We start from the raw sequence: 67,434 nt of genomic DNA, 5'->3' as shown, positions 1-67,434 counted from the left end.
TCCTGGATGTTTTTGGTTACAACCTTTTTGAATTTTGCATTTTCTTTGACTGTTGAGTCAGTGCTTTCTATGGTATCTTCTGCATCTGAGATTCTCTATTCTATCTCTTTTATTCTGCTGTTGATGCTTCCATCCATGACTCCTTACTTCTTTCCTAGGTTTTCTATGTTCAGTGCTGTTTCCCTTTGTGATTTCTTTATTGTTTCTAAGTCTATTTTTAGATCCTGGATGGTTTTATTCAATTCATTCCACTGTTTGTTTGTGCTTTCCTGTAATTCTTTAAGGGCTTCTACCTGTTTATCTGCATTGTCCTGTATTTATTTAAGGGAGTTATTTATGTCCTTCTTGAAACCCCGTATCAGCATCTCGAGCTGTGATTTTAAATCCAAATCTTGCTTTTCTGGTGTGTGGGGGTGTCCAGGACTTGCTGTTGTGGGAGAATTGGGTTCAGATGGTGCCATGTTGACTTGATGTCTTGATTTCTGTTGGTAGTGTTCCTACGTTTGCCTTTCACCATTTGATTATATCTGGTGTTAGTTGGTCCTGCTGACTCTGGTTGGTGTTTGTCCCTCCTGTAGGCCTGCAAGACTGTCTCACCACTCCTGGGTGACCAGATCTCCCCTGGCACAGTGTGCTGTAGCACTGCCCAGCTCCTGAGTGCTGGTGGGGTCCTATGGAACCTGTCCGAGTTTTTCAAGCATTCTAATGCTTGTTTCTCTTGTTTGTACCTGCCAGCTCAGTGGCTGGGGAGAAGATGGTGGCCTCACCTCTAAACATGGGAGTCAAATCACTCCTTGCAGAGCAGTTCTCTTCTGGCAGGATAGGTGCACAGACAGCTATGGTGCTGCCCAGCTCCTAGGTACAGGTGGGGCACTGATGATCCCTGTCCTAGATGTTCTAGCACTCTGGTGCTCCCTGAGTTCCTGGCTATACCTAACAACTCAGTCGCTGGAGAGAAGAGGGTGCCCTCACATCTAAATGTGGGAGTCAAGAATCCATTCCTCCCTTTTTAAATGGTAATTTATATTCCATATGGTGGTATGTTGGAAGTATTTAATTTGATTTTACAGGGAGATATAAAGAAGAAATTGCTTTGAGTCTCAGAAAACACTTTGGACTTTTACACAATGTTGATACTATTAAGGATGAACACCAATAGCTTACGCTCTAGGATCGAGAATTGACAAATGGGACCTCATAAAATTACAAAGTTTCTGTAAGGCAAAGGACACTGTTAAAAGGACAAAACGTCAACCAAAAGATTGGGAAAGGATCTTCACCAACCCTAAATCCGACAGAGGGCTAATATCTAATATATACAAAGAACTCAAGAAGGTAGAACCCAGAGAACCAAATAACCCTATTAAAAATGGGGTACGGAGCTAAACAAAGAATTGTCACATGAAGAACTTCGGATGGCTGAGAAGCACCTTAAGAAATGTTCAACATCATTAGTCATTAGAGAAATGCAAATCAAAATAACCCTGAGATTTCACCTCACACCAGTCAGAATGGCTAAGGTTGGAAACTCAGGAGATAGCAGGTGTTGGCAAGGATTGGAGAAAGAGGAACACTCCTCCACTTCTGGTGGGATTGCAAGATGGAACAACCACTTTGGAAATCAGTCTGGTGGTTCCTCAGAAATCTGGGCATGACATTTCCGGAGGACCCTGCTATATCACTCCTGGGCATATACCCAGAGGATTCCTCGGCATGCAATAAGGACACATGTTCCACTATGTTCATAGCAGCCCTATTTGTAGTAACCAGAAGCTGGAAAGAACCCAGGTGTCCTTCAACGGAGGAATGGATACAAAAAAAGTGGTATATTTATACAATGGAGTACTATTCAGCCATCAGAAACAATGAATTCGTGAAATTCTTAGACAAATGGATGGATCTGGAGAACATCATACTAAGTGAGGCAACCCAGTCTCAAAAGATCAATCATGGCATGCACTCACTGATAAGTGGATATTAGCCTAGAAATGTGGAATACCCAAGACATAATCCACATATTAAATGATGTCCAAGAAGAACAGAGGAGTGGCCCCTGGTTCTAGAAGGACTCAGTGTAGCAGTATAGGGCAATACCAGAACAGGGAAGTGGGAAGAGTTGAATGGGGGAATAGAGGGAAGGAAGAGGGTTTATGGAACTTTCAGGGAGTGGGGAGCCAGAAAAGGGGAAATCATTTGAAATGTAAATATAACATATATCGAATAAATACAAAAAAAATAAAAAGGATGATTGAAACATCTTTTTAAATTGAACAAAATACATTTTGCATTATGATATAGAGAGAAGACTTCTGTGGAGTCCAAGAAGTGGAATGTAGTTGTTCTAAAGCCCCCTATAGTCTCAAGCATTGGTAATACACAAATAACTAATACATTTCACAAGGGGAATTTTATACATGATACTGTGAATTCAAAAAGCTCATGTCAGTGAAGCCCATGAGCCTTAAGGGGGAATGTTCTATTGCTATTTTTCTAAGTGGCCATGTTATGAAAATTCTTCCTAAATATTAATGTTTATACCCATATATTTATGCTGTTTGTACCATTGAACAGTTCTTTCTTCAGTTTAGTGGTTAATGCAGAGGCTTCTAACCTCTCCTCATCCTATACTCAGGTAATATCACTGAAGAGAGGACAAAAATAATACAAGAACCAGAGAAGTATGGAGAAAGTTATGAAATGGTTTCTTCTAGACTTCAAATGACCATTACACATGTGAAAGCACAGTAGCTATGGTTACCTTATCTGCACAAGGTTCACACAAGATCAGTATAGGTAGGATCCCAGCAAGGGTAGGAGTTTCAGAGGTCCCATCCATTTCACAGTAGCTATAGGTAGATAATAGCTAATGAGGGAGGGTCATGTTTCTTTGCAAGTCTTGCTGCTGATACATTCCCCAGTTCACAATGGAAGGTCCCACACCCTTGTGCATATTGGCAGTACTAATTTGACTCTGTAAGGAAGACATAGTACCTTCCTCATTTGAGGAGCTGGAGATAAATAGTGGGGGTTTGTATGATAAAAATACATTGCAAACATATATGAAATGTTCAAATAATAAGTTCAAAATATTATTTTGTAAAAGATAAAATTATCAAGAGTTGTTCATTAGCAAATACTGAAATTATGTAACTTGTGGCATGAATAGAAATGGAGATTATTGTGTTAGGTGACCCAGACTTCCAATGACAAGCTTCACAAATATTCTTTCATATGTAATTAAAAAACAGGGTGTAAAAATAAAAAGAGGACATTCAGGAATGGTGAATAAATGGAAGAGAAACTAACAGAGGAAGTCAGCATCCTCAAACTACATTATATGCATTACAAAGATAACTAAAAACTTATCACCTTGAGACAGGAAGGGTGGTGAATGTCATTAATCCTGGCACTCAAGAGTCAACTCCAGACAGATATCTATAAACTAAAGACTGGCATATTCTACATGAACTACATGATCTAAATGCTCTGTATTAACCAAAGATTCAATCTGGTCTCAGTGACTGTGGTGTTCACAGCTTTGTTGACGGCTTTCACAGCTGTGTCCAAGCCCATATGGTAAGACCCTGTCTCAAAAACAAACAAAATTCCATCATTTTGTATAATTAATATAGACTCTTAAAAAATAGCCAAGACACTATCTTCAAGAGTAAAAAAGATATATTTATAAGGGACCAAAGAAACTTCAGCACTTTCAGTACTGCTTTCTATCACTTAAGAATGATGATTTTTTAATGAGTTTTTAATAGTATTAGTTAAAATTACACATATATGAATATATGTGTATAATACAACATTATATGTACACATTATATGTGTTACACATATGTAATGTAACACATTATATGTTAATGGTGAATGTTACATGTATATTACTTTCCTTAGACTTTCTTTTATCCTTTATAAGTATAAATTAAAATTTCAGTGACAAGAAAAAGGAGCTCATATTTCAGAATTTTCCAAGTGGTATACTAATCTGACTCAACTACAATTGTTTGAGAAGCACATGTTTTAAAATCGCTTGAGTACACCAGAAGAGTAACTGATGTTCTCTCTACTTGAATCTCTTTCCTCATACTAATCCCTAGATATGAAAATACCTGTCAGAGTAATTGGTTACCAGTAATGAAGCTAAAAACTTTGTCTCAGCAGAGGAGGTTTTCCAAGAACAAAAACACAGGTTTATAATTTTGAGTGGAAACAGAGGACAATTATCGAATTAAGTGTGAAGCTCTTTTTATTTTAGGACACAGTATAGCGGAATGAAATTTTGGTTTAATTTGTTTCAGAGTTTCATACCAATATTGTATTTACATCATTTCCACCCCTACCACTTCCTTCTTCTTACTCCTGCCCTGTCTCCCCATTCCCTCTCAAATGCATAACCTCAACTTTACTATTGATAAATTTATATATATATATATATGTATATATATATACATATATATATATATATATGTATATATATACACATCTGTATGTGTGTGTCTGTCTGTCAGTCTTTCTGTCTGTCTGATTGGTTTTCCTCATATGTGAATTTATTTAGGAATAACAACCTGGAATTAGATAAGCTATTAGGTGCTGCTCCCAGGAGAAGACTGCCTGTAGCTCTTAACTAACTTAAGCTGTGCTGCAGAACGGATTAAGCTCTGACTAGATTGCCTACACTTCACAATCCCCTGCATAACCATTCTCCAAACCACACACTTGGACGCTGAACACTAATGAGAAAAGACTAATTACACATAATTACAGCACCATATGAAGCACCATTCTAAAAATCTATCTTCTCACTTCTATACATTACATAAACTTGATCTTCCTAAATAAAGAGATTTCCAAAGCCCTGTTCACCACATTGATCCTGTACCCATTTTGTTCACCTGAAATCAATGGACCATTGATTTAGAAAATAACTGCATAGTTAATATCAATATAAGAATGTATTCCAAATTAAATTGAACAATGAAGAACAATTACAAAATGATGAGCGAATTATGTGGGAAGGAGGAAAAACTGGTCTGTGTATATGAAATTTGTATAAAGGAGGAAACTATGGTGTTGACTGCATAGTAGTAGGAAAAGGGGTAATAATGATGATTATGATGATGATGATAATGATGATGACAATGATGATGATGATGATAATACAGTGTATAGAACAAAAGTAATACAGAGAAGTATTCTCAGTATATGTACCTCATATGACAAAAATTTAAAAGATAGTACCATTTATTTGTTCATTATAAAACACATATATGCATAAAACATCTCTTATAGAAAACTATAACTTCATGTGTCAATTTAAATGGAACATTATTATAAACAAAAGGGTTGAAAATTTCTTGGACACTTAGAGCCTTCTGGATGGTGACTCAAATGTGTACATAAGAGGCCAGAAGACATATGAATATCAAGCTGCTGAGCCCCACCCTGCAGTGAACATAACCAGTTAATTGGTGGTATATCATAGATATAGTATTTAGTTAAGCTTACTAACATCAGAACATTCGAAATATTGATAAATTAAATACAAAAAAATCAAGCTGTGTGCAGTGATTCATGTCTTTAATTCCAGCACTCAGGAGGCAGAGGAAGGCCGATATCTACAGGATCAAGGCAACCGTGGTCTATATAACAAATGCTAGAATATCTGGAGCTACAGAAATTTTAAATCCCCTGCAAAAATTTAAAAATGAAAATAAGCCTATGCAGAGAAAATTTTTCTTGTAGAGAAAAAGGATAAAAAGACTGTTCCAAAAGTGACAAGGTATGCAAATGAAAAACAAAATTCTGACATTAAATTTTAAACTGTCTGTGGAAAAATATCATGTGCAAAAGGAAAAATAGAAAGTGCTTATGTTGGAAGCCCTTTCCCAAGATTATCAATATCATGGGATGCAAACAGAGGGGCAGAAGGATCTGAATGGGAAGGGGGAGGGGAACGAAAGCAGGATCACGTATGGGGGAAACAGAAGAGAAGCCCAGAGGGCCAGGAATATGAATGTAAATATGCAGCTTCTAGCACTTGCAAAGTAGGGGACTCTCTAGAAAATCGAGACACCTGGGATGTTAGAGACTCCTAGGACTCAATAGGAGTGACCTTAGCTGAAATACCCAGCAGTGGGGAGAGGGAATCTGAACAAACTACCTCCATTAGATAGAAAGGATTCTCAAAGAGTCCCACCAAGAAACTGTCCCAGACAGATGGAGATACTTACACCTAACTAATGTACTGAAGTTGGGGACCCCTGTTTTTGAATTAGGGAAAGGCTGGAAGAGGATGAGGAGGAAAGCAATCCCATAGGAAGACCAGTAGTCTCAACAAACCTGGACCCTGGGGATCTCTCCAACACTGAGCCATCAACCAGGCAACATACAGTAACTGATCTGAGACCCCTGACACATATACAGCAGAAGACTGCCTGCTCTGGCCTCAGTGAGAGAAGAAGCAACAAACTTTAAGATACTTGAAGCCCCAGGGAGTGAGGAGGTCTGAAGAGGTGGAGTAGGGAGGGATGGAAGATAGGGAGACAGGAAGTGGGGACATAATTGTGGAGACAGGGAAGGAAGAATGGGATGAGGAACTATCAAAAGTTGTACCTGGACAGTGATAGCAACTGAACTGTAAAAAAAAAAAAAAAAAAAAAAAAAAAAAAAAAAAAAAAAAAAAAAGATTAAAGATAATTTAAAAAGAAAAAGACCAGGCCCTAAGTGGATGGGCAGAGTTACCAAACCATTATCAAAATTGCTGACCCAGAATTGTTTCTGTCTAAAAGAAACACAGGGACAAAAGTAGAGAAGAGACTGAAGATAAGGCCATCAAGTGACCGTCCAACTTTGGATACATCTCATTGGTAAACATCAAAGCCAGAGACTATTACTGATGCTATGTTGTTCTTAGAGACAGGAACCTATCGTGGCTGTACTCTGAGAGGCTGTACAAGCAGCTGACTGAGACAGATGCATATGTATACATCCAACCATTAGACCGAGGTCAGGCACCCCTATGGAAGAGTTAGGAAAAGGATTAAAGAAGTTGAAGAAAATGACAACTCCATAGGAAAATCAACAGTGTCAATTAACCTGAACACCTGGGAACTTCTAGACATTAAACCACCAACCAAAGAGGATACACACACTGGTCTGAGGCCCTCAACACATATGTATCAGATGACTGCATTGTCTGGCCTCAGTTGGAGAGGAAAAACTAAATCCTGTAGAGATTTGAGGCCTGGGGAATGAGGATATTTGGGGCAAAGGGCAGGGGGCATGGGAGCAAAAGGGAAGTAAATGGGGTAAAGAATTGTGGGAGAGGAACTGGGAGGTGGAACAACATCAGGAATGTAGATAAAATAATCAAAAGAAGCTGAAATGAATAGCAAAATGTATATAAGCATGAAGGTCAGATTAAAAGGTGTTTGAAAAAATGGCCATTCAGAGAGAAAATATTATATGTCCCAAATCAAGAAGGAGTGCTAGGCAGCTAATGGGAAGCAGAAAGTGCATCATTTGGTTCTACTGAGGATATTTTTTAGTGCTCCTTTCATATCTCGATTCCTCAGACTGTAGATAAAGGGATTGAGCATGGGCGTGACCAGACCATACATCACAGACACAATGACATCCTTGTCATTGGTGTTATTGTATGAGGGGACTAGGTATAGCCCAATGATGGCTCCATAGTACAAGGAAACTACACAGAGATGAGAACCACATGTGGACAAGGCTTTGTAGATTCCCTTGATGGAGGGAGCCTTCATGATGGTGGCTCCAATGTGGCCATAAGAGACCAGAATGCATATGAATGGCAGGGTAATGACCACTGTACCCAAAAGAAGGATGGCCATCTCATTGACAGTTGTGTCTGAGCTCGACAGCTTCAACAAGGCAGAAAGGTCACAGAAGTAGTGTGGGATGGTATTGTTTCTAAAGTGAGATAAGCAAGCCAAGAGAAGTGTATGAACAAGTGCATTGGCCAAAGATAAAGTCCAGGATGTAACTACGAGAAGAACACAGAGGCTCTGACTCATAATGATGGTATAATGCAGAGGGTGGCAGATGGCCACATACCTGTCATAGGCCATGGATGTCAGAAGAAAACTGTCAATACTCCCCCAAAAAGTGAAAAAGTATACCTGGGAAATACACCCAGCATATGAGATAAAATGACTGTGTGTTATCATATTTGTTAGCATCTTTGGAGCTGTGGCAGATGAGAAAGACATGTCTGTGAAGGCCAAGTGGCTGAGGAAGAAGTACATGGGGGTGTGGAGGTGAGAGTCCAGCCTGATGAGCAGGATGATGAGCAGGTTCCCCAGCAGAGTTGTCAGGTACATGGCCAGGATCAGGGCAGAGAATAGGCCTTGGTCCTCTGCTCGAATGGGGATCCCCAGGAGGATGAACTCAGACACAGTGCTCTCATTATCTCTCCTCATGTCCTTCCTTTCTGCTAAGGGTGAAAGAAAAATGGGAAAGAAAAAGTAGTTAGATTGTCTATTATACTGTGGGAATATTTTCTGAATTACCAGTACTGAAAATAACATTAGTTTGGGTGTTATAATCCTAAATTGAAGATGTTTGTCATAGTAATAAGCTAGTGATGCTTTGGAAAGAGACATAGTTTGCCAACCTTTTAAACAATATATTGTGTTTTAGAGAGAAACAATCAAATTCAGAATAATTATTAAATCAAACCAGTTACATCTCAAGGCACCTGAATGTTACCAAGATGATTTTAGATAAAGGAATCAGTGTGTAAATTGGTAACAGCAAATAGAAAAGTCAACAGGAATTCAATGTCTGTTTATTTCTTTTAACCTTTCTTGAAAGAATTTTTGTAAGGTTTCCTTTCCATGAATTAATCTAGATAGTGTAACCCAGGGAGCTTCTTTGGATCAGTGAAATGTCAGGATGTGGGGAATTACTGAAAACAGGATGTACAGATACTCAAAGCATTAAGTGCATGAGTCTGTGCCAACAATATAAGGACCAACAAGAGCTTATAAGCAGGTATGAGACCTTCCCATAAAGAGTTTCTCAATCACTGTACTCACTCTTCCATCACTCTTCCTAGGCTGCACAAAATGACCCGAATTCCACAAGAACATCTTCAACTTACACCTACATATCTCATTCACGTCCACAGAGCACCTGTAGATACTTAACTTTGCAGTCACTTCTTAGATCATCCAAGGAAATTCCTTGTGTCATCCTAGCAAAAGCAAATGTCACCTGCTTTACTTTTAACCTGAGTTTTTAAGCCAAAGGTGGTTACTTTTTCTGCATTTTCTACACCTTATCTCTGTTGCAAAACTTGCATCCTATTTTTTCTGTGACCATTCCCGATGCAAGTGAATACTCACTAAAATATACCGAAAAGCACATGATAAAATTAAAGCTAGTGACTTAGCTGCTGAGAGAACTCTGCGATTATATTCTATTTGAAGTCTTTTCTAGCGGCCAGGTTGTCTCTGTGATTGGTGGTGATCTCACTATTTACCTCTTAACCCTTTGTAAGCTTTAAACACAGTTAATTAATGAAGTCTCCCAACTTGATCAAGACCATCATTTAAATGCCTATGTATTATTAATCTCACTTTGCAAAAAAAAAATCCTGTGCTTGTGCTTGAAATTCATTATATTTCATTTCTTACTCATTTCTATTTTAGTACTAATTAATTTATCACAATGAAAATGCTAATTTTCTATCTGTCCACAGTTAAATGGTTTCTAATACTTTGGTATTTTGAGCAATATTACAATAAGTAAAATTATTCTTATGTTATTTTACATTCAGCAATTACTTTAGGGAAATGGGTATCCATGATTTGAAAAGAATATCAGGTCACAAGAGGCCAGGTGTTGGAGAAGCTGATATATGTTCTCTGGAGCATAATAGTGGAAGAACATATATAGGAAGATTGTCAAAATAGGTCTCTATGTAAGTATTTGGAAGGATAGTGCTAAAGGTTTGAAAAAACCAAGGAAACCCCAAGTAAAACCAGTGACAGAAATGTTAAAGAATATATAAAGAGCAGGTAGATATGATTAATTTGTTATGATGAAGAAGTTTCTATCTGTTCAAGAACAGTAACACACAAAAATAAAGTAACAGAAAACAGTAATGCCCTTCTGGCTGCCAGGTAGAAGGCAGATTGGAGAAGTCCAAGATACTAAATTCCATACGAACACCAGGGGCTATTATGGCAAAAGTCACAGATTTGGGGAAGATGTTGAAAGAAAGCACAACAAAAATTGTGTGTTGACGTTAAGTATGAGCAAAGAACATGATTGTCTGACTTTCTTTCAAAAATAGATAAGTTTAAGAAAAATATTCTATGGAGAGTTTTTTAGGGAGGGAGTGCCCTTTTAACTCAAAGATTGGGCAGGTTGTCAGTGCAAGATACATAGCTCTATAGAGAACTGCTTGCAATTTGATGACATGATCCTTGCAATCTGAAATGGTGGCTGACAAGAGAGACATACAATGATAAAGGCAGACAGAGACAGACAGAAACAGAGAGAGATAGAGACAGACAGACAGTGGGAGACACAAACATATCCAGTAGTACAGATGTATGTGCATTCTATGCCTGATCTGACAGGCTATCTTATATGATGAATACAGATACCTTTAGTTAAGATGCATGGGAAAGCTCTTCCATTTCTCTCTAGGAGGAACACGACAAAGGGAAAGAGCTGTATCATCTGATAATAGATCAGACATCTATTACAACATTCAGAAAAGGAATCATTTCAAAATCAGATATAATAGATACATGAACTAGTACATTGTCCACCTCTCCGGGGAAATCCCTATGAACTCTAATTTTGAAATTCACAAAGAGAACCTAGGGTAAAATCCCTGTCCCCAGATCCAAATTAGAGGCATACAGAATAAAATTGTTATGTTGTCATTGACTGCCTTAGGGAAAAAGACCTCTTAGGGATATCTAGAAACTTCACATAACTAATTAGGACAAAACTGGGCAAAACCCCTCATATATCAGGGTCAAATGAGACAACCCTGATGAAGGAACTGGGTCCCAAGCACAGGCAGGAGAATCAAAGACAATATTTACTATTGAGTTAGGAGTCCCAAAATACACTAAGCTACACAACAATAATATATATGCAGAAGACCAAGCTTAAACCCATACAGGAACTCTTATTGTCAGTTCAGTCTGTGTGAGAGTCCCAATGAGACTTCCTTAGTAGATTCTGTTGACCATGTTCTCATAGTGTACTTGATTCCTCTGGCTTCTAAACTCATTTTAAGTGTTCCCCATCAATTTGGCATTCTTCTGTTAACTATTCTTTGTTTAGAATTGTATGCAATTTTTACTTGGATTATTCAATTTGTTAATGTCTACTTTATTGAGTTCTTTTACATATTTTAGATATTAACTCTCTGTTGGATATGTAGTTGGTTAAGTCTTTTCCCATTCTGTAGACTCATATTTTATCCTTTAAATAGTATCTTTTGCCATACAGACACTTTTCAGTTTCATGAGGTACCTTTTATTAATTGTTGATCTCAGTGTCTGAATTGGTTGGTTTCTATGCAGAAAGTTGTTTCCTGTGACAATGCATTTATGTATAGTACTCACTTTATCTTCTTTCAGTTTCAGGGCCGCTAGTTTTTTTGGTTTTTTTTTTTGTTTTGTTTTGTTTTTTTTTTTTTGTTTTTTTTATGGAAAGATCTTTATTTTTTTTATTCGATATATTTTTTATTTACATTTCAAATGATTTCCCCTTTTCTAGCCCCCCACTCCCCGGAAGTCCCGGAAGCCCCGTTCTCTCCCCCTGTCCTCCCACCCACCCCTTCCCAATTCCCCGTTCTGGTTTTGCCTAATACTGCTTCACTGAGTCTTTCCAGAACAAGGGACCACTCCTCCTTTCTTCTTGTACCTCATTTGATGTGTGGATTATGTTTTGGGTATTCCAGTTTTCTAGGTTAATATCCACTTATTAGTGAGTGCATACCATGATTCACCTTTTGAGTCTGGGTTACCTCACTTAGTATGATGTTCTCTAGCTCCATCCATTTGCCTAAGAATTTCATGAATTCATTGTTTCTAATGGCTGAATAGTACTCCATTGTGTAGATATACCACATTTTTTGCATCCACTCTTCTGTTGAGGGATACCTGGGTTCTTTCCAGCATCTGGCAATTATAAATAGGGCTGCTATGAACATAGAAGAGCATGTATCCTTATTACATGGTGGGGAATCCTCTGGGTATATGCCCAGGAGTGGTATAGCAGGATCTTCTGGAAGTGAGGTGCCCAGTTTTCGGAGGAACCGCCAGACTGATTTCCAGAGTGGTTGTACCAATTTGCAACCCCACCAGCAGTGGAGGAGTGTTCCTCTTTCTCCACACCCTCTCCAACACCTGCTGTCTCCTGAATTTTTAATCTTAGTCATTCTGACTGGTGTAAGGTGAAATCTCAGGGTTGTTATGATTTGCATTTCCCTAATGACCAATGAAGTTGAGCATTTTTTAAGATGCTTCTCTGCCATCCAAAGTTCTTCAGGTGAGAATGCTTTGTTTAACTCTGTACCCCATTTTTTAATAGGGTTGTTTGGTTTTCTGGAGTCTAACTTCTTGAGTTCTTTATATATATTGGATATTAGCACTCTATCTGATGGAGGATTGGTGAAGATCTTTTCCCAATTTGTTGGTTGCCGATTTGTGCTCTTAATGGTGTCCTTTGCCTTATAGAAACTTTGTAATTTTATGAGGTCCCATTTGTCAATTCTTGATCTTAGAGCATACGCTATTGGTGTTCTGTTCATAAACTTTCTCCCTGTACCGATGTCCTCAAGGGTCTTCCCCAGTTTCTTTTCAATTAGCTTCAGAGTGTCTGGCTTTATGTGGAGGTCCTTGATCCATTTGGAGTTGAGCTTAGTACAAGGAGACAAGGATGGATCAATTCGCATTCTTCTGCATGCTGAACTCCAGTTGAACCAGCACCATTTGTTGAAAAGGCTATCTTTTTTCCATTGGATGTTTTCAGCCTCTTTGTCGAGGATCAAGTGGCCATAGGTGTGTGGGTTCATTTCTGGATCTTCAATCCTGTTCCATTGATCCTCCTGTCTGTCACTGTACCAATACCATGCAGTTTTTAACATTATTGCTCTGTAATATTGCTTAAGGTCAGGGATACTGATTCCCCCAGAATTTCTTTTGTTGCTGAGAATAGTTTTAGCTATCCTGGGTTTTTTGTTATTCCAGATGAATTTGATAATTGCTCTTTCTAACTCTGTGAAGAATTGAGTTGGGATTTTGATGGGTATTGCATTGAATCTGTATATTGCTTTTGGCAAAATGGCCATTTTAACTATATTGATTCTACCCATCCATGAGCATGAGAGGTTTTCCCATTTTTTGAGGTCTTCTTCCATTTCCTTCTTCAGAGTCTTGAAGTTCTTGTCATACAGATCTTTCACATGTTTGGTAAGAATCACCCCAAGATACTTTATACTGTTTGTGGCTATTGTGAAGAGGGTCATTTCCCTAATTTCTTTCTCAGCCTGCTTATCCTTTGAGTATAGGAAGGCCACTGATTTGCTTGAGTTGATTTTATAACCTGCTACTTTGCTGAAGTTGTTTATCAGCTGTAGGAGTTCTCTAGTGGAGTTTTTTGGGTCACTTAGGTAGACTATCATGTCATCTGCAAATAATGATAGTTTGACTTCTTCCTTTCCAATTTGTATCCCTTTGCCCTCCTTATGTTGTTGAATTGCCCGAGCTACTACCTCAAGTACAATATTGAAAAGATAAGGAGAAAGGGGGCAGCCCTGTCTAGTCCCTGATTTTAGTGGGATTGCTTCAAGTTTCTTTCCATTTAGTTTGATGCTGGCTACCGGTTTGCTGTATATTGCTTTTACTATGTTTAGGTATGGGCCTTGAATTCCTGTTCTTTCCAAGACTTTAAGCATGAAAGGATGCTGAATTTTGTCAAATGCTTTTTCAGCATCCAATGAAATGACCATGTGGTTTTTTTCTTTGAGTTTGTTTATATAGTGGATTGCATTGATGGATTTCTGTATATTGAACCAACCCTGCATTCCCAGGATAAAGCCTACTTGATCATGGTGGATGATCGTTTGAATGTGTTCTTGGATTCGGTTGGCAAGATTTTTATTGAGTATTTTTGCATCAATGTTCATAAGGGAAATTGGTCTGAAGTTCTCTTTCTTTGTTGGATCTTTGTGTGGTTTTGGTGTCAGCGTAATTGTGGCTTCATAGAAGGAATTGGGTAGTGTTCTTTCTGTTTCTATTTTGTGGAATAGTTTGAAGAGTATTGGTGTTAACTCTTCTTTGAAGGTCTGATAGAATTCTGCACTGAAACCATCTGGTCCTGTGCTTTTTATGGTTGGAAGACTTTCTATGACTCCTTCTATTTCTTTAGGCATTATGGGATTGTTTAGATGATCTATTTGGTCCTGATTTAATTTTGGTTTTTGGTATCTGCAAGGAAATTGTCCATTTCCTCCAGATTCTCCAGTTGTGTTGAGTACAGGCTCTTGTAGTAGGATCTGATGATTTTTTGGATTTCCTCAGTTTCCGTTGTTATATCTCCCTTTTCATTTCTAAGTTTGTTAATTTGGATACTTTCTCTGTGCCCTTTGGTCAGTCTGGCTAAGGGTTTATCTATCTTGTTGATTTTCTCAAAGAACCAGCTCCTGATTTTGTTGATTCTTTGTATGGTTCTCTTTGTTTCTACTTGATTGATTTTGGCCCTGAGTTTGATGATTTCCTGCCTACAGAGGGGGATGCTCTCAGCCAACCATTGAACTGAACACAGGGTCCTCAATGGAGGAGCTATAAAAAGTACCCAAGGAACTGAAGGGCTTTGCAGCCCCATAGGAGAAATACAAATATGTACAACTCAGTACTCCCAGAGCTCCCAGGGACTAAACCACCAACCAAAGAGTACAAATGGATGGACCCATGGCTCTAGGTGCATAAGTAGCGGAGGATAGCCTTGTTGAACATCAAAGGAAGGACGTTGGTCCTGAGAAGGCTCCATGCCCCAGTATAGGGGAATGCCAGGACAGAGAAGTGGGAGTGGGTGGATTAGTGAGCAAAAGGAAGAAGGAAAGGGTTAGGGGGTTTTTACGGGGAAAACCAGGAAAGGGGACAACATTTGAAATATAAATAAAGAATATACTAATAAAAAAGGCAATTAAAAAATTAATTAAAGAAATAAATCATAAAATTGCCTATACATAATCTCATTTTGTATATTAAAAAATTTTAGTTAATATGGCCTTGCTTGAAATTAATTATAATTCATTTCTTCCTCACTTCTGTATTAGTAGTAATTACTTTATCACAATGAAAATACTAATTATTTGTCTATTTGTGGTAAATTGTTTCTTATACTTTGCTAGTTTGAGCAATAGTGTAATGAGCAATATTATTTTATGTCGTTTTATATACTATATATGATTTATTGATAAACTGGTTTAGAAAAACATGCATCAATTGTTTTCAGAAAGTGTCGGGTTGTAAGGCCAAGGTGATGAAGAATGTAATATGTTCTATGAAGAGTCTGTACTGACAAATGGGTCCCTAGGCAAATGTTTGGAAGAACAGTGCTAGGGGCTTTAGAAACAAGAAAAGCCAAAGGTAATTACCAGTCACAGAAATGTAAAGGTTGGAAAATATATGACAAGCAGGGAGATATAATGTGAAACTTGCTATAATGAAAACATTCCATCTTTTCAAGAACAGAATCACCAAGAAAAGGAAGTGGCTTCCTGGTTGCCAAGAAAGCAGACTTCAGAATCCAAGAATACCACGTATAATGTGAACATCAGAGGCTATTACAGCAAAAGTCAAAGAGATTTATAAAGAAGTTGAAAGAAAACACAACAAAAATTATGTGTTAACATTACATGCTATTTTTCTCATATCTTTCAAAAATTAGATATGCTTTAGAAAAATATTCTATAGAGAAGTTTTGGAGGCAAGGCCTTTTATCTTAAACTTTGGGCAGGTTAGGACTGCAAGGTAAATTACTACATAGGGAACTTTTTTGCTAATCAGTGACATGATCCTTAAGATTTGAAATTCATGATGAACAGAATGACAGAACATGAGAAAGAGAGACAGAAACAGAGAGAAACGGATATAGACAGAAGGACAGAGAACTATAAAGAGAAATCCAAATATATTGGTACAGAAAAACATAATTCTATTCCTGATCTGACAGGCTAACTTAGATGAGATACACACATTTAGCTAAAAATTACAGGAAAGCTATTTCATTTCCTTCAAGAAGAAAGACAATGTAGGAAAACAGCTGAAGTACTCATACATCCATTGCAACAAACAGAAGAGTAATCAGTTCAGAATTAGATATTGTACATACATAAAAGTATACATTGTCTACATCTCTGGGTAGTCCATGTGAGCTTTAATTATGAAACTCATGTAGAGAACCTAGGTTATAATCTCTGTCTACAGGTCTTAATTACAGGCATACAGGAAGAAATTGTGTTGTTTCCATTAACTCCCTTAGGGAAAGAACCTTTCTGAAGTGAACATTAGAGTCATTTCACCCTTGAGAAATAACAGTAGCAACCATAACAAGATTTCCCATGATTTCATCCTGTTTAAAATATGTGTGTGATTAATTGATTTTTAATAACAAAGTACACTTACACAGACACAAAAAGAGTTGAAAACAGATTCTAAAATATATTGAAGGGTAATAATTCTAAATTGGCTTATTACCACAGCTAAAGATGGTCAATTTGCATTTTAAAAGAGAAAGACGTGAAAATATCTGTGGAGTTCTTCCATTATATATCAAGTAATTGAAATTTCCTCTTGAATATGCCCATTGGGCACTCTGAACTATATTACTTGGGAATCTTAACTACTTCCAACAAAAAAAAAATTGTCTGATACTATTTACCATTGAAAACTCACATTTCCACCAGCTGTGCATTGTGGTATCAAATTTACATCCAATGATATTTGAGATATTCGCATATTTACAAGTAGATGTAGATTAAAGTTTATAGTAACCTTCTTCATAAGAGCAGGAAAATGTTCAAAAACAAATAAAATTTTGTTTTTACATAAGGAATAATAAATATCAATTCATAACAAAAACAATTAAAAGAAACCTAATGATGAAAGGAAAATGCATTCTTCAATAGTATGGAAAAAACATTAAAAAATATTTATATTTATGCATATTATTAAACACTGAATGTTAAATCCTGCTCAATAGAAACTTAAATTTTGAATCCTTAACAATAAATATAGTTCTACTTGAAATGATACTTTGTAATGAACTATTGAATATTAAAGGAAATGATTGAGACAGATCTTGAATCCAATTAGAGTTTCTCTTAGAAGAGATACCAGAATGTCCCTCCCAAGCCCTAAAATAAGGATATAGCAAGTAGAGAGTAGTCTGTGGTCAGTAAGATTCTGAAAAGATTGCATCCTCAGAAGACAATAGAGAAAAACGTTCTGCCAACGCTTTGATTTTGAACTTCTAGATTCCAGAACAATAGGAAAATATATTCCCAGTAAACTGTTCTCTGGCATATTGAATATGACAATGCATGAAAATTAAGTAATGTAGTATTAAAGTTTTAATAAAATCCTAGCATGGGGTTGCTACCTGCCTCAAAGGTTTATGTTCCCCTATGAAAGATACACATAGCCCTTAAATTTAATATGCCTTAAACATCACAAAAGCTGGGCTACTGCCTAGCCTTCATGTTAGAATATACCTTCCGCCAATAATTCTGAGTTAGCACTTACTAATTTCTATGTTCCATCTTGGCTGATCTAGACCCAGATGAGCAGCCCTCTGTGCTTGTCCTCTTGGCATCCTTACTTTGTGGTTCTGCTTCTCTTTCCTGCCCACACCTCAGGCATGATGTTTCTTCCTTTCTTCCTCCTCATGGTCCCAAACCCAGAAAACCTAAAAGCCACACCTCTTTCTCTTCTCCCCAACGATTAGCTGCTCTCATCTATATTTACCAATCAGAATTCACTGAAGAAATGTTTCCAAAAGCTACATCTAGACCCTCTTGAGCAAACTCATTTGGGGGACCCCTTTAGCAGTAAAATACAAGCAGCTACAAAGTAAGGTAAATGTGTGTGTATAAATACAAATGAGCAGTGATTACCTGCTCTACTAGAGTCCTGCAGACTGGTAGAAGTCCAGACAGGTTGTTCACCCCCAAACTTCTCCACTCTCTATCTCAGTGTCTCCTACACTATCTCCACTTCTGTTTCTTTCTACTTGCTGTGTCCCAGTCTTGAACAGGAGCATTGACTCCCTGCAGTACTAGAGACCTCACAGACTCAGAGAAGTCCAGTTTGGCTGCTTATCCAAAGCTTCCCCACTCTCAGCCTCTGCTCATCCTATTCACAGTCCTCCACCTTCCTTGACTCCTTGCCTCAGTACCAGAACTAGGCAAAGTTGCCCTTCTACTCCACTCACCAGCCTGAAGCAAATATTCCCAGCTTTACTAGAGACCTCTGAGATGGGAAAGAAACCCAGGTAAGCTGCTTTCTCTCAAAATGTTCCCACTATCTCACTATCTCAATATACTTCCCACCCTATCCGAATTCCCATGCCCTCATACTTGTGCTTCAGTTCCAACAAGGGCATAGACTCCCCCTTCTATTAAAGACTTGGGACACTGGACGAAGTCCAGGTAGGCTGCCTGCCACACAAATTCCCACTTTGTCTCTGGCTAACCTATCCTCTGTTACCTACCCTTCTTGTTGCCATACCCCATCCCCAACTGGACAGAGACACCCTGTTTACCAGAAACCAGTTTGGAGCAGAGACTCTCAACTCCACTAGAGGTCTTGAAGACTTAGAGAAGTCCAGGTATACTACAAACCTTTCATTCTCTCCCCCTCATCTCACTATTTCATATTCCACATATCCCACAGTCCCACAGAACCCTTCCCAACCACAAACTATGTGGGGGGCAAGGACTCCCTACTCTACCAGAAACCAAGCAGATTAAAAGTCCAAGTGTTCTGCTTGCTGGCCAAACTCTTCCAATCTCTCACTATCTTGACATGTCTCCCACACTTATCACCATTCATGTGCACGCCTAGTTGCTTTTCCCCAGTCTCCAGCTTGGATAAATACTCCCTGCTCTACCAGAGAGCAAACAGACTTGTAAAATCCAAGGCAAGAGAGACGAGAAGATCAGACAAGAAACAGAAACCAAGTATAAACACCCATCCAACAAAGACAAACTCAGAAATCAGGTACGAGATCTAATTGCTGTAACCCAGATATCAGAGGCCAGTCTAAAAAGGCAAAAAACAACAACCACTGCATAAGGTCACCACCAGAGCCCACCTATCCTCCTACATGCAAGCCCTGAATATTCCAAAACAACAGAAGCCAAGAAAAAATGCATAAAACCAACTTAAAGAGGAAAGAGTAAATATCTTACAAAACTTCAGGAAAACACAAACAAATAATTGAAAAAAATGATTAAGTAACTTTTATTTTAGTTTTGGTTTATTTTGTTTTGCATGTACAAAAAGAGTTTATTGGGGGTTTGCTTAGATTTCTAGAGAGTTAGAGTTTATCTCTATCATAAGCGGAAGTTTGGCAGCAGGCTTGAAGCCATGATACTAGATCAGTACCTGAGAGATTACATCTGATCCAACAGCATAAAGTAAAAAAAGAAGGAGTCACTGAGAAACAACATGGGTTTTTGAAAACTCAAAGTCCACCCCTAGTAACACATCTACTCCACAATGCTGTACCTCCTAATTCTTTCCAAACAGATTCAATAACTGAAGACCATGCATTCCAACATATGAGCCTATGAGAGCCAGTCTCATTCAAACTAAATAGCATCCTTTATATATTCTTAAAATCGATAAATGTCTCTGTGTTATGTTCATTAGAAGTTAGGGATACTATTAGGAGTGAAAATGAGATTGCATACTCCAATCCAATTAAATACTCCAGTAACCAATTTAAATACCCTTTGAAAGGCAAAGAAAAATATAACTAGTTAAAGAAAAAGAATAGAACTGTTCAAGACCAAAAATTGGAAATAGAAGCAATAAAGAAAACTCAAAATGAAGGAATCCTATTGATGGAAAAGTGAGGCTAGAAAACAGAAGATACAAACAAACATTACCAACAGAACACAATGTATGAAGGAAAGAATCTCAAGCACTGAAAATAAAACATGTAGACACATCTATCAAATATAATTTTAAATCTAAAAAATCTTGACAAAAACATTCAGGAAAACTCAGACACCTAAAAACGACAATCCTAAGAATAATAGGAATAGAATTAAAAAACAATTCTCAACATAAGGACCTAGGTCTAAATGTGTTTGTGTGAATGCATGTGTGTATATGTGTATAATGTGTGTGTGTATAAATATGTTTGTGTATATATTTGTATATGTATGTACACATATTATGTTTCTATATGATTATCTGTATTTAGATATAGATATAGACATCATAGAAATAGACATAGACATCATATACATATGCACATACACATACACACACATACGCATATGCATACACATCCGCATATACATACATACACATATACACATATACACCTACATATACACATATATTTGTTTTTGTCAAGACAGGGTTTCTCTATGTACTCTTTAGTGTCCTGGAACTCACTTTTTAGATCAGATTAGCCTTGGTCTCAGAAATCTGTCTGCCTCTGATTCCCATGGACTAGAATAAAAGGCTCATGCTACCATGCCCACCTCTATAAAACATTTTCAACAAAATCATAGAAGAAAATTTTCCTAACATGAAGAAGATTCCCATAAATGTACCAGAAGCTTACAAAGCACCAAATAGCTAGAACCAGAAAAGGAAGTGCTCTCACATAATAACCAAGACATAACATATTCAGAACAAAACAAATAATTCTAAAAGCTACAAGGGAAAACAGCAAGTAACATATGAAGGCAGACCTATCATAATTACATACAGCATCCCAATGGAGACTAGGAAAGTCAGAAGAACATGAAAATATGTCCTTCCAACTCTAAGAACACAGATTATAGCTCAGACTACTGTACTCAGAAAAACTCTCAATAACCACTTCTATGCAAACTCATGGCTCTAGAGGGACCCAAGAGAACCATCAGGACACAGGAACCAAGGGACAGGACAATATCCTTCCAGTTTCCATCTGCACTCCAGAGCTGACCCTGTGCCACAGTTCTCCATACTTAAATACCTTCCAAGAGAGAGATGGTTTCCCAGGAATACTGACACACAGGCTTGTAGGAGGGACATACCACAGACAGAGACAACAAGACAAACTAACACCAGAGATAACCAGATGGTGAGAGGCAAGCACAAGAATATAAGCAACAGAAGATTACTTGGCATCATCAGAACCCAGTTCTCCCACCACAGCAAGTCCTGGATACCCCAATACACCAAAAAAGCAAGACTTGGATTTAAAATCACATCTCATGATGATGATAGAGGACTTTAAGAAGGGCATAAATAACTCACTTAAAAAATAGAGAACATCTGGGTTCTTTCCAGCTTCTGGATATTATAAATAAGGCAGCTATGAAAAAGTGGAGCATGTGTCTTTATTACATGTAAGAGCACCTTCTGGGTATATACCCAGGAGTGGTATAGCTGGGTCCACAGGTAGTACTATGTCTAATTTTTTGAGGAATGGCCAAACTGATTTCCAGAGTGTATTTGCCAGCTTGCAATCCCACCAACAATGGAGAAGTGTTCCTCTTTCCCCACATCCTCTCCAGCATCTGCTGTCCCCTGAGATTTTCATCTTAGCCATTCTGACTGGTGTAAGGTAGAATCTCAGTGTTGTTTTGATTTGCATTTCCCTGATAACTAAGGATACTGAACATTTCTTTAGGTGCTTTAGAGCCACTTGAGTTTCCTCAGTTCAGAGGAATGGATACAGAAACTGTGGTATATATACACAATGGAGTACTATTCATATATTAAAAACAATGAATTTATGAAATTCTTAGGCAAATTGATGGAACTAGAAAGTGTCATCCTGAGTGAGGTAACCCAGTCACAAAAGACCGCACATGTATGCACTCACTAATAAGCAAATTCTAGTCCAAAAGCTCAAAATAAACAATTTACAATTCACCCAGCACAGGAAGCTCGAGAAGAAGGGTGTCTTAAGTGAGGGTGCTATGGTTCCTCTGATAAAGGGAACATAATACAGGAGCAATACAGGAGGCAATGTGTGGAGCAGAGTGTGAAGTAAAGGCCACCCAGCAACTGCCCTACCTGGGGATTCATCCTATAAACAGTCACCAAACCCCGACACTATGACAAGAAGCGTGTACCAAAAGCAGCATGCCATGGCTGTCTCCAGAGGAGCCTGCCAGAGCCCTACAAATACAGAGGCAGAAACTAGCAACCAATTATTGGATTGATCTTAGGGTCCCCAGTGGAGGATCTGAAGTGTGGTCCAGAGGAGCTGAAGAGGTTTATAGCCCCATGGGAAGAACAATGACTTCGGATACCCAGATACCCCAAGACTCCCAGAGACTGAACCATCAACCAAGGGGTACACATGGTTCCAGCTAAAAATGTGGCAGAGGAATGCCTCGTTGGGCATCAGTGGGATGAGTGGTCTTTGGTCAGGTAAAGGTTCAATAGAGGCCCCAACAAAGGGAAACAGACGGGGGGGGGGTGAGAGGGTTGGGGGGGAGGTGGGAGTGTGTTGGGTAGAGGGGCACATACATGGAGGCAGGGGTGGGAGGAGGGGTAGGAAATCTTTGGGGAGGGGGGCTTTTGCTAGGGGGAAAATTGGGAAAGCTTTTACCATTAGCAATGTAAATGAAGAAGATACTCAATAAAAAAAAATTAGAGAACATAGGGCAACAGGTAGAAGCCCTTAAAGAGGAAACACAAAAATCCCTTAAAGAATTACAGGAAACACAATAAAACAAGTGAAGGAATTGAAGAAAACCATCCAGGATCTAAAAATGGAAGTAGAAACAATAATGAAATCACAAAGGAAGACAACTCTGGACATAGAAATGCTAGGAAAGAGATTAGGAGTCATAGCTGCAAGAATCACTAACATAATACAAGAGATAGAAGAGAGAATCTCAGGTACAGAAGATACCATAGAAAACATTGACCTAACAGTCAAAGCAAACGCAAAATGCAGAAAGCTTCCAACCCAAAATGTCAAGAAAATTCAAGACACAATGAGATGATCAAACCTAAGGATAAGATGTATAGAAGAGAGCAAAGATTCCCAACTTAAAGGGTCAGTAAATATCTTCAACAAAATTATAGAAGAAAACTTCTATAACCTAAAGAAAGAGATGCCCATAAACATAAAAGAGGCCTAAGGAATTCCAAATAGATTAGAACAGAAAAGAAATACCTCCCATCACATAATAGTCAAAACACCAAATGCACAAAACAAAGAATATTAAAAGCAGTAAGAGAAAATGGTCAAGTAACATTTAAGACAGACCTATAAGAATTTCAACAGAATTCTCACCAGAGACAGTGAAAGCTAGAAGATTCTGGGCAGTTATCCTACAAAACCTAAGAGAACACAAATGCCAGTGCAGAATATTATACCCAGAAAAATCTCTCAATTACCATACACAGAAAAACCAAAATATTCCAGGATGAAACCAAAATTACACAGTATATTTCCACAAATCCAGCTCTACAAAGGATAATAGATGGAAAACAGCCACACAAGGAAGGAAACTACACCCTAAAAAAGCAAGAAAGTAATCATCTTTCAACAAACCCAAAATGAGATAGCCACACAAACATAATTTCGCCTCTAACAACAAAAATAAGAGGAAGCAACAATCACTTTTCTTTAATATCTCTTAACATCAATGGACTCAATTCCCCAATAAAAAGACATAGACTAACAGACTGAATATGTAAACAGGACCCAGAATTTTGCAGCATACAGGAAGCACACCTCACTGACAAATATACATACTACCTCAGAATAAAGGGGTGGAAAAAATTTTCCAAGCAAATTGTCCCAAGAAAAAAGCTGTAGTAGCCATTCTAATAATGAATAAGATTGACTTTCAACCAAAAGTTATCATAAAAGATAAGTAAGGACACTTCATACTCATAAAAGGTAATATCTACCATGAAGAACTATCAATTCTGAATATCTATGCACCAAATACACAGGCACCCACATTCCTAGAAGAAACTTTACTAAAGCTCAAAGTACACATTGTACCTCAGAAAATAATAGTGGTAGACATCAACACCCCTCTTTCATCAATGGTCAGATCATTTAAACAGAAAATAAAAAGAAACACATTGAAAATAAGAGACGTTATGGACAAAATGGATGATATGAACGAAAAAAAAGATATCTATAGAACATTTTATCCTAAAACAAAAGAATATAACCTTCCTCTCAGCACCTCATGGTACCTTCTCCAAAACTAAGTATATAATTAGTCTCAAAACAGGCCTCAACAGATACAAGAATATTAAAATAATCCCATGCATCTTATCAGATCATCACAGGCTAAGGCTGCTCTTCAATAAAAACAAAAATAATGGAAAACCCATATACACATAGAAGTTGAAAAAATGCTCTACTTAATGATAACTTGGACAAGGAATAAAGGAATTAGCAACTTTTTAGAATTTAATGAAAATGAAGGCACAACATAAACAAACTTATGGGACCCAATGAAAGCAGTGCTAAGAGGAAAACTACTGGGCATATAGCCCAAAGATGTTCCAACATAGAACAAGGACACATGCTCTAGTGTGTTTATAGCATCCTTATTTATAATACCTAGAAACTAGAAACTATCTAAATGTCCCTCAACAGAAAATGTGGTACATATACTCAATGGAGTACTATTCAGTGATTAAAAACAATGACTTTATAAAATTCACAGACAAATGGATGGAACCAGAAAATATCATCCTGAATGAGGTAACCCAGACACAAAAGAACAAGCATGATATATGCCCACTGATAAGTGGATATTAGCCTGAAATCTCACAATGCCCATAATATGGAACTTAGAAAGCAGGGAGACCAGGGTGTAGATGCTTCCATCCTACTTTAAGTGGAACAGGATGTTCAAGGGATATTAAGGGAGGAGGGTGCCTGGGAGGGAGAGAGGAAGGGGAAGAAATAAGGAGGGAGTGTCAGGTATTAGAGGGGACAGGGGAGGTGAACAGAGGGTCAGTAAATCAATAAAATTATGTGGTAGTAGGGGATGAGGAACTGTGGATAGTGACTGAAGGGTCCCAAATGTCAAGGAATCTGGAGTCTTCCGTGACCCAGTGTGGATGATTTTAGCTAAAATGTGAAGCTAGGGGGAGATAGAACCGGAGAGACTATCTCTAGTAGATAGGCACTGCCCAGTTGAGGGATGCAGTCACCCACTCATCTCAAAGTTATTAACACAGAAATGTTCCTCTCCAAAGGAAAGACAGAGATAATACTGGAAAAGAGACTAAAGCCAAAGGCCATCCACAGTGATGCCAAGAAGGACTTGCCGACAAGAATCTGGTATAGCTTTTTCCTGAGATGGTCTATCAGCGCCTGATCAATACAGATGCAGATACTCACAGCCATCCATCAGACAGCTTGAAGACCCTGGTGGGGGAGGTGGAAGAAAGCTTGGAGGAGTGGAGCGGGATTGCAAACCCATAGGAAGAACAACATCAGACTGGCCAGACAACCCAGGGCTCCCAGGGACTAGAACTCCAACCAAGGAGTGTACAGGGAGGGATCCATAGCTCCAGATACATATATAGCAGAGGATGGCCTTGTCTGACATCAATGGGAGGGGAGGCCCTTCATCTTGTTGAGGTTTGATGTCCCAGTGTAGGAAGATGATGGAGTGCTAGGGCAGAAGAAGGTGGCAGGTAGAAGAGCACCCTCATAGAGGCAAAGGGGAGGGGAGAGAGGTCAGATGGGATGGGGAGTTCTGGAGGGGTAACCCGGAAGTGGGATCTCATTTGAGATGGAAACAAATGAAATTATTTTTTTTAAAAAAATAGTAAAAATAAGTAATTAAAAAAAGAGTGGGCTGTTGCCATGATAGACCTTTCCATGCTGATTTTAGTGGAATTTGGAAGAATGTGAAACTGAAAAAAAAAATTGGATGCTGCAAACTAATCTTTTTTCCTTTTTTATCATTTTTATTAGATATATTTTTATTTACATTTCAAATGATTGACCCTTTCCTGGCTCCTGCACCCCTAAAATCCCAAAAGCCATCTCCCCTCACCCTGTTCCCTAATTAACACTCTCCTGCTTCCCTATACTGGCATTTCCCTACACAGATGCAATGAGTCTTTCCAGGACCAAGGATCTCACTTCACTTTGATGTCCAACAAGGCCATCCTCTGCTGCCTATACATCTGGAGCCATGGGTAACTCCATGAGTACTGTCTGGTTGATGTTTTTGTCCCTGGGAGATCTGGGAGTACTGGGTGGCTCATATCATTGTTCCCTCTATGATGCTGTAAAACTCTTCTGCTCCTTGGATCATTTCTCTAGCTCCCCCATTGGGGACCCTGTGCTCAGTTAAATATCTGGCTAAGAGTGTCCCCCCTCTGTATTTGTCTTGCACTAGCAGAGCCTCCCAGGTGACAGCTATACCAGGGTCCAGTCAGCAAGTACTTGTGGGCATGGATAATTGTGTCTGGGTTTTATATCTGTATATGGGATGAATAACTAGGTGGGTCTCTGAATGGTTTTTATCTCAGTCTCTGCTCCATACTTTGTCTCTATGTCTCTTTCTATGGGTATTTTGTTTCCCCTTCTAAGAAGGACCAGAGTATCCATACCTTGTTTTTTCTTCTTCTTTGGCATCATTTCATATGTGAATTATGTCTTGGGTATTCCAACATTCTGGGCTAATAATCACTTATCAGTGAGTGCATGCCACGTGTCTTCTTTTGTAATTGGGTTATCTCACTTAGAATGATATTTTCCAGTTCCACCCATTTGCCTAAGAATTTTCATAAATTCATTGTTTTTAATAGCTGAGTAGTACTCCATTGTGTAAATATACCACATTTTCTGCATCCATTCCTCTGTTGAAGGACATTTGGATTCTTTCCAGCTTCTGGCTATGATAAATAAGGCTGCTAGAAACATAATGGTGCATGTGTCCTTATAACATGCTGGAGAATCCTCTGGGTATATACCCAGGAGTGGTATAATAGGTTCCTCTGGTACTATTATGCCTAGTTTTCTGAGGAACTGCCAAACTGATTTTCAAAGTGTTTGTACCAACTTGCAATCCCACCAGCAGTGGAGGAGCATTCCTCTTTTCCATATCCTCACCAGCACCTGCTATCTCCTGAGTTTTAGAACTTAGCCATTCTGACTGGTGTGAGGCAAAATCTCAGGGTTGTTTTGATTGCTGAAAACTAATCTTAAGGAGACATTCTAGTAGGATCTTAGAACATAGTAGCCTCAATTTCTGTGAAGATAGTAGAGATCAGGTGCAAGAGATGTCAGAGGGGAATAATATTAATAAGTGGGCTAGAAAACATTCATGACATGCTATGGCAAAACTGTGGCTGCCTTCTACAACTGTCTTAGAGCTTGCCTGGAACTAAATTTAAAAGCAACAGAATGATTTCTTTTGCAGAGGAGATTTCAAGACAGCCTAAAATTGATTCAGCTTTGTAGGAACTCACAGATTTACAATGAAAGAAAATGCATGGGGCAAACAGATAAACAATTGGTACAGTTGGGAAAAGAAAGGACACTGGAAAACAATGTTATGGTTAAGGCCTGTGTTAGAAGGGATGCTGGAACTTTTAAGGGAATTGTTGTCATTAAAGGGCAGCCTGATTTGCACTGGAATAAAAAGAAGTGTTCCTGGGTACTCCACCCAGATTCTCTTCCAACCTGTGGAGTATAAGGCAGAAGGGCGCTCCTTCTCAACAACAAACAGAAACCTCCATGAGTGTAGCTCAAGAGGGAAATAACCTTTACCAAACTGGAAGACAGACTCTACAATGTCATCTACATGGTAAGGATGTAGGAATAAATGGGCCATGGAACACTATTCTGTAGTTTGATTGACATTGAGGCCAGGCAGCATATTACAGAGGAGTCCCTGTGAAGAGTCCCTGAGAGTCCATTGTGTGAAGCTGCGAATATGAAGCCTGGGTTGTGTTGGGAGCCCCTATGTTGTTGAAAATGTCAAGGACTTAGGTTATCTGCAGATGAAAGATACAATCAGGTAATATACAGCCAAAGAGAGAGGTATATGATGCAGGCAGCAAAGCAGGGTAGGAAGAACCATTACTCTCCTTGATGCCCAATAGAGCTACAGTATCTGGAGCTCTCTACTGGGTTTGTTTTGATCCAGTGTTTCCTCACTATGCCCTCATTTCTCCTAGGGCTAAACAGAGAATTTTCACCTGAGTAATATCAAATGACTGAGAAGCACCTAAAGAAATGTTCAACATACTTAGTCATCAGGGAAATGCAAATCAAAACAACCCTGAGATTCCACCTCACACCAGTCAGAATGGCTAAGATCAAACACTCAGGAGAAAGTAAGTGCTGGCAAAGATGTGGAGAAAAAGGAATACCCCTCCACTGCTGGTGGGATTGCAAGCTGGTACAACCACTCTGGAAATCAGTCTGGTGGTTACTCAGAAAACTGGGCATGATACTACCAGAGGACCCTGTTATACCACTCCTAGGCATATACCCAGAATATTCCCCAACATGTAATAAGGACACATTCTCCATTATGTTCATAGCAGTCTCTTTATAATAGCCAGAAGCTGGAAAGAACCCACATGTCTTTCAACAGAGGAATGGATACAGAAAATGTGGTACATTTATACAATATAATACTACTCAGCTATTAAAAATAACGAATTCATAAAATTCTTAGACGAATGGATGGAACTGGGAAATATCATTCTAAGTGAGGTAAGCCAGTCACAAAAGAACACACATGGTATGAACTCACTGATAAGCGGATACTAACCCAGAATCTTGGAATACCCAAGACACAATTTACATATCAGATGATGCCAAAGAAGAAGGAAAAACAAAGTATGGATACTCTGGTTCTTCTTAGAAGGGGGGACAAAATACCCACAGAAGGAGATACAGAGACAAAGTGTGGAGCAGAGACTGAGGGAAAGACAATCCAGAGACTACCCCACCTAGTGATCCATCCCATATACAGTCAAAACCCCCAGACACTATTAGCTATGCCCACAAGTACTTGCTGGCTTGACCCAGATATGGCTGTCACCTGGGAGGCTCTGCTAGTGCATGACAAATACAGAGGGGGACACTCTCAGCCAATCATTGAACTGAGCACAGGGTCCCCAATGGGGGAGCTAGAAAAATGACCCAAGGAGCTAAAGAGGTTTGCAGCACCGTAGGAGGAATGGTGATATGAGCCACCCAGTGCTCCCAGAGCTCCCAGGCACAAAAACATCAACCAGCGAGTACACATCGTGTTGCACATGGTTCTATACCATAGGCAGCAGAGGATGTCCTTGTTGGACATCAAAGAAAGGAGAGGCCTCTGGTCCTGGAAAGACTCGATGCATCTATGTAGGGGAATACCAGGAGAGGGAAGCAGGATGGGGTTGGTTTGGGAACAGGGGGAGGGGAGATGGCTAATGGGACTTTTGGGGGGAACCAGGAAAGGGGAAATTATTTGAAATGTAAATAAAGAATATATCTAATAAAAAACAAAATAAAATAGTAATGTATATTCGATGTGCTGGTGTGTTGAAAGTAGTTTGCTTTTTTATTTTAGAGGGAGAAAAAATAGAGAGCTTGCCTTGGGTCTCAGAAGACATGTTGGACATTTATTTTTTGGTTGTTTATTTTTTTATGTCACATCTTTATGACAAACATAATCCTCCATGATCTTTTTCTTACCATTTTTTCTTTTTTTATTAGGTATTGTATTTATTTACATTTCAAATCTTATCCCCTTTCTTGGTTTTCCCTCCAAAAAATCCTATCCCATCCCCTACTTTGGACTTTTAAATAATTCTGAGACTGATAAAGATAAATGGGAATTTTAAAAGTTGAAGTAAATGCATTTGGCATTATGATGTGGCCAGAAGACTACTATGGAGTTCAAAAAGTGGAATGTAGTGGTTTGAACGTTGACTGCCCCCTAGAGTCTCAAGCATTTAAATACTTGGTAATCTACAAATAACTAACATATTTCACAAGTAGTTTTTCATGCATGGTACTGTAAATTCCAAAAGAGCTCATGGGCCTTAAAGGAGAATGTGCTATTGTTATTTTTCTAAATAGTTGTGTTGTCAAACTGCCTTAAAATATTTATGTTTATACACATATACTGCTCTCACCCTTGAAGAGAGAAACTTTCTTCAGAGCAGTTGTTAATGCAGAGGTTTTTAACAGGCCAAATTTCTGAGAATGACTCTGAGAGCTCAGCTATAAATGAGCCAGCTACATGAACCTCTCCTCACCCTAGACTCAGGGTATATCACTGAAGAGAGGTCAGAAATAAGAGCCAAAGGAGAATGGAGAAAGCTATGAAATGATGTTTTCTAGACTTCACGTGGCCATTGCACACATGAATGCACAGAAGCTATGTTCACTTTAGCTGCACAAGACTCATAGAAGATCAATCCAGTTAGGATCCCAGAATAGTTAGTGGAGGTGATCCAGAGGTCCCAAGGCAGTCATAGTAGGTATAAGCAGGTGATAGATAAGGAGGGTCGAGTTTCTTTGCAAGTCTTGCCACTGATAAGTTCCCCAGGACACAGTGGATGGTCCCACACACTTAGCATATAGGCAGTAAATTCTACTGGGACTGTGTGAAAGAGACAAGTTACCTTCCTCACTGGAAGAGCTAGAGGTAGGTAGTGGGGGATTTGTATGATCAAAATGTATTACAACATGTATGAAATGTTCAAAGAATAAATTCAAAATATTATTTAATAAAATATAAATAGTCAAGCATTATTTGTTAATAAAGAAGGAAATCATGTAACATGTAGGACGTGAAGATAATTGAAGATTATTGTGTTAGATGACCCAGACTCCAAAAGGCAAGCCTCACAAATTTTCCTTCATATGGAATTTTGAAAAACAGAAGGCATGAAAGCCAAAAAAAAAAGGACTTTTAGCAATGTGGTAAGAAAATAGAATAGAACGTAAGAGAGGAGGTTAGTATCCCCAAACCACATTACTTATGTTGCAAAAGTAACATAAAACACATCACTTTGAGACAGACATGGTAGTATGTCTTTAATACTAGCTCTCAAGAGACAGAGACAGGCAGATCCTTATGAACTAAAGACTAGCCTATTCTATATGAACTACATAATCTGCATGATCTGTATGAATTAAAGACCCAATCAATCATCACTTCATATAATTAATAAACACTAAGTTAAAAAAAGAAACAATCAAAATACTATCTTAAAGGGTAAAAAAGATATAACTAACAAGGGACCAATGGAATTCAGCACTGTTAATATTGCTTTCTATCATTTTTGCCTAGCAATTTTTAAATGAATATTTTAATGGTATTAATTCAAATGACATATATATGTATAATACAAAAATATATGCACATGTTCTAATGGTGAATGTTATTGTATATTATTATTCTTAGATGTTATCTCAGTTTTTATAAGAATGAATTAAAATTTCAGTGAAAAAAGTGACTCAGATTTCAGAAGTTTCCAAGTGGTATACCAGTCTAAGGACTAAACATTACACCCAATAGACTGAGAAGCACATCCACTAAAATTACTTCAGTATCAGCAAACAGTACCTGAGTTCTCTCTACTTGAATATCTTTCTTTATAATAATCCTTAGATATGGAAATATCTATCAGATTAATTGCTACCATTGGTGAAGCTAAATACCTTTATCTGAGCAAAGGTTTCCCAAGATCAAAAACACAGGTTCATCATTTCAGATGAAAATAGAGGACAATGTGTTTATGGAATTAAGTGTGGAGCTCATTTCATTTTAGAACACACTATAGTTGGATTAAATTTTCTAGTTTAACTTTTTCAGATTTTCATACATGTGTTGTATTTACATAATTTCTACACCTTCCCTCCTCCTCCCTTCTACTCCTTCCTGTCTCGCCTTTCCCACTCAAATGTATAACCTCATCTTTAATATATATGTGTGTGTGTGTGTGTGTGTGTACATGTGCACACGTGTGTGTGCATATATATATATATATATATATATGATGGATAAATAGATAATACGTATGATAGAGAGAGTGAGAGAGGGATAGGTAAAGAGATAGAGACAGAGAGATAGAGAGATAGAAAGATAGATAGTAGATATAAGTATAGATATAAATAGATATATTGTTTGGTTATTTTATGTGTGTGTCTCTTGATGGATAGATGGATGGATAAATGCATGCATGCATGCATGGATGGATTGATGGATGGATGGATGGATGGATGGATGGATGGATGGATGGATGGATGGATGGATGGTTGGATGGTTGGATGGTTGGATGGATGGATGGATGGATGGATGGATGGATGGATGGATGGATGGATGGTTGGATGGATGGATGGATGGATGGATGGTTGGATGGATGGACAGATGACCGATTGTTTGGTATTCTTCATATATGCATGTGTTTAGGGCTGACCATTTGAAATTTGATAAGCTATTAGGGGATGCTCCCAGGAGAAGACTGATAATTCTTCTCCCAGAAACTATTAACTACGTGTAGCACTTAGCTACCTTAAGTTACACCTTACATTGCAGAACTGTTTAAGCTCTGTCCATATTGCCTACACTTCTGAATGCCCTGCAAACCCATTCTTCAGCCCACAGCCTTGGGTACCCAACCCCTATAGAGAACAGACTGATTATACATAATTACAGCACTGTATAAAAGGCCATTCTAAACTCTATCTTCTCACTTCTATATTTCACACAAACCTTCCTAAACAAAGATGTTTCCAAAGTTATGTTCACCACATTGAACCTGTGGCTTTTTAGTCCACATAATATCAATAAATAATTGAGTTTGGAAGAAAAGAAAGGTTACTGCATAGTTGATATCAATCTAAGAATATATTGCAAAAAAAGAATAAAGAACAAATTACAAAATGATGAGCAAATGATATTGAAAGAAGAAAAAGTTGATATGTATGTGAAATTTGAATGAAGGAAGAAACTGTGGTGTTGACTGCATAGTAGGCAGACAAGGGATAACAATGATGCAGTATGTAGTGCAAAAGTAGTACAGAAAAGAACTCTGAGTGTTTATATCACAAAAATAGGAAAAAACATTTAGGAGATAGTCCCACTCATTGGTTCATTATACAAAATATATATGATTAGAAACATCTCTTATCATAGAGATTTTAACTTCATTTGTCAATTTAAATGAAAAGTGTATTACAAACAAGAGGTTAGAAAATTCCATGGGCAGATGGAACACTCAGGATGGTGACTCCAATGTGTATATAAAATGCCAGAAGTCTTATTAATAACAGGCTGATGAGCCCTATCCTGCAGTGAACATAGCCAATTCCTTGGTGTTGTGTCTGATGTACAGTATTTAATTATGTTTATTATAAGCAGAAAATTCAAAACATTGCTAAATTAAACATTAAAAATAAGATTAAGCTAAGAATAGTGGTTCATGCCACTAATTTCAGCACTCAGGAGGCAGAGGGAGGCAGATAGAGCCAAGGCAATCCTGGTCTATATAGCAAATTCCAAAACATCTAGAGCTACATAGAGATACATTGACTCAAAAACTTTTGAAAACATAAAAAAACCTATGCAAAGAATCTTCTTGTACTGAAAAAGAATTAAAGTTTTTCTCCAAAAGCTATAAGCCATCCAATTGAAAACACAAGACTGGCATTAAATTTTAAACTTTGTGGAAAGTATCATGTGCAAAGGGATATATAGAGACAATTTTTATGTATCAAGGTTGGAAGAACTCTTTCCCAAGATTATCAAGATTGAGAAAGTTAAACAGGGGTAAGAGTAACATCCAAGATATTAGTAAGAGGGTCAGATTAAAGTGTTCTAAAAATGACCATTTAGATAAAAACATATCGTATGTGCCAATCAAGAAGGAGTCCTAGGCAGTTAAGGTAAGGGAGAAGGTACTGCATTTTGTTCTGCTGAGAATATTTCTCAGTGCTTCTTTCATATCTCGATTCCTCAGACTATAGATAAAGGGATTCAGCATGGGTGTAACCATGCTATACATCACAGCCACAATGACATCCTTGTCATTAGTGTTATTATATGAGGGGACAAGGTAAAGGCCAATAATGGCTCCATAGTACAAAGACACTACACAGAGGTGAGAGCCACACGTGGACAGGGCTTTGCAAATGCCCTTGATAGAGGGAGTTTTCAAGATGGTGAATCCAATACGGCCATAAGAGACAAGAATGCATATGAATGGCAGAGTAATGACCACCGTACCTACAGGAAGGATGACCAGCTCATTGATGGTGGTGTCAGAACTGGACAGCTTCAGCAAGGCAGAGAGGTCACAGAAGTAGTGAGGGATAATATTATCTTTAAAGTGAGATAGACGAGCCAAGAGAAGGGAATGTACAAGGCCACAGGCATTAGACAAGACCCAGGACACAACTACTAGTAGAACACAGAGGTTCTGATTCATGATCATAGTGTAGTGTAAAGGGTGGCAGATAGCCACATACCTGTCATAGGCCATGGAGGTCAAAAGAAAGCTATCAATGCTCCCAAAAAATAGGAAAAAATACACCTGGGAAACACACCCAGTATATGAGATGGACTGACTATGTGTCAACATATTCATGAGCATCTTTGGGGCTGTGACTGATGAGAAAGAGATGTCTGTGAAGGCCAAGTGGCTGAGGAAGAAGTACATGGGGGTGTGGAGGTGAGAGTCCAGCCTGATGAGCAGGATGATGAGCAGGTTCCCCAGCACAGTTGTCAGGTACATGGTCAGGAACAGGGCAGAGTATAGGTCTTGGTCCTCTGCCTGAATGGGGAGTCCCAGGAGGATGAACTCAGACACAGTGCTCTCATTATCTCTCCTCATGCTCTCATTTCTTCCTTCTGGAGATGAAAAACATGGTAATAAAAAAGAATGAGAAGTTGCTGTAATTAGAATACCATAAAATATCATTTTCAACTAATCACTAAGCATGTCGTGTAATATTTCACATTTTCTGTCACTAAAGGAGGGTAGAGATTGTTGGGATTTAAAAAAAAAAATCATGTTCTTCCTAGAAAATTAATACATCTTCTGTGGTAATTATTGGATCACTTTAGGATTCAAGAGTTCGTGATGAATAAACAAGACTCAAAAGCCAGAGAATGGTTATCTGCTCATGATTTTAAATGACTCACTTCACAGAAAGCTAACATAAGAAAAAAGTAGTTTGGATTTTATTTCAATAATTTGGAGAATTCCATATAGGAGTACTTTATTTTCATCATTTCTATTTTCTTTTCCTACTCCAACTCCATCTTTACTCTAATTCTCTCTACTGTTGATAACTTATTACAGTTACATGTGTACAAGTACATAAACACAAACAAATAAAAAGTATTGAGTCTATTAAGTTGTCCATATGTATATGTTTAAGGGTGAACACCTGAGACTGATAACATATCAGGAAGTCTTATTACTGATGAAAACATATTTTCCCTATCTCATAAGCCACTGAATGACTATATGGTAAGAGAAATCATACACACTAGACGTGACACTACTCTGCATTAAACTAAGCCAATATAATTTTCATTCAAAATATAAGTGTATATTCTTAGAGCCACAGATGTGTGTGTGTGTGTGTGTGTGTGTGTGTGTTGAGGAAATTATGCCACTTGAATTAATAATGCCATAGGCCAGTACCAGGACTTGAAAGCTTCATTTGAGTTATTCAAATGAATTGAAGAAAATCCCCCCAAACAATATAGGGCATTGCTGTTGGTTGTCACACAGAATTTGAAGAGACAACACTGTTGTTGAATATACCACCATTTTGACACAAGAATTGGAGAAATCAACCAGAACTGACATAGACTCTGCCAATGAGAACAAGCTTTACAACTTGCAAATAGAGAAAGCAATCTATATTTCTACCCAGGTGTGACAACTAAAATATCCAGTTGTCAATGCAGCAATGTATCTTCAAAGGCACTTATGTCTCAAAAGTTACCAATAGCTGTCTAATTGAACTTAAGGCTCACGCAGTGGGAAGGGATTTACTTCTGGTGTTGTAAATATAACCAGATGCCCATAGCTGGTGAGATCAAGAATGCTAGGGGAGAACCTGACACTGACACATTCCTAAACAATATTAAATACAGTACTTGAGTATAAAAATCTCGTTTTTTTTTTATTTTAAAAGAGTCATTAATAGCAAGGTGGGCATACATTTAATCCCAGCACTTGGGAATAAGAGGCAGGCAGATCTCTGAATTCAAGATGAGTCTAATCAGCAGAGTGAGTTTCAAGCCAGCCAGGACTACACAGAGAAATACTGTCTTGAAAACAAAGCAAAAAATACAAATTCAAGGAATAAGTAACAAAATATTTTAATACTTAATAGTGTAAACTGAAAGACAATGAGGGAAAACTGAACACAGGAATATGAACACAATGTTGTTCCAGGAGTTAGATTAAAACATACCTGTCTTGTAGTCAGACCATGAGGGTTAAAGGTAAACAAGACAAAGCTTTCTGATCATCCTCTGAAAACGTAGATACAAAAATCAGTTTGAGAGAAATTATTTTATACAGACTTTTAATATGACCCTATCCTTTCAAGCTTTAAGTGCATTCAAGTTCAAGATGAACTGTTTTTCAGTAGAAGTAACTGTGCTGCAATGGTATTTGGAGGAGACATCAGAGACCAGTAACACACTCTAGACATGCTCACTTCTGCACATTCGTACACAAACATCGTAATGTAATATAAATACAACACCTGCCCTGACAAGACCCCTTACTTAGCATACTTGCCTTCATCCACAATGTATATGCTGATTCCTCCATTTCTCTCTAAAAGACAAAAATCACAGTGAAATGGGTAACCTCCAAGATACTAATGTTCCACTGTGATTAAAAAGCTTTATAACCAAACCCAGACACTGTATTTATATCATATCCTCATATTTGCAGTTTGTAATACAGTAAATGATTTTAACTTAAACAATGTGAAAGATACAGGGAATAATCCCACCATCCTCAGCTTTGACCTAGAGACAAACAAGATATAATTATTCCATTTTCTCTGTCTCCCTAGGGGAGAGAACTTTTTAAGAAGCAGGCATAAGGGAGTTCAGCGTTGAGTAAAAACAATAATAACAATAAGGCAGCCATTAGAAAATTGGCAATTCAAAGGTTTGCTACTTTCTAAATTTGTGTTGGTGAAAATGTAGATCAGAGTCCACAATAAAGTAATCTTTAGAGGGAAATAATTTAAGACTCTTCTAAACTGAGATTGCTCATTTTTGAAATTTTATATCTTTTGATTTAATGTGTATGGGATTGGATTATGTGTTTATGAATCAGGGTGCACACAGAAGCCAGAAGGATGTTTCAGATACCTTAGAGCTGGAGTCCCAGGTAGTTGTATACTGTCTGATGTGGGACTGGGAACTGAAGTCAGATCTACTGCAAAAATAGTATATATTCTTTGACTACTGTGTTGAATCTCCAGCCTCCTAAATCCCATGCTATTTTGAAAGCACTATAAACAGGTCACCTTAATCATCTGGATTTTTAAAAAGGTCTCTAGGAAAATAAGTATTTCTATGAAATATCATTCTCTTGCCCAAGACTGATCCAAGTTATATTTCATTATATATTTCTCATAGCACTATTAAATAACCACTTAGATGTATGTAAATTTAATATAGATACATTTAATGAATTTTTATACTCAGCCCTTAGAAAACTGATCATAGCCTTGCCCTCAGAGGTGGGAGACCTGCACCACATCTGGCACAGATGTTCCTGGTACTCTCTAGAGAACCAACAAGAGCAGAGTATTAGTTTGCTTATCCCCTTCTGCTCCTCCCTTCTCCCCCGTCGCCGCCCCTTGCCATCAGAGGTGAGAGACCTGCACCACATCTGGCATGGAGAGGACACCACTTCCTTATGCTCTCTAGAGATCTGACAGGAGCAGAGTATTAGAGAAGCTACAGTAGCAGGGCATTTGAGAATTGGCAGGAGCAGGGCATTCAACCCTTGCCAAGTCTGCCACAGGGGAAATCCCATCACCTGATACTTCCCGGGGAATCAGCTGTTTGCAGGGCACTGGACAGAAAGAGAATCCCAGGAATACAGAAGCTCATGCCAGCAGGATAGAGAAGATAGGATCAACAAGACCAGCTAACATCAGAAATAATGAGATGACCAAAGGCAAACACAAGATCATTATCCCTAGAATCCAAGGCAACATGGCACCATCAGAACCCAGCTCTCCCACAACAGCAAATCCTGCATACTCCATCACATCAGAAAAGCAAGAACCAGATTTGAAATCACATCTCATATTGCTGATGGAGGACTTCAAGAAGAACATAAATAACTCCTTTAAAGAAATACAAGAGAACATGTGTCAACAGGTAGAAGCACAAAAATCCCTTAAAGAAAGACAAGAGAATATGGATCAAAGGGTAGAAGCCCATAAAGAGGAAACACAAAAATCTCTTAAAGAAATATGGGAGAATATGGGTCAACAGGTTGAAACCCTTAAAGAGGCAATACAAAAATCCCATAGAGAGTTACAGGAGAACATGGATCAACATGCAGAAACCCATAAAGAGGAATCACAAAAATCCCTAAAAGAAACACAAGAGAACATGGATCAACAGGTAGAAGCCCTTAAAGAGGTAACACAAAAATTCCTTAAAGAATTTCAGGAAAAAAACAAACAAACAAGTGAAGGAACTGAAGAAACTATCCAGGATCTAAACTTGGAAATAGAATCAACAAAGAAATCACAAAGAGAGACTTCTCTGAAAATAGAAAACCTTGGAAAGAATTCAGGAGTCATAGATGCAAGCATCAACAGCAGAATACAAGAGATAGAAGAAAGAATATCGGATGCTGAAGATTCCATAGAAATCATTGACTCAACAGTCAAAGAAAATGCAAAATGCAAAAAGCCTGTAACCCAAAACATCCAAGAACTCCAGGACACAATGAGAAGACAAAACCTAAGGATTATAGGAATAGAAGAAAGCAAGGAGTTACATCTTAAAGGCCCAATAAATATCTTCAAAAAGAATTATAGACGAAAACTTCCCTAACCTAAAGAAAGAGATGCCCATGAACATACAGGAAGCCTACAAAACTCCAAACAGATTGGACCAGAGCAGAAACTCATCACGTCACATAATGATCAAAACACCAAATGCACTAAACAAACAAAGAATATTAAAAGCAGAGAGAGAAAAAAGGTCAAGTAACATATAAAGGCAGACCTATCAGAATTACACCAGACTTCTCACCAGAAACTATGAAAGCCAGAAGAGCCTGGGCAGATATCATACAGACCCTCAGAGAACCTAAATGTCAGCCCCAGCATAAATACCCAGCAAAACTTTCAATTACCATAGATAGTAAAAACAAGACATTCCATGACAAAAGCAAATTTATACAGTATATTTTCACAAATCCAGCTCTGCAAAGGATAATGGGTGGAAAATACCAACACAAGACAGAGAACCACATTGTAGAAAACTCAATAAGGTAATCTTTCATCAAACCCAATAGAATATAGCTACACAACCAGAATGTCAACTTTAACTAAGAAGATAACAGTAAGCAACAATCACTTTTCCTTAATATCTCTTAATATCAATGGTCTCAATTCCTCTATATAAAGACATAGACTAGTGGACTGGATACATAAACAGGACCCAACGTTTTGCTGCATACACGAATCTGACCTCAGTGACATAGACAGGCACTATTTAAGAGTCAAAGGATGGAAAACAATTTTCCAAGCAAATGGTCCCAAGAAAAAAGCTGAAGTGGCCATTCTTATATCAGGTAAAATTGACTTTCAACCAAAAGGTGCCAAAAAAAGATAAAGAGGGACACTTCATACTGGTCAAAGAAAAGTCTACCAAGATGAACTCTCAATTCTGAAGATGTATGCTGCAAAAGCAAGGGCACCCACATTGATAAAAGAAACTTTACTAAAGCTCAAAGCACACATTGTACCCCTATCAATAATAGTGAGAGACTCTAACACCCCACTGTCAAAAATGGACAAGTCATGGAACCAGAAACTAAACAGAGATACAGTGAAACAAACTGAAGTTATGGACAAACAGGATCTAACAGATATTTATAGAATATTCCACCCTAAAGCAAGAGAATATACCTTCTTCTCAGCACCTCATGGTACCTTCTCCAAAATTGACCATATAATTGGTCACAAAACAAGCCTTAACAGATATAGAAATATTGAAATTATTCAATGTATTATTCAATATCAGATCACCATGGCCTACGGCTGGTCTTAAGCCCAAACAAAAGCAATGGAAAACACATGTACACATGGACTTTGAACAATGCTCTTCTCAATGATAGCTTGGTCAAAGAAGAAATAAAGAAAGAAATTAAAGATTTTTTAGAAGTCAATGAAAATGAAGACACATCATACCAAAATTTATGGTACACAATGAAAGCAGTGCTAAGAGGAAAACTCATAGTTCTGTGTGCCTCCAAAAAGAGAATGAAGAGAGCTTATACTAACAGCTTGACAGTGCAATTGAAGGCTCTAGAACAAAAGGAAGCAAATACCCCCAAGAGGAGTAGATGTCAGGAAATAATCAAACTTAGAGCAGAAATCAACCAAGTAGAAACAAAAAGAGCTATACAAAGAATCAACAAAACAAGGAGCTGGTTCCTTGAAAGAATCAACAAGATAGATAAACCCTTAGCCAGACTAACCAGGGTACACAGAGGCAGTATTCAAATTAATAAAATCAGAAATGAAAAGGGAGACATAACAACAGAAACTGTGGAAATTCAAATAAATCATCAGATCCTACTACCAGGGTTTATACTCAACAAAGTTTGAATAACCTTAATGAAATGAATAACTTTCTAGATACATACCAGGTGCCAATGTTAAAACAGGATCAGATAAACCATCTAAATAGTCCCATAAGCCACGAGGAAATAGAAACAGTCACTAATAGTCTCCCTTAAAAAAAAAAAGCCCAGGACCAGATGGGTTTAGTGGGGAAATTCTATCAGATCTTCAAAGAAGAATTAATACTGATACTCTTCAAACTTTTCCATGAAATAGAAACTCAAGGAACACTACCCAGCTCATTCTATGAAGCCACAATCTCGCTTATACCTAAACCAAACAAAGACCAAACAAGGAAGGAAAACTTCAGACCAATCTCCCTTGTGAACATTGATGCAAAAATACTGAACAAAATCCTGGCCAACCGAATCTAAGATTGCATCAGAACTATAATTCACCACAATCAGGTAGGCTTCATCCCAGGGATGCAGGGATGGTTCAAAATATGTAAATCCATCAATGTAATTCACTACATAAACAAACTAAAGGGAAAAAAAACACATGGTCATTTCATTAGATGCTGAAAAGGCTTTTGACAAAATTCAGCATCCCTTCATGATAAAAGTCTTAGAGAGATCGGGAATCCAAGGCCCATACCTAAACATAGTGAAAGCAATATACTGAAAACCAGTAGCCAACATCAAACTAAATAGAGAGAAACTTGAGGCAATCCCACTAAAATCGGGGACCAGACAAGGCTGCCCACTCTCTCCCTATCTATTCAGTATACTACTTGAAGTCCTAGCCAGAGCAATCAGGCAGCAGAAAGAGGTCAAAGGAATACAATTGGGAAAGGAAGAAGTCAAACTATCACTATTTGCAGATGATATGATAGTATACTTAAGTGACCCCAAAACTTCCACCAAAGAACTCCTAAAGTTGTTAAACAACTTCAGCAAAGTAGCTGGATATAAAATTAACTCAAGCAAATCAATAGCCTTCCACTACTCAAGGGATAAACAAGATGAGAAAGAAATTATGGAAATGATAGATACCCTTCACAATAGTCCCAAATAATATTTCATACCTAGGTGTGACCCTGACAAAGCAAGTGAAGGGTCTATGATAAGAACTTGAAGGCTCTGAAAAAAGAAATCGAAAAAAGTCTCAGAAGATGGAAAGATCTCCCATGCTCATGGATTGGCAGGATCAATATAGTAAAAATGGCCATCTTTCCAAAAGCAATCTACAGCTTCAATGCAATCCCCATCAAAATCACAAATTAATTTTCATAGATCTAGAAAGAGCAATTCTCAAATTCATCTGGAATAACAAAAAAAACAGGATAGCAAAAACTATTCTCCACAACAAAAGATATTCTGGGGGAATCACCATCCCTGACCTAAAGCTCTACTACAGAAGGATAGTGATAAAAAAAAAAAAAAAAAAAAAAAAAAAAAAAAAAACTCTTTGGTATTGGTATGCAGATAGGCAGGAAGATCAATGGAATAGAATTGAAGACCTGGGGAAAAACCCACACATGTACAGTCACTTGATATTTGACAAAGGAACTAAAAGTAATCCAGTGGAAAAATAGAAAGCATTTTTAACAGATGGTGCTGGATCAACTGGAGGTCTGCATGCAGAAAAATGCAAATCGATCCATTCTTATCTCCTTGTACAAAGCTCAAGTCCAAGTGGATTAAAGATTTACACATAAAAGCAGACACTTTGAAGCTTATAGAGGAGAAAGTGGGGACAAAACTTGAACACATGGGCACAGGGGAAAGGTTTCTGAACAAAACATCAATGGCTTATGCTCTAAGAACAAGAATCGACAAATGGGACCTCATAAAACTGCAAAGCTTCTGTAAGGCAAAGGATATAGTCAATAGGACAAAACGGCAGCCAACAAATTGGGAAAAAATCTTTACTAATCCTACATCCGATAGAGGGCTAATATCCAACATATACCAAGAACTCAAGAAGTTGGTCTCCAGAGAATTAAATAACCCTATTAAAAAATGGGGTACAGAACTAAACAGGGAATTCTCAACTGAGAAAACTCAAATGACTCTAAAGCGCTTAAAGAAATGTTCAGCATCCTTAGTTATCAGGGAAATGCAAATCAAAACAACACTGAGATTCCACCTTAAACCAGTCAGAATGGCTAAGATGAAAATCTCAGGGGACAGCAGATGATGGAGAGGATGTAGGGAAAGAGGAACACTTCTCCATTGTTGGTGGGATTGCAAGCTGGTAAAACCACTCTGGAAATCAATTTGGCAATTCCTCAGAAAATAAGACATGGTATTACCTGTGGACCCAGCTATACCACTCCTGGGCATATACCCAGAAGGCTCCTACATGTAATAAGGACACATGCTACACTTTGTTCATAGCTGCCTTATTTATAATAGCCAGAAGCTGGAACAAACCCAGATATCACTCAACAGAGGAATGGATACAGAAACTGTGATGTATCACATTATATATATACAATTGAGTACTATTCATCTATTAAAAACAATGAATTTATGAAATTCTTAGGCAAATGGATGGAACTAGAAAGTGTCATCCTAAGCGAGGTAACCCAGTCACAAAAGAAAGCACATGCTATGCACTCACTAATAAGCGGATGCTAGTTCAAAAGCTCAAAATAAACAAGTTACAATTCACCCAGCACAAGAAGCCCAAGAAGAAGGAGGACTTAAGTGGGGGTGCTATGGTTCCTCTGAGAAAGGGAACAAAATGCTCACAGGAGCAACAAGGGAGGCAATGTGTAGAGCAGAGTCTGAAGTAAAGGCCACCCAGTGAGTGCCCTACCTGGGGATTCATCCTATAAATAGTCAGCAAACCCCAACACTAGGACATGAAGCGTGTACGAAAAGGAGCATGCCATGGGGTCTCCAGAGGGGCCCTGCCAGAGCCTTACAAATTTGGAGACAGAAACTAGCAACAAACTATTGGACTGAGCTTGGGGTCCCCAACATAGGATCTGGAGGGTGGTCCAGAGGAGCTGAAGGGGTATATAGCACCATGGGAAGAACAATGACAAGACTCCAAGGGACTGAACCATCAACCAAGGTGTATACATGGTTCCAGCCAAAAATGTGGCAGAGGAATGCCTTTTTGGGCATCAGTGGGAGGAGTGGTCTTTGGTCAGGTAAAGGCTCAATAGAGGCCACAACAAAGGGAAGCAGATGGGGGCAGGTGGGACTGTGGCGGGTAGAGGGGCATATGCATGGAGGCAGGGGGTGGGAGGAGGGATAGGGAATCATTGGTGAGGGGGGATTTTGGAAGGGGGGAAATTGGAAAAGGTTTTACCATTGGCAATGTAAATGAAAAAGATACCCAATAAGAAAGAAAGAAAGCTGATCCTAAATCTATACCATGCCTTTCTGCTTTATTTCTTCAGTTCCTGTTAGAGTATCAATAAAGTACTCACATTTTCAGGAAAAAACCTCTATATTTCATAAACATTAATATTATGAATCTTTTTATATTAAATCTATAGGTTGAACTGATTTTCTAAATTTTATTTTATGTGTGTGAGTGTTTTGCCTGCATACATGTTTGTGTACCATGTGCCTGGTACTGGAGAAGGCAGAAAGAGAACATTGGATTCTCTGGGACTAGTGTTATAGATAGTTGTGAACTGCTATATTAGTTTGGGGGAAAAAACTAAGGTCCTCTGTAAGAGCAGCAGATGTTCTCAAACTTTTATCCATCTCTCTAGCTCTTCAAACTGATATTAGAATGAAACAGTCTTGTAAAAAGGTTTAGATTTGAATATGCTCTGAGTCCTACTGTCATACCAGATCATCATTTGTCCTGAAGATAATGCTAAATTTCACCTGCCTAGAGCTACCATAATGTTTTTCTCAGACTGAAAAATATTGTTTCACCTCCCTCTATTCCTACATTCATGAACTATTTAAGTTGATGAGTCTGTGAATTAACAATTGATGTTACCACTTTCAGATGTCTAGGTTTTTACCTTATCCTCTAAATCATATTAATCCTATCCTTCTTCTACTGTCCATACCTTGCCCAAAAACTTTCTTATTACTTAATAACAAGCCACTAACTTTTCATATGCAAGTGATGAAACAAAAATTTGTCTGTCTTCTATACATTTAATTTAGGATTTTTAATTGACAAGCTGTTCATGATACTATAGTATCATTTGAACTGTCTCCTTTTTCAACTCTAATTTTACTTATTTATTGGCTCTCTTTCTTGGGGAGTTATTATACCAAATGTTCATCACAATATGTTTAAACCTTTAAAAACACCATTTTCATCTTGATATTTTCTTGCCTTTGCAGTGTGCATTACATTTATTTCTACTCAACTGATGCATTTTTTTCTTTCATTCTACTAATTTGGGATTTAATTTGTTCTTGTTTTTCTCATTCCTTGAATTGCATCATCGGGTATTTTCTTGGATGGGTTTTATTCTTCTGTTATAGGTACTTATCTATTTTCCTAATGATTACAATATATTAAAATTTTTAAAGTTCTTGGCTTGTGAAATCTCAGACCCAAAAACTTTAAAGGGTACTGTCATTGCTGTTGGTAAGACTTTATTGCTGAATACCATGTACTTGGTCTTATAACATCAGAAAACTGAGTTGGCACTCAATTGGAAGCTTCATTCCCATATCAGCATAATACTAGCTTTCATAGTGCTGGAAGGTAGTGTCCGTGTTACAGAAAGGAAAGAAATATTTAGTTGTAACCATTTGTGAAAACCTGTAAGGTACAATAACAATTAGATTGACAAGATACGCTTTCGGTGTAATAGTGGCACAAGTGTTACAGAAGAAACCAAACACTTTCTGGTTAAATTTTATTTAACAACCTAAAAAAAAATCTGTATTATTGTGGTTGTTTGAATAAGGATGGCCCTCATAGACCCATCAATTTGAATGCTTAATCACAAAGGAGTCCCATTACTTGACACAGATTAAGTATGTTCCTTGATCGAGGAAGAACTTTGAGGTTTCAAATGCTCATGCCAGGCACAGTTTCTCTCTCTTCCTGCTGCCTGCAAATCCAGATGTAGAATACTCTGCTATTTCTCCAACACTACATCCATCAGCATGCCATCATGATTCTTACCTGGATTATATTGAACTATTGATCCTGTAATCCAGTGTCAATTTCTTCTATTTTATAAGATTTGTCAAGGACCTGGTTCTCTTCACAGATAGAAGCACTAAGACAAATGTTGTATATAACACTAACTTACTTTTTATTGTTCCACATTGGTCCAACATATGAAAAAAATTAATTAACATTTGCCATCTGAGAGTTACTTGCATAATTTCAATGGATTTTTTTCCTATAAAGAATGAAACTTATACCTAGTAATACTATATTCTAAAGTTGAGAAAATATTATTATGAAAGAAAATAATATACTAGGTCATTCTCTGATAATGAGCAAATTCAATTCAGTTGCTTATATAAAGAAAAGTTTATTCATTTTATATATTTGTGGAAACAATTATCAATGTAATTATATATATAATACCTTTAGATATATAATTTTAATATATATACATATAACTTTTAAGTAAATTTTGCTTATAGCATTTGATGACCACAAAATTTCTTTTTTGATGGAGATTGGATTGAATCTTTTTTTTTTGTACTTTTAATCTTTTTTATATATTTTTATTGAAAAGGAAAGTAAAAACTCTTTATGATAAAATTAAAGATTTACATGGAAAATATTTCAGATAAAATAGAAGAAGTACATAGAAAAACACGTTAAAATTGACAAATTTCATGGAAAATTAGAGTAAAGTGATAGACATGTAAAACATTACTGAATTAATTGATATATGAAATAAAAATATTTTATGATAAAATTGAAGATTTACATGGAAAATATTTCTGATAAAATTGTAGAAAATGTAGAAAAACATCTTAGAATTCAAGATTTTCATGGAAAATTTAATATAGATATAATAATGGTAGGCATAAAAGTGTTCTTGGGTTGATTAAAAGTGGAATTATAAACGTTTTCTGATAAACTTGAAGATTTACATGGAAAATATTTCTGATAAAATTGAAAAACATGTTAAAATTGAATATTATCATGGAAATTATACAGATAAAATGATAGGCATAAAGATAACTCTAAGTTGATTGAAGGTGGAATTATAAACGTTCAGAGATAAAATTGAAAATTTACATGGAAAATATTTCTGGTAAAATTCAAGAAGTATATAGACAAACACATTAAAATTGAATATTTCATGGAAATTTTTACATATAAATTGGTAGGTATTAAAACTCTAAATTAATTGAAGGTGGAATTAGAAACATTTGTTATAAAATAAAAGATTTATGTTGAAAACATTTCTGATAAAATAGAGGAAATATATAGAAAGACATATTAAAATTGAAGATTATCATGAAAAATTATGCAGATAAAATGCTAGACAAAAAAATTACTAAATTAATTAAAAGGGAATTACAAACATTTTCTGATGAAATTGAAGATTTACATGAGAAATATTTCTGTTAGTCTATGTCTTTTTATTGGAGAGTTGAGTCCATTGTTGTTATGAGATATTAAGGAATAGTGGTTGTTGATTCCTGTTGTTTTTGATGTTATTTTTATGTTTGTGTGGGGATCTTCTTTTGGGTTTGTTGGAAGAAGATTACTTTCTTGCTTTTTGAGGGTGTAGTTTTCCTCCTTGTGTTGGCATTTTCCATCTATTATCTTTTGAGGAACTGGATTTGTGGACAGATACTGTGTAAATTTGGTTTTATCATGGAATATGTTGGTTTCTCCATCTATGATGATTGAGAGTTTCACTGGGTATAGTAACCTGGGCTGGCATTTGTGTTCTCTTATGGTCTGTATGAGGTCTGCCCAGGATCTTCTGGCTTTCATAGTCTCTGGTGAGAAGTCTGGTATAATTCCAATAGCTATGCCTTTATAAGTTACTTTCCCTTTTTCCCTTACTGCTTATAATACGATTTCTTTGTTTAGTGAATTTGGTGTTTTGATTATTATATGCCTGGAGGAGTTTCTGTTATAGTCCAATCTGTTTGGAGTTCTGAAAGCTTCTTGTATGTTCACAGGCATCTCTTTCTTTAGGTTAGGGAAGATTTCTTTTTTTATACATTTTTTTTATTCGATATATTTTTTATTTACATTCTAAATAATTTCCCCTTTTCTGTCCCCCACTCCCCGAAAGTCACATAAGCTCCCTTCCCTCCCCCTATTCTCCCACACACCCGCTCCCACTTCCCTGTTCTGGTTTTGCCTTATACTACTACACTGAGTCTTTTCAGAACCAGGGGCCACTCCTCCGTTCTTCTTGTACCTCATTTGATGTGTGGATTATGTTTTGGGTAGTTTTCCAGGCTAATGTCCACTTATTAGTGAGTTCATACCATGATTGATCTTTTGAGACTGGGTTACCTCACTTAGTATAATGTTCTCCAGCTCCATCCATTTGCCTAAGAATTTCATGAACTCATTGTTTCTAATGGCTGAATAGTACTCCATTGTGTATATAAATCACATTTTTTGCATCCATTCTTCTGTTGAGGGATACCTGGGTTCTTTCCAGCTTCTAGCTATTATAAATAGGGATGCTATGAACATAGTGGAGCATATATCCTTATTACGTGTTGGGGAATCCTCTGGGTATATGCCCAGGAGTGGTACAGCAGGATCTTTCAGAAGTGACATGCCTAGTTTTCTGAGGAACTGCCAGACTGATTTCCAGAGTGGTTGTACCCATTTGCAACCCCACCAGCAGTGGAGGAGTGTTCCTCTTTCTCCACATCCTTGCCAACACCTGCTGTCTTCTGAGTTTTTAAACTTAGCCATTCTGACTGGTGTAAGGTGAGATCTCAGGGTTGTTTTGATTTGCATTTCCCTGATGACTAATGAAGTTGAGCATTTTTTAAGATGTTTCACCACCATCTGAAGTTCTTCAGGTGAGAATTCTTTGTTTAACTCTGTACCCCATTTTTAATGGGGTTATTTGGTTTTCTGGGGTATAACTTCTTGAGTTCTTTGTATATATTGGATATTAGCCCCCTATCTGATGTAGGGTTGGTGAAGATCTTTTCCCAATTTGTTGGTTGCCGATTTGTCCATTTGATGGTGTTCTTTGCTTTACAGAAACTTTGTAATTTTATGAGGTTCCATTTGTCAATTCTTGATCTTAGAGCATATGCTATTGGTGTTCTGTTCAGGAACGTTCCTCCTGTACCAATGTCCTCAAGGATCTTCCCCAGTTTCTTTTTTATTAGCTTCAGAGTGTCTGGCTTTATGTGTAGGTCCTTGATCCATTTGGAGTTGAGCTTAGTACAAGGAGACAAGGATGGATCAATTCGCATTCTTCTGCATGCTGACTTCTAGTTGAACCAGCACCATTTGTTGAAAAGGCTATCTTTTTCCATTGGATGTTTTCAGCCACTTTGTCGAGGATCAAGTGGCCATATGTGTGTGGGTTCATTTCTGGATCTTCAATCCTGTTTCATTGATCCGCCTGCCTGTCACTGTACCAATACCATGCAGTTTTTAACACTATTGTTTGGTAGTATTGCTTGAGGTCAAGGATACTGATTCCCCCAGAATTTCTTTTGTTGTTGAGAATAGTTTTAGCTATCCTGGGTTTTTTGTTATTCTAGATGAATTTGAGAATTGCTCTTTCTAACTCTATGAAGAACTGAGTTGAGATTTTGATGGGTATTGGGTTGAATCTGTATATTGCTTTTGGCAAAATGGCCATTTTAACTATGTTAATCCTGCCGATCCATGAGCATGGGAGGTTTTTCCATTTTCTTTTCATTTTAATATTTTTATTTTCTATATTTCTATATTTCACATGTTTGGTAAGAGTCACCCCAAGTTACCTTATACTGTTTGTGGCTATTGTGAAGGGTGTCATTTTCCTAATTTCTTTCTCAGCCTGCTTATCCTTTGAGTATAGGAAGGCCACTGATTTGCTTAAGTTGATTTTATAACCTGCCAAATTGCTGAAGTTTACATTATAACCTGCCAATTTGTTTACATTCCAAATGATTTCCCCTTTCCCAGATCCCCCCTCCCCATATGTCCCATAAACCTTCTTCTCTCCAACCATTCTCCAATCACCTCTCTGCTTTTTCTCTCCAACGCTAGATCAATCCTTTCCAGGATCAGGACCCTCTCCATACTTCTTCATGGGAGTCATTTGCTATGTGATTTGTGCCTTTGGTATTTAGAGCTTCTGGGCTAATTAATATCCACTTATCAGAGACTGCATTCAACCCTACATCTGACAGAGGGCTAATATCTAATATATACAAAGAACTCAAGAAGTTAGACCCCAGGGAATCAAATAACACTATTGAAAAATGGGGTATAGATCTAAAACAAAGAATTTTCACCTGACTAAATTTGGATGGCCAAGAGGAATCTTAAGAAGTGCTCAACATCATTAGTCATTAGGGAAATTCAAATCAAAACAACCCTGAGATTTCACCTTACACCAGTCAGATTGGCTAAGGTCAGAAACTCAGGAGACAGCAGGTGATGGAGAGGATGTGGAGAAAGAGGAACATTTTTCCACTGCTCGTGGGGCTGTGAGATGGTACAGCCACTTTGGAAATCAGTCTGGCGGTTCCTTAGAAAACTGGACATGACACTTCCAGAGGACCCTGTTATACCTCTCCTGGACATATACCGAAAAGATTCCCCGGCATGCAATAAAGACACATGCTGCATTATGTTCATAGCAACATTATTCATAATTGCCAGAAGCTAGAAAGAACCCAGATGTCCCTCAAAGTAGGAATGGATACAGAAAATGTGGTATATTTACACAATGGAATACTACTCAGCAATTAGAAACAATGAATTCACAAAATTTTTAGGCAAATGGTTTGATCTGGAAAATATCGTTCTAAGTGAGGTAACCCAATCACAAAAGAATACACATGGTTTTTCCATTTTTCGAGGTCTTCTTCTATTTCCTTCTTCAGAGTCTTGAAGTTCTTGTCATACAGATCTTTCACATGTTTGGTAAGAATCACCCCAAGGTACCTTATACTGTTTGGGGCTATTGTGAAGGGTGTCATTTTCCTAATTTCTTTCTCAGCCTGCTTATCCTTTGAGTATAGGAAGGCTACTGATTTGCTTAAGTTGATTTTATAACCTGCTAATTTGCTGAAGTTATTTATCAGCTGTAGGAGTTCTCTACTGGAGTTTTTGGGTCACTTAGGTAGACTATAATATCATCCGCAAATAATGATAGTTTGACTTCTTCCTTTCCAATTTGTATCCCTTTGATCTCCTTATGTTGTCTAATTGCCTGAGTTAGTACCTCAAGTACAATATTGAAAAGATAAGGAGAAAGTGGGCAGCCCTGTCTAGTCCCTGATTTTAGTGGGATTGCTTCAAGTTTCTGTCCATTTAGTTTGATGCTGGATACCGGTTTGCTGTATATTGTTTTTACTATGTTTAGGTATGGGCCTTGAATTCCTGTTCTTTCCAAGACTTTAAGCATGAAAGGATGCTGAATATTGTCAAATGCTTTTTCAGCATCCAATGAAATGACCACGTGTTTTTTTCTTTGAGTTTGTTTCTGTAGTGGATTGCATTGATGGATTTCCGTATATTGAACCAACCCTCTATCCCTGGAATAAAGACTACTTGATCATGGTGGATGATCATTTTTATGTGTTCTTGGAATCAGTTGGCAAGAATTTTATTGAGTATTTTTGCTTCGATGTTCATAAGGGAAATTGGTCTGAAGTTCTCTTTCTTTGTCCGATCTTTGTGTGGTTTTGGTATCAGCGTAATTGTGGCTTTGTAGAAGGAATTGGGTAGTGTTCCTTCTGTTTCTATTTTGTGAAATAGTTTGAAGAGTATTGGTGTTAGGTCATCTTTGAAAGTCTAATAGAATTCTGCACTGAAGCCATCTGGTCCTGTGCTTTTTTTTTTTTTTAGTTTGAAGGCTTTCTATGACCCCTTCTATTTCTTTAGAGGTTATGGTACTGTTTAGATGATCTATTTGGTCCTGATTTAATTTTGGTATTTGATATTTGTCTAGGAAATTGTCCATTTCCTCCAGATTCTCCAGTTGTGTTGAGTATAGGCTTTTGTAATAGGATCTGATGATTTTTTGAATTTCCTGTTTCTGTTGTTAGATCACCCTTTTCATTTCTAATGTTGATAATTTGGATACTTTCTCTGTGCTCTTAGGTCAGTCTGGCTAAGGGTTTATCTATCTTGTTGATTTCCTCAAAGAACCAGCTCCTGGATTCATTGACTCTTTGTATGGTTCTCTCTGTTTCCACTTGACTGATTTCAGCCCTGAGTTTGATGATTTCCTGTCTTCTACTCCTCCTGGGTGAATTGGCTTCTTTTTGTTCCAGGGCTTTCAGGTGTGTCTTTAAGCTGCTAGTGTATGCACTCTCCATTTTCTTTTTGGAGGCACTCAGGGCTATGAGTTTTCCTCTTAGCGCTGCTTTCATTGTGTCCCAATTTTGGGTATGTTGTGCCTTCATTTTCATTAAATTCTAAAAAGTCTCTGATTTCTTTCTTTATTTCTTCTTTGGCCAGTGCCATTGAGTAGAGTATTGTTCAGCCTCCAAGTGCATGTGGGCTTTCTGTTGTTTTTGTTGCTATTGAAGACCACTCTTACTCCATAGTGATCTGATAGGAGGCATGGGATTAGTTCGATCTTCTTATATTTGTTGAGGTCTGTCTTGTGACCAATTATATGGTCGATTTTGGAGAAGTACCATGAGGTGCTGAAAAAAAGGTATATTCTTTTGTTTTAGGGTGAAATGTTCTACAAATATCACTCAAGTCCAATTGGACCAAAGCTTCAAATAGTTTTATTGTGTCCCTGTTTAGTTTTTGTTTTCCTGATCGGTCCATTGAGGAGAGTGGAGTGTTGAAGTCACCCACAATTATTGTGTTAGGTGCAATGTGTGCTTTGAACTTTAGTACAGTTTCTTTTACGAATGAGGGTGCCCTTGCATTTGGCACATAGATGTTCAGAATTGAAAGTTCTTCTTGGTGGATTTTTCCTTTGACCAGCAAGAAGTGTCCTTCTGTATCTCTTTTGATGACTTTAGGTTGAAAGTCAAGTTTATCTGATATTAGAATGGCTACTCCGGCTCATTTCCCAAGACCATTGGCTTATAAAATTATCTTCTAGACTTTTGCTCTAAGGTAGTTTTTGTCTTTGACATTGAGGTGTGTTTCCTGTATGCATCAAAATATCTGGTCCTGTTTCCTTATCCAGTCTGTTACTCTGTGACTTTTTATTGGGGAGTTGAGTCTATTGATGTTAAGAGATATTAAGAAATAGTGATTATTCCTTCCTGTCATTTTTGATGTTATTTTTATATTTGAGTGGTTATCTTCTTTTGGGTTTGATGAAAGTAGGTAACTATCTTGCTTTGTCCAGGGTGTCTTTTCCTTCCTTGTATTGGAGTTTTTCTCCTATTATTCTTTGTAGAGCTGGGTTTGTAGAAAGATATTGTGTAAATTTGGTTTTGTCATGGAATGTCTTGGTTTCTCCATCTATTGTGATTGAGGGTTTTGCTGGGTATAGTAGTCTTGGCTGACATTTGTATTCTCTTAGAGTCTGCATGAGATCTGCCCAGGATCTTCTAGCTTTCATAGTCTCTGGTGAGAAGTCTGGTGTAATTCTGATAGGTCTTCCTTTATATGTTACTTGGTCTTTTTCTCTTGCTGCATTTAATATTCTTTTTTTATTTAGTACATTTGGGGTTTTGATTATTATGTGATGAGAGGTATTTCTGCTCAGGTCCAGTCTGTTTGGAGTTCTGTTGGCTTCTTGTATATTCATGGGCATCTCTCCCTTTAAGTTGGGAAAGTTTTCTTCCATAATTTTGTTGAAGATATTTGCTGGCCCTTTCAGCTGTAAATCTTCACTCTCATCTATACCTATAATCCTTAGGTTTGGTCTTTTCATTGTGTCCTGGATTTCCTGGATGTTCTGGGATAGAAGCGTTTTGCATTTTGCATTTTCTTTGACTGTTGAGTCAATGGTTTCTATGGTATCTTCAGCATCTGAGATTCTTTCTTCCATCTCTTGTATTCTGTTGTTTATATTTGCATCTATGGCCCCTGATTTCTTCTCAAGGTTTTCTATCTCCAAAGTTGTCTCCCTTTATGGTTTCTTAGTTGTTTCTACTTCTGATTTTAGATCCTGGATGGTTTTTGCTTAGCACCTTCACTTGCTTGTTTGTATTTTCCTGTAATTCTTTAAGAGATTTTTGTGTTTCCTCTTTCATGACTTCTGCTGTTGGACTCACTTTCTCCTGCATTTCTTTAAGGGCTTTTTTTTTGTGGGTGTGTTTCTTCTTTATTAGATTCTATCTCTTGAGCCTTATTCTCTTGAATTTCTTTAAGTGAATGTTGTGTTTCCATTATATGGGTTTCTAGCTTATTTATGTTCCCCTGTATTTCTTTAAGAGATTCATTTATGTCCTTTTTGTGTTCTTCTAGCAGCATCATGGACAGTGATTTTAAATCCAAATCTTATTTTTCTGGTGTGTTTGTGTAACCAGGACTTGCTGATGTTGGAGAGTTTGGTTCAGACGCTGCCATATTGCCTAGATTTCTGTTAGTATCATTCCTGTGTTTGCCCTTTGCCATCTTGTTTTTTCTGGCATTAGTTGGTCTTGTCTCTGGCTGGTGTTTGTGCCTCCTGTGAAGCTGTAGGGCTATTTCTGCAACTCTGGATGGCTGGGTTTCCCCTGTTACAGATTGCTGATGTGCTGTCCTCCTCTTGGGTGCCCTTTGAGCCCTAGTGTGCCTTGCCCCAGATTGTCTGTGTGAACCATGCAGTGCCTGTTTGCTCCTTCAGGGAGTGCTGGTGGTGTATGCTGTGGGACCTTTTTGAGTACTGGTCACTCTGCTGGGGAGCCAATCTCCCAACCGGGTTGGTGCACACAAGGCTAGCCTAGCTGCTGAGGCCCTGACTCTAGGCAAAAGTCTGGTAGGCTAAGGCCCGAGCAAATGGGCTATGACTGTTAATTGGTTCTGTCAGGTGGCCAGGATGGTTGAGTATGTGTGTGCTCCCTGATAGTGCCAGCAGAGTCTGCTAGGCTAACAACCTCCTGGCTGGGTTGGCACACAGATGGCCCACCGAGCAGTCCAGAGCCTGGGGGCAGTCCAAGGCCTGTCCAGCTTAGACCCCTGCTATGTTAGTCTCAGGCTATGACTCTTAGTTGACTTTGCCTGCTAGAACTCTCTGGTGTCCTGTAGTCAAAATGGTGGCGCATGTGCTGGGCTGGGCAAACAACCCCCTGGCCGGGTTGGCACACCGATGGCCCCCCTGAACAGCCTAGGGCCTGGGTCAGGCCAATGCCCGTCGGGCATAGACCCCCGCGATGTTGGCCTCGGGTTATATTTGCGTACCTCAGTCTGTCTGATTTCTCTGGCACCCAAGATCCAAGATGGCAGAGAGTCTCTCATAACTGACTGGTGGGAGGCAGAGTTCTGATGTAGCTTCCTTGGGGTGAAAAGCACTGTAAATCTGCCACCGCTTGCAGTGAAGCTGGCCAGTGAAGGTCAGTGGTAACGGGCTCAAGGCCTGCGTGGACCCTGTCACCTTCGTTCCACTGCTGATGGCCCTTCCACTGGACCAGCTGCTACTGCTGCTGCCACCGCCGCCCCACCTGGGGAAGTTTTCTTCTATAATTTTGTTGAAGATATTTACTGGCCCTTTAAGTTGGAAATCTTCACTCTCATCTATACCTATAATCCTTAGGTTTGAACTTCTCATTGTGTCCTGGAACCAGCTTTATGCATTTTGCATTTTCTTTGACTGTTGAGTCAATGTTTTCTATGGTATCTTTCGCACCTGAGGTTCTTCCTTCTATCTCTTGTATTCTGTTGTTGATGCTTGCATCTATGACTCCTGAATTTTTCCAAGGTTTTCTATCTCCAGAGATGTCTCATTTTGTGATTTCTTCGTTGTTTCTACTTTCACTTTTCGATCCTGAATGGTTCCTTCATTTGATTGTGTTTTCCTGTAATTTTTTAAGGCATGTTTGTGTTTCTACTTTAAGGGCTTCTGCCCATTGACACATGATTTTTGTGTTTCCTCTTTAAGGGCTTTTACCTTTTGACCAATGCTCTCCCATGTTTCTTTAAGGGAGTTATTTAAGTCTTTCTTGAAATCTTCTATCAACATCATGAGATACAATTTTAAATCCAACTCTTGCTTTTGTGGTGTGTTGAGGTATCAGGGACTTGCTGTGGTGGGAGAACTTGGTTCTGATGTTGCCATGTAGCCTTGGTTTCTGTTGGTAGGGATCTTGTGCTTGCCTTTCACCATCTGGTTTTTTTCTCGTGCCCAGTTGGTATTATTGTCTCTAGTTGGAGTTTGTTCCTCCTGTGGGCCTGCAAGCTTGTGTCGTTAGTCCTCTGAGCTCAGAAGTGAAAGCACTGCTAGTAGATAACTCTCTCCTGGCAGGCTATGCACAAAAGGTTGTGGAGTTTCTGGTTCCCTGCTGCAAATGGAGGTGGGAACACTTCTGTCCCAGCTGCCCCACTGATCTCATGCCCTGTGTGCTACTAGCTGTTCCCCTCCAGAGAGAAGGTGGAGATCTCACCTCTGCCCACAAAACTCTTTTAATGGTTTTATGTCTGTGGTAGAAACTTTGAAATAAGGTATATAAATTATTGATCTATATGGTATATGTATTATATATAGTGTGCTTAATATATAAATCATGTACTCTGTGCTATACATTATATACTTATATATTATATATATTGCTCCATAATGTAAGACATAAATCCACAGACTCTAAACAAATAGTCTGATAGTTCATATTTTTATATAAAACTATTATGTATATTATCTACAAAGGAAATAATATTGATATGTGTAAATTCATGATGTAATTAAATCAGAAAGTAGAGGAAAGGAGATAAAATTTTATAAATGCCTCATAATTGATGCAAGAAGATATTAAATTGAATTTTGATCTCATACTACATTTAAAAATCAACCAGTTCATGTATTTCAAGATTTCAAAAACTCAAGGTAACTTCCAAATTTTTACATAAAATATGCTACACTATCAATAAGAATATTAGACAAATGAGTTTCTTTTCAAAGTTCAGTTTTGCAATGTGGTGGTAAAGATGCCTTTAATCTCAACACACAGGAGGCAAGGCAGGTGGATCTCTTGAGAATCTGAGGCCAGCCTGGTCTACAAAGCAAGTCAAGGCTACACATGAAAGCAAAACCAGATAAACCATGTCTCAATGAAACAAATAGGAAGGAAGGAAGGAAGGAAGGAAGGAAGGAAGGAAGGAAGGAAGGAAGGAAGGAAAGAAAGAAAGAAAGAAAGAAAGAAGAGAAAGAAAGAAAGAAAGAAAGAAAGAAAGAAAGAAAGAAAGAAAGAAAGAAAGAAAGAAAGGAAGGAAGGAAGGAAAGAAGGAAGGAAGGAAGGAAAGAAGGAAGGAAGGAAAGAAGGAGGAAAGAAGAAAGAAAGAAAGAAAGAAAGAAAGAAAGAAAGAAAGAAAGAAAGAAAGAAAGAAAGAAAGAAAGAAGAAGAAAAGAAAGAAGAAAGAAAGAAGAAAGAAGAAGGAAAGGAAGAAGGAAGGAAGAAAGAAAGGAAAGAAAGGAAAGAAAGGAAAGAAAGGAAAGAAAGAAGAAAGAAAGAAAGAAAGAAAGAAAGAAAGAAAGAAAGAAAGAAAGAAAGAAAGAGAGAAAGAAAGAAAGAGAAAGAAAGAAAGAAAGAAAGAAAGAAAGAGAAAGAAAGAAAGAAAGAAAGAAAGAAAGAAAGAAAGAAAGAAAGAAAGAAGGGAGGGAGGGAGGGAGGGTGAGGGAGGGAGGGAGGGAGGGAGGTAGAGAGACAGAGGGAGGGAGGGAGGGATGGAAGGAGGGAGAGAGAAAGTTTATTTTACACTGGAGAGAAGTCCACCATGTAGTATAATAACTGAGTCCTGATGAATAAACCACTGATATTTTATCACCCTATCTACTATTACAATTGGCTGGTTCTCATTCTATTGTATTAAGGATTCAATAGAAGGAACTCAACTGGCTTCTATTTTTCAGTTACAACTTCTCCCTTACCCTGAACAATGTTATCATATGTAAAATTTTCCACATTAGAAGTGTGTGAGTAAAGACACATGAGTTCTCCCACAGGCTCTCTGCCCTTCCTAATGGCACTCCCTCTTCCTTGCTACTTAGAATAGAGGGTGGTTTCTATCTTTAAGGTAAGATCCTCAAAGAATCACAGTAAGATCAAGAGCATCAAACTACTCTGGAGAACATATCTCAGCATAAGAAATAGACTTTAACAGTAATTCTGCATCCTTCTCTGACATGGCCCTTTGATAATGAGCAAGGATGCCTTCAGATATAAAGCAAAGTAAGGGTGTTCCATTTCTTTCTAGAAGGCACAGAATATGGAAGAACAACTGGTGTTGTCATGATGTTCTTTGTGATAAGAAGATTAATGAGCTAGTTGTCAAATGAGATAGATATATCTATATACTTTTTTTACAGCTGCTAATAATCAAATGTATTCAAATCTGGAAAACCACATATAGGACCTATGGGACAACTCCACCATCCTCACCAACAAGTTAAAGACTACAGTGGGAAATATTACAAAAGGGACCATACCATGATATTGCCAACTACTCACTGGCCCCAGTAGTCTTGCCACCTCCATGGCTATCCCCATATATTAACCACTCATCTTGTGGTTCTCTTATTGTGGATTGTAACCCAGTAAAATAAAAACTCTAGAGGCTTTTGATTTATTGGTCAGATAAATCTGGTCAGATTTACATTAGTAAATTCTTAACCCACAAAATGCCCACACAATGAGCCCAAAACTCAATTGATATAAACACAAGCTATACCCCTAGATGGGGCAAATGCACGCTACTATCAATCTAAGAGATTCCCAAAACTTATGGCTCCCAGGACCATGGTCCCAGGGTCTTCAGGTAGAGCTATTTCAAATTTTCTGAAGAACTTCCAGATTGATTTCTAGAGTGATTGTTCCAGCTTGCAATTCCACTAACAATGGAAAACTATTCCTTTTTTTCCACATCCTTACCAGCATGTGATGTCACCTTCTTTTTTATCTTAGCCATTCTAATTTGTGTGAAGTGGAATCTCAGGGTTCTTTTGATTTGTATTTTCCCTAAGGACTAAGGATGTTGAACATTTCTTTAAGTGCTTTTCAGCCACTAGTTAAGAAGTGTTTATTTCACTCTGTATCCCATTTTTAACAGGGTTATTTGGTTCTCTGGAGCCTAAATTCTTTAGTTCTTTGTGCATTTTTGATATTAGCCCTCTATCAGAGGCAGGGTCAGTGAAGATATTTCCCAATATGAAGGTTGCCGTTTTTGTCCTACTGACTCTTCCTTTGCCTTACAATAACTCTTCAGTTTCATGTGGTCCCATTTGTCACTTGTTTGTTTTAGAGCATGATCCATTGACACACTGTTCAGGAAATTTTATCCAAGCTCTTCCCCACTTTCTCTTCTATGAGATTCAGTGTATCTGGTTTTATGTAGGAGTCCTTGATCCACTTTGACTTGAGCTTTGTACAAGGAGATAAGAATGGGTCAATTTGATTTTTTCTACATGGTGACTGCCAGTTGAACCAGCACCATTTGCTGAAAGTGCTGCCTTTTTTCACTGGATGGTTTTGGTTTCTTTGTCAAAGATCAAGTGACCATAGGTGGTAGATTTACTTCCAGGTCTTCAGTTCTATTCCATTTATCTACCTGTATGTCTCTGTACCAATACCATGCAGTCTTATCACTGTTACTCTGTAGTAGATCAGGAATCATGATTCCCCCCCAGGAGTTCTTTTATTGTTGAGAATGGTTTTCACTCTCTTGTAGTTTTTGTTATTCTTGATGAATTTGAGAATTGTTTTTTCTGTCTCTGTGAAGAATCAAGTTGGAATTTTGATGGGAAGTGCATTGAATCTGCAGATTTCTTTTAGTAAGATGGCATTTTTACTATTCTAACCGTGTTGATCCATGAGCATGGAAGGTCTTTCCATCTTCTGAGATCTTTCTTCTTTGATTTCTTTCTGCAGTGATTTACAGTGAAGATCTTGTCATACAGATCATTCACTTAATTTATTAAGGTCACAAGAAGATATTTCATATTATTTGTGACTATTGTGAAGGGTGTCATCTCCCTAATTTCTTTCTCAGTCCATTTATCCTATGAGTAGAGGAAGACTATTGATTTTAGTTAACTTTATATCCAACCACGTTGTTGTAGTAGTTGATCATCTGTAGCAGCTGTATTATGTATCAGTCTAATCCCTGATTTTAGTGGGAATGCTTTAAGTTTCACTCCATTTAGTTTGATGTTGGCTATTGGTTTGCTTTATATTGCTTTTATTATGTTTATAGATATTTAATTTTTGATTTCTCTAATACTTTTAACATAAAGGGTTTGTTTATATAGGTGACTACATTGATGGATTTCAGTATATTGAACCATCCCTCCATCACTGTATTGAAGCATATATAATCATGGTGAAGGATAATTTTTATGAGTTCTTAGATTCAGTTTGAGACAATATTTTTGAGTACTTTGCATTGATATTAGTGAGGGAAATTGGTCTGAAGTTCTCTGTCTTTGTTGGGTCTTTGGGTGGATTAGATATCAGAGTAATTGTGGCTTCATAAAATCAATTGGGTAGTGCTTCTTCTCTTTCTATTTTATGGAATAGTTTGAGAAGTATTGACATTAGGTCTTCTTTGAAGATCTGTTGGAATTCTTCATTAAAACCATCTGATCCTTGGCTTTTTGTTTGTGTGGTTTTGGTTGGAAGACTTCTAATCACTGTCTCTATTCCTTAGTGGATACAGAACTCTTTAGATGGTTTATCTGATCCTGATTTAACTTTGGTACCTGGTATATGTCTACAAAATCATGCACTTCATCTATATTTTCTAATTTTGATGAATATGGGCTTTTGTAGTAGGATTTTATAATCTTTTTAATTTCCTCAGTATCTTCCTTTTCATTTCTGATTTGGTTAACTTGGACACTGTCTCTGCGCCCTTCAGATATTTTGGCTAAGTGTTTATCTACATTGTTGATTTTTCTGAAAGAACCATCCTCTAGTTTTATTGATTCTTTGTATGATTCTTTGTTTCTAATTGGTTGAATTCAGCCATGAATCCTGAGTTTATTTCCTGCCATCTACTCCTCTTATGTATATATACTTTTTTCTTCTAATGCCTTCAGATGCACTTTTAAGCTGCTAGTGTAGTGAGTTTTCTTCTTAGGAGTGCTTTCATTGTGTTCCATGAGTTTGGGTGTGTGTCTTCATTTTTGTTAAATTCTAAAAAGTCTTTAATTTCTTTATTTCCTGACTGACAAAGTAATCATTGAGTAGAGAGTTGTTCAGCTTCCATGTTTCAGTGGGCTTTCTGTTGTTTTTGCTGTTATTGAAGACCAGCCTTAGTCTGTGGTGGTCTGATGCAATACATGGGATTAATGTATTACAATGTTATTGTGTCTATTGAAGCTTGTTTTGTGTCCAATTATATGGTCAGTTTTTCAGAAGGTGCCATAAGGTGCTAAAAAAGAAAGTATATTCTTTTGTTTTAATGTAAAATGTTCTGTAGATATCTGTTAAATACACTTGATTCATAACTTCTTTTAGTTTCACCATGTCTCTGTTTAGTTTCTGTTTCCATGATCTGTCCATTCGTGACAGTGGGGTGTTGAAATCTACTATCAATGTGTGCTTCAAGTTTCAGTAATGTTTCTCTTATAAATGTGAGTGCCTGTGCATTTGGGGCATAGATGTCCAGAATTGACAGTTCATATTGGTAGATTTTGCTTTGATAAATTTAGTTGAAAGTCTATTTTGTTGGATATTAGAATAGTTACTCCAGCTTGTTTCTTGGAACCATTTGGTTGGAATTTTTCCAGCCTTTTATATGAGGTACTGTCTTTGTTACTGAGGTATGTTTCCTATATATAGTAAAATGCTAGATCCTTTTTACATATCTACTCTGTTAGCCTGTGTCTTATTTTTCTAGAACAATGAACAATTTTATTGGGGTAATAAATCACTCAATCTGACTGACATATAAATATAACTATTTTTTAAATTTTATTTGTTATTTTATTTATGTATACTTCAATTGTTATCCCCCTTCCCATTTTCCCATGTGAAAATCACTTATCCCACCCTCTACCCCTGCTTCTATGAGAGTGCTCCCCCACCCACCTACTCCTGTTTTACCGCCATATTGCTCTCTCTATCCCCTATGAGAGAGCATTAAGACTTCACAAGACCAAAGGCCTCCCTTCCCATTGGATCAAAAACCTCCAAGAAAACTTAGAGAAGAGAAGGAGTAAGTTTAAGTACAACCCCTGTGGACTGGCCTCCACAGCTTCCTGCACTACCTACTCCCACTAATTGGTCCCTTCCTCCTCCCCCTCCTCCTCCTCCTCCTCCTCCTTCTCCTCCTTCTCCTTCTTCTCATAGTGGGAACATTCTTACTTAAGATCTCACAATTCATCCAAGAGAATTTAGAGGCAATAAGGCTTTATCAGATCAAGTTTTATTATCAAAGGCTTGTGTCCTGGGAGCCACAGTCAAGATAAAATTGTCCCTCAGAATATACAAGCTACACTCCCTAGCTCTCCACTTGACCAAAAACAAGTAAGATCTCAGGTGTACTGGGACAACCTAAGACAGATCTTGGAGCCAAGATTTGAGCCAGTGTGAGACATGGTATCCAGAGATGGGTAAAATTCCCCAGGTGTGGGGACAGCCTAAGACAGAAGCCATGTAACCTGCTCATTACAGAAAACAAAAGGGGAGATGTTGGGCCTTATCCTTGGCCTAGAGGGATGGCTTAAGCCTTGCTCAATTTTTGCAACTTTTCTTGGGCATTTCTGTTGCAGAGTGACTCAGTGTGACCCACATGACCTGGTTGAACCCTTGCCTTCCTGGCAACTGCTGATGTAGAATAACCTCATAGGCATCACCAGATCACTGCATATCCCTTGTCTTCTGCTCCCTAAAAGCGAGAGACTGATGCAATAAAGCAAATTCCTGCTTCAAAAAGACTCCCAGCTTGGTGTGGTTCTTCTCAAGTCACTGAAACCCTCCATCCCACTCAGCCCCGGAGAAATCCAGTGGGTCCAGGCATCTCTCTTGCAGCTACCTGCCAGAAAATAGCCAACAGACTGGCGCCCCATGTGAGGAACTTCTCCCTCATCTTGATAGAAGAACACTGACAGGCTAATCAGTCTGCCGGTGAGTATATCCCCATAAATTATGGGCCCGTCCTGGTCCAAGTCTGATCCCACGCTAGAATCCTTGAGGGTCCTGCTCAAGAGCAGAGGCCTGACCTTTTCCAACAACCAAGCCCTCTTGGGGATGCTTATGTAAGTTTGCCCCTTGGCTCCCCATGAGCAAACTCATTGACTGGGACACTTGGGCTAAAGTAGAGTGGTTAATCACCAGGGCCCAAAATGAGAGAGGTGAGATTCACCCTCTAGGGGCACTCCCTAATATCTCAGCTCTTAAAAGCTGCTTCCCTCCAGGCCTTCCAAGTAAAGAAGAGGACTCGCTGTCTAAACGGCAGTGAATGACAAAGAGGAGCCAATAGCAAAACCAAAAGACAGCCCTCCCTCATCCCAGCAGGCTAAACCTCTGTATCCCTCTCTAGACTGCTTTGACAGTGCCCCTTGGCCCCCTACAAAACCTTCACTTTCAAAGTCATCTGCTTTGAACCCCCAACCAACCCCTTCCATGTTCTCCCACCTCTGCCCTCAGCCCCACTGCCCTATAGGAGGAAGGGCCCGATCAGACCAGGCCACCAATCTCTTTCTGGACAACTTTAACCCTGGTGGTAACCAGCCCACAGCCTGGTGTCCATGGATGCTGCAAGACATAAAGGAGCTTAGAAAAGCGGATGTTGATGATGGCCTCAACTTCCTCTGGGTCGACACCATCCTTGAGGGCCTCACTCACCAAGTGTGTGTCACCCAAGATTGGAAGGAGCTTGCCAAAGCCGTACTGTCTGGGCCTATGTTTCTTAAGTGGATGACCAATTTTCAAGAGGAGTGTCAGGCTCAGGGAGAATGAAATCAAAGTGTACAGCCTGCTATACCTATCTCTGCTGGCATGCTCTCAGGCATGGATGATCAGTTCTCTACAGGCCTTCACCAGGCCTCCATCCCCTCCACCCTTATCAAGACCAGGTCAGGGCCCTAGTCCTTCAAGCTTGGAGAAAGTTGGATGAGGACTACTGAGTCCTCCATAGCTGGAAATAATCAAATGGTCAATGAGGACTTCCCCTCCTTTATAGATACGGCCCAAGGGAGTCTAAAAGGAAAAGTCCCTGTCAGAGAACTCAGAGATAGACTCCTTAGGTCACTAGTTTGAGAAAGTATGAATGCTGACCACACAAGTTAGCCTGCACTGGGCTATGAAATCAAGCCATAGACAGGTGGATCATTGTGGCCAAAGATGTATGCTCTCCTCCCACCAAAGTAGGACACTGGCTACCACCCCTAAAGAAACCCTTAAGGAGGATATGACTGTTCTTGCTAATGCCCTACAGCAGACCTCAATGAGTCAGGGACAGACCTGTTTCAAGTATGTGATGAAGGCCACTTTAAGAGAGACTGCCCCAATTTGATTAAAGCTATACCACATTCTACTAACAGTATACCACGTAGCCCTTATCCTCAGTTCTAAAAGGGGTTGCACTGGGTCAAAGATTGTAAGTACAAATTTGACCTCAATGGCCAGCCTTTAAACTCCCCTCAGAGCCACCCTCATACCCTTTAAATAAGGGGGGACCTCCAGTTAAGGCACACTTAACAGTTTCATTTGTTCCCAGACTCCATCTGAAAAGATGTCCCAAATGTGAGAAGACCTTTCTTGTTTTTTATTACTCGATATATTCTTTATTTACATTTCAAGTGATTTTTCCTTTACTGGATCCCCCCTCCCAAAAAGTCCCATAAGCCCTCTTCCTTCCCCATCTTCCCCAATCCACCCCTTTCAACTTCCTTGTCTTGGCATTCCCCAACACTGCTGCACTGAGCTTTTCCAGGATGGTGGTCCTCTCCTTCCTTCTTCTTGGGCATCATTTGATGTGTGCATTGTGTCTAGGGTATTCCAAGCTTCTAGGCTAATATCCATTTATCAGTGAGTGCATACCATGAGTGTTCTTTTGAAAATGGGTTACCTCACTTAGGATGATGTTCTCCAGTTCCATCCATTTGTCTAAGAATTTCATGAATTCATTGTTTCTAATGGCTGAATAGTACTCCATTGAGTATATATACCACATTTTCCGTATCCATTCCTCCACTGAGGGACATCTGGGTTCTTTCCATCTTCTGACTATTATAAATAGGGTTGCTATAAACATAGTGGAGCATGTATCCTTATTACATGCTGTGTAATCCTCTGGGTATATGCCCAGGAGTTGAATAAGCGGGGTCCTCTGGAAGTATCTTTCCTAGTTTTCTGAGGAACCACCAGACTGACTTCAAGAGTGGTAATACCAGTTTGCAACCCCACCAACAGTGGAGGAGTGTTTCTCTTTCTCCACATACTTCCCAGCATCTGTTTTCTCCTGACTTTTTGATCTTAGCCATTCTGACTGGTGTGAGGTGAAATCTCAGGGTTGTTTTGATTTGCATTTCCCTGATAACTAAGGATGATGAACATTCCTTCAGGTGCTTCTCAGCCATTCGATATTCCTCAGGTGAAAATTCTATGTTTAGCTCTGTACCCCATTTTTAAGGGGGATATTTGGCTCTCTGGAGTCTACCTGCTTGAGTTCTTTGTATATCTTGGATATAAGCCCTCTGTCAGATATAATGTTGGTAAAGATCTTTTCCCAATTTGTTGGTTGCCGTTTTGTCCTTTAGCTTATGCTCTAAGATCAAGAATTGACAAATGGGACCTCATAAAACTACAAAGTTTCTGTAAGGCAAATGAGAAGACCTTTCTAATGTCCAAATGGTCATTAGAAAAGAGGAAGTCCCTCATTCTTGGCAGCTCTCCCTAGGCCTGTCATTGTAAAGCATGGGTGGACAGTCTATTTCATGAGAAACTACCACCTGGCTTTCTTGGGTAGATCGTGATGGAAACCGTGCTGAATATACCCTCTGGTGGTCTCTGGCCGTAGAGCTAATGTTCTAGGCCAAGACATCCCTGGGGAGGCTGAGACTTTCACCATGAGACATCATAAAAATCTCTGTTGATTTATTGAATACTGAAGAGTATGAACAGCCATTTGAACAAGGGAAAGAGGTGTTCCCAAATTACACAGATTTTCCTCATTTTGAAAAAATTAACCAGTGCTCCTCCCTGCCTCATCCCTGATTCTAAAGGCCACTGCTTGGCCCCTAGTACCAAAAATTCATTGGAAAACTGGAGACCCCATATGTGTTAATGGCCTATCCCTGCCCCAAAGCTACAACAGCTACATCTGGTACAACAACAGCTTGAATTGAAACACCTCAGGCCTTTCACCAGTCCCTGGAATTCCCATTTTCTTTATTAAAAAATCCAATGGCTTCTTGAAATGGTTACATGACCTGAGGAAGATTAATGAGAGGATGGGCTTGTTTGGAACCCCTCAGAGTGGACTTCCCTGAATCCTGGCGATCTACAGTACACATTACTTGACCATTATAGATATCAAAGAGTGCTTCTTTTCCATTCCTTTTTTATTGATATATTTATTTACATTTCAAATGATTTCCCCTTTTCTGGACCCCCACTCCCCGAAAGTCCCATCAGTCCCCTTCCCTCCCCCTGTTTTCCCACCCAACCCTTCCCACTTCCCTGTTCTGATTTTGCTCTATACTGCTTCACTGAGTCTTTTCAGAACAAGGGGCCACTCCTCTGTTCTTCTTGTACCTCATTTGATGTGTGGATTATGTTTTGGGTATTCCAGGTTTCTAGGTTAATATCCACTTATTAGTGAGTGCATACCATGATTCACCTTTTGAGTCTGGGTTACCTCACTTAGTATGATGTTCTCTAGCTCCATCCATTTGCCTAAGAATTTCATGAATTCATTGTTTCTAATGGCTGAATAGTACTCCATTGTGTAGATATACCACATTTTTTGTATCCACTCTTCTATTGAGGGATACCTGGGTTCTTTCCAGCATCTGGCAATTATAAATAGGGCTGCTATGAACATAGTAGAGCATGTATCCTTATTACATGGTGGGGAATCCTCTGGGTATATGCCCAGGAGTGGTATAGCAGGATCTTCTGGAAGTGAGGTGCCCAGTTTTCGGAGGAACCGCCAGACTGATTTCCAGAGTGGTTGTACCAA

The 67,434-nt window shown here is 38.3% G+C and overlaps 1 protein-coding gene across 1 annotated transcript; it reads right to left on the bottom strand.

Moving 5' to 3' along the window:
- Nucleotides 1-7,526: 7,526 nt before the first annotated feature.
- On the bottom strand, nucleotides 7,527-35,105 carry LOC127684136 (olfactory receptor 50-like). Its single transcript, XM_052181102.1, has 3 exons — nucleotides 34,613-35,105; nucleotides 33,545-33,557; nucleotides 7,527-8,448 (listed from the first exon to the last, which is right to left on the bottom strand). Exons 1-3 carry the CDS (start codon nucleotides 35,103-35,105, stop codon nucleotides 7,527-7,529), a joined length of 1,428 nt encoding a protein of 475 aa, XP_052037062.1.
- Nucleotides 35,106-67,434: the final 32,329 nt, after the last annotated feature.

Source organism: Apodemus sylvaticus, chromosome 5 (genome assembly GCF_947179515.1).
Source record: "Apodemus sylvaticus chromosome 5, mApoSyl1.1, whole genome shotgun sequence".
Taxonomy (NCBI): Eukaryota; Metazoa; Chordata; class Mammalia; order Rodentia; family Muridae; genus Apodemus; species Apodemus sylvaticus.
Note: the sequence above shows the minus strand (reverse complement) of the source record. Positions and strands in the feature narration are given on the sequence as shown.

Coding starts and splice junctions, on each gene's coding strand:
- LOC127684136 (XM_052181102.1), bottom strand. CDS start 35,105: ATGAGGAGAGATAATGAGAGCACTGTGTCTGAGTTCATCCTCCTGGGA.